Source organism: Brachionichthys hirsutus, chromosome 14, assembly GCF_040956055.1.
Source record: "Brachionichthys hirsutus isolate HB-005 chromosome 14, CSIRO-AGI_Bhir_v1, whole genome shotgun sequence".
Classification (NCBI taxonomy): domain Eukaryota; kingdom Metazoa; phylum Chordata; class Actinopteri; order Lophiiformes; family Brachionichthyidae; genus Brachionichthys; species Brachionichthys hirsutus.
In genome coordinates this window covers 6464654-6534368 of record NC_090910.1, presented here as the reverse complement: position 1 = coordinate 6534368, position 69715 = coordinate 6464654, and the positions used below count along the sequence as shown (strand labels likewise).

The window sequence follows — 69715 nt, the reverse complement described above, 5'->3', positions numbered from 1 at the left end:
ATACCTTTATGCATATTATCATTAAACTGCCTTTGTGTGATATTTGGGGCGATGTATGTGCAGCTGTAATAAAGGACATCATGTCTCCGTGGAAGGTGACAACCAGAACAATGCATAAGACATTTTGATATTCTGGAATATAACAAAAGCAAACACATGCTCTGTTTTTCAGAAAGAGTGTGTACTATTTTGCCTGTGTGCGTGTGTGGAAAAAGAGGTGCAGGAGGACGAGATTGCTGCAAATGGAATAATTTCTCACTTCCTGTAATAGAGGTTATTAGTGTCAAAGAAAAGATGATATAGTGACTTTTTACCCCTTAGAGGATGAAGCCCAGTTAAACGGTGAACTCAATCACCAGCGCCGAGACAGTAATATGTTATTAACAACCTTTAACTGCATAATACTGCTTTAACTAACTAACTCAAGTAATGTGTTAATTTATTTATTTTGTTGTTGTTGTATTTGTGTGTGTTTTCAGATTAGTTAGTATCACCTTCATTCACTGGTGATGATCTGTGTGTGCTTATATGGTTATGCCTGATTTACTCCAACACATGAGGTCATTTGCTTTTAAAAGCAACAACATTTTTACAACTAATCTGTGTTCCGTGTGTGTGTGTGTGTGTGTGTGTGTGTGTGTGTGTGCTGCGTGCATGCTGAGGAAATGGAAGTTGACAGGAACGCTGCTGCAGCTGTTGCCTCTAAATCCATATTTCATTGTTGGGAATGTTACAATCTTGATTACATCTCTTACAGCTTAAAAGTGTATTTTCCCATAAACTGCAATATGAGGCTCATAAAAATTAATTCCGCTCCACCATAAACAGCCTCCCTCGTCCCCTCGCCTCTCTGCATGCATGTGCTTTTATACATGTGTTTGTTTGTATGGCATAAACAATCCCCGACTCCTGTCAGGAACACAGAGTGATCCATCAGTTTCTCCACAGAAAACCAATTTCACTGGAGATGTTGAGTTTTCCACAGACACACAACACCTATCCTCACACCGAGTGAGAAAAAAACAAAAAGCGCACACACATAAACGCACAAACTAGAGGAAGATAAAGAAAAGGAGCGGGGTGGGGGGGTGGAATACTGAAGAAGAGGAAACACGGAACAAAATTGAAAAGGAAGAACAGGAAGAAAATAAGAAAGCAGCCCTGCTGTGTTTAATAGGACACACTGTTATTTTCTGTCTCATCAGTGCAATGGAGTACGCAAAAAGCGCTCATCTGTTGCACTACCCCTCCCACGTGCACTTGTAGTTGACACATTGTTCCTGCCAAACAGGTTATGGTGTCATTGTTTCAAAAAGAAAGAAAGAAAAGATCATTTCTGTACTGGCGTAAATGAAGGAATACAGATGAAATATTGTAACACAAAAAAGAGACATTTTTTTCTTTTCTTTTTGACCTTTAAAGCTTGAACAGTGGAATTAAGCAGCGAGGAGCCAGGCATCTTCTGGCGGCCACATTGAAGCAGGCAGATGACAGCATAATTACAGCGGCATCTCATAACACGCGATTAAACAAACAATGTGTGTCATCTGCTCCGAAGGTGCCTGTCTCTGGCATCTTTTGTCCCCCCCCCCCACCCACCCACATGTACGCTAGCTGAATAGCCGCGCCGCATGTGTTCCTCCTCATGGGAGAAGGGGAAGGAGTTGAAGTTGCGCGTATATATGTGAACTTAGACAGATAGAAATATTGCATGCAGACAAACGGGCAATGGACAGCAGCCTAATGCATCTTTGTGGTAATGGGCTTAAGCTAAAACAAGATGAGAAAGGCCTTCGTTTTAGAGGAGCTGCATTGCTACTAATGACTCGAGGGCCTTCAACTGCCATCTCAGCCTATTATAACTTAGAGATGACTCGTCTCTGTTTTTTAAAGATGAATGCAAATTAAAAAGCATTAGACTACATTCATTTGTGGTCTTTGGCATATAGGCCACTTTTGGTCCGAGGGCCACTTAAGGCTGCCTTATTTCTTCAAATGACCTTGAAATCAAAGAAAGAGCAAGTTTTAATGATGTCGAGGGCTCTTAAAGACTTCGGAAGGAAAAGCAAAGCAGGGCCTCATTAAAATGTTCATTTAAACATTAAAAAAGCTTTTTGTTGCTAATGTTCCTGCCAGGATGGCGAGTTGATTCAAAGAGGAACATAAGAATGCCAAACCACTTTGATGTCAATGCATCTCCTCATCCCTTTATCAGTGATTCTATAAATTACACTACATGCTTATTTGGCTGCTTTATAATTTCCAGTGTGACACTTCAGCTGGTGTGTGTGTGTGTGTGATAAACGATGAGCTGTGAGGCGTTGCGATTGGGTCCGGAGCCTGTGAATGACCTGGGGAATGTAGTGTGTCACTTTATATTTAGCTTCTATTTCTTCACTGCCTGCTCTTCCGCCGCGCTTGGTATGATTTTAGTTTCCGAGCTGCACATGCGTGCGTGTGCGTGTGTGTGTGTGCGAACAAAGTGAGACATATCCCATCACCTCCTAAAATTCCTTCATTCCCTCCTCCGTTGCTCCCTTATTTCCCCAACGACTCAGCACGCCTTGTAAAAAAAAAAAAAAAAAACAACCTTCGCCTGATTTCGTAGTGCCCTTTAAAATGCAAAGCAATATTACGACGCCTGACACTTTGATCTCGGTAAATCCGTATTTTTTCAGGGGTCCTGTGAATGCACGGAAAGCCGTTGCCTTCCCGATGAAATCAATGCAGGCCAGGATATTCACTCTTCACAGCGAAAGTAACATATGTAAGGAGCTGATGAGACAAGTGCAATGTTATTTGTTTGTTACAGGTGTTAAAGTATTATTAATGCCAAAAAAGAGAGAAAATGTGCCACACATTTATCACTTTTTTTGGGGGCATGTGGATCCAGAACCTCTGTAACTCCACCTCTCATGTGTTTAGTTATTTACAGCTCTGACAACAAAAGCCTTGAACTGTTCAACAAACTACACAGCGCTCTTTGTGTCACAAGCAAAACAGGAAATCAGGCTTTTGTCCGCCCGAGATGGCATCAAAAAACACCTTGTTTCATCTGTCTTAAGCAATCCCATCTTGACGCCTTCACACGTCCCCATGTGGGGCTGTGCCGCTCCTCAGAACAGATTGGGAAACAGCACAAACGATCTGCCGGGGAAGTCCCAGCGGGCTGCCATAACATGCTCGTTTGCCGATGTACCTCTGTTGCGCAGAGCCCATGTTTGATTTCTCTCCGGTTGCCCCGCCTTTTCTTTCCCTCCTGTTCTCACTCTCACTTCACTTCTATCACTCGCTCATTTTGCTGTCTATATCATGTACTTTCTTTCTTTCTCTCTGTCCCTGACACTCAATTTCTGTCAGCCTGTTGGCCTGTCTGTCTGCGTCTCTTTCTTTTTTCCTCTGAGGCCTACCTTCCTTACCCCCCCACCCCCACAACAGACACCTCCTCCTCCCGCTCTCTCTTTAAAATACGTGTTAGTTGGCTGTGTATCTTGTAGAAATGCCAGGTATGATTGTATCCTTCATCCACGAGGCATTTACGAGGTAGGCGTAATCCTGCCCCTTTATTTTCTTTGTATCCTTTTTTTTTTTTTTTGTCATTTGTGCCTCCGCAATGAGGCACTAAAAGCAGAAAGGCCAAAAAGCAAAAAATTAATTACATTTTCTTTTCAAATATTACTTTGTAAATGGCCTTATTATTTCTTACCTGAAAGGAAGCATTGCTACGAGACATTTTTGTCAACTACTGCTTTGTCCTGTCCTCCAGAGATGCAACGATGCCAAAGGCATAAATAATGTATATCTTTTTATTATCTAAAAATGGACACCCAATGTCCTCCAAGGGGTAAAAAGTAGTAAAGATTTGCGGAATCATTAGTTGGATTCGATGGAATATTACATTGCACCTGTTAGCAGAAAAACAACAGGTTCTGTTTTGGTGCAAGCCTCCAAATGCAGCAAGTAATAAATAATAAGATTTCATGTTGAGTATTTGTGCACAGGGGACAATGGCTTCCTGATCTCTCAGGTGCAACACTTTGGTGGATGAATCGCAGGTGAAGACGATGTTGTGCAGCGGATAGAATCCAGGTGCCGGAGTTATTCCCGGTCTCTGCCGTTAATCACCGTCCTGACGCTGAAATACGGTTTGCATTTTTGTGGGTTTTAAAATAGCGTTCCCTTGGCTGCATGTACTTAGCTGGAGAAATAATAATAATAATAATAAGGGCATGTTAAAGTCAAGAGACAATGAAATGTTTAGCACGACTATGCGCTGCATAATGTTCTCTGTTCTGAATGTGGGCTCAAAGTCTACAAGATAATAGAAACTCAAAAGGATCTGATGCTTTCTGCCTGAGAGCAATCATTCCACTTTCAATTCCTATGCAGCAATCAGGACTCAGATGTAAAGAGCTGATTAATAGCCAACTTTGCCAATCCTTATTAAAAGCTTTTATGTGCGAGTGCAGCCTTTAACAGAAGAGTGAATGAGCGAGGACAAGCAAAGTCATCGTTTCACCATAAATAACGTGAACATTTTATGGGGACAAAAACAGAGGCAAAGAAATAGTGTTTAGAAGTTATTCTTTAACGTAGAACAAATCAACAAAAAAAGAGCAACTTGTCCTAAAAAGTGCTCGGTCCTCCTTCCCAGTCTAGATTCGTTTGTGCTTTGGCCCTTCAAAGAGTCAGAATGTGAAAGGTTTGCATTAGAAACAGACTGTCTAAATATCTGATGATGAGCTGTTTATCCTCTTTAAATGATGACAACATCGTAATGCCAATAGGCAAAGTGGCCTCAGATGTGATGTTGGTCAATATCTATTGACAGACGAATCACTGTTGTTGTTCCTTCGTTTCGTCATTGTCCGGGCCCGATGCATCAGAGGCTAACCTGGGAGTGAATGTGATTGGATTTTCAGTCTCCGCCATTAAATTCCCATGCGGGGAATACTAATTCCAGTATTTAGTGCGGTGATGCTCGGGCTTGCTTTCATCTTAAACTGATTCCAGTCTAATTAGATTGGGCATGTGGGGGGTGGTGGTGGTGGATGTATCCGTCTGGACTAATCCCTGCCTCTCTGTCCAAAACATTGTATTATCCAGAGAAAATCCATTGGCTGCAGGCTATTCAAAGGCAGATCTGCCTGAACTGCAGCGTCTCTATACTGTATCATCCGGAAAGCTGTGGCTGGGAGGCTGCACTGTGCAGTGAGGGTGGAACCTAACGGTCATGAGTGATGTATGGGTTGCAGAAAATGCCATTTAGAATTTACAGTAAACCTTTTATCGTGTATTCAGGGCAAGACCGCTCACTGCTCTGGCCTCAAAGCTGTGTCTGAACTATTATGAACTGCTCCTCTCTTCAGAGAGCCGTTTTATCACAGGATAGTGCAGTTAGGTAGCAAAATTGGAGCCCCCCCCCCCCCCAAATATATACACATATATATATTGTCACATCAAAACGGTTCCTTTTACATGATTTGTAATTGCAGTATTATGTGGAAAACAATTTATTTGTGTATATCTCAGTGTAAATAAACATACAGATGCTAACTGAACATAGATCATCCTGCCATCCTGCATGTGAGTTACTGGCAGATGTTGATGGAAATAAAAAAACAGAATTAAGAGGTCTTTCTTCTCAGAAAAATTAAAGGCCTACAGCCATTGTTCGCCACAAAGGTCAAATGCAATTCAGTCCTGTATAGCAGTGGCGGGGGCGAGCCCGACCTCGGCAACCGCCTGCACTTTAAGGGCATGCAACAGGAAAGAACCATTCAGGAGAACAGTTGCACCCTGTGAGCTGAACACATTCGTCAAGGGCGAGAAGTGAAGTCAGAAAGGGGGGGCAGGAAAAAGCTGCTGCTAAGGCTTTTAAATGTTGAAGCTCTTCCATTGCCGTGCGTTACGCGAAACAATGATGGCCACAACCATTTCTGCCAGAGTGAAAAGATCCTCATCTTCCCCTTCGTTTTTTTGCTGCCCTTGTGAAATTTCATTAGGTGAATTTAACGACTTGTGAATGTCGGCTTTCTCCGTGACCCTGACACTGGTGGCGGACACGTCTCGCTGGCAGGGTGTGATGTATTGTGTTGAGCTGGTCCTGAGGTTCAATTTTTAATGTGACAGCGTTATTTGACCTCAGATCTAAAAAGTAACCTTCTGTCCCACCCTGGCATGCAGTTTGCTTCTTAATAGAATTTTAAAAGCGGTATATAGTCAGAGGCAAACCTTTCCTCCTTTAGTTGGGGGGGGTATCTAGCTGCACCTGATCAGACCCCGATTAGCAGGCACTTTCAAATATAATCCAAGGCATGTTTTAGAGTCAGAGAATGGGAGATACCCATTATATGATTTTAAATTTTAGTCTGTCGGTAACAATAATTAGCAGGATGCCCATGCAATACTGTACACATTTTCTATACAATGTGGCATGGATGAATTTGATTCTTTGGGAGGAAATGTGCCTTAATTGAAAATGTAAAATAGAGAATTTGTCTTTTAAAATCCTCATTTAGAGCTGCTTAGAATATTTAAATGGTTTTAAACTGTGAATAAAACACCAAAACATTCAACATTCATATCAAACAACAAAATAACTTTGTAAGATATGTTTTTAAGCACACCTAAAAATGCTTGAAAACATGAAAGTAGAATCTGTGTAAAGGTTGACTTAAATATACGAATCCTTGAATCTGATGTTTGAAAAGTTTAAAAACCATTCTTAACAAGAAAAGCACTCGGAGAGCGCAGACCTCCACCAATCAGCTCATTCCCCTCGTAATTGGATTTACACCGTCCACATGGTGATCTGGATCATCACCGAAATTGATCTTTGTATTTTTATACACCAACCACCAAAAGTAAAAGTGAATCGTCGTTCCTCAACTGAGTTTTTAATCCGAGGAACAAACATTGAGGCTCCATTCACTTCCTGTGTGTTTTCCTCCTGCAATCAGTTCATTCCAGTCACCTGTGCTCCTGTCGTCACCTGCAACTCATCTCCCATCAGCTCATACTCTGTCTCTGTTAATGCCACACCTCACTGCCAGATTGTTAGTGACATGATCCTACTTTCCAGCACTCTTCCTGAACCTTCTTCCTGCTTTGTGGATTCCGCCTGTGTGCCTGACCCATCGGATTCGTCTGTCCGGTTCATCTGGTTTGCCTGGTTTCTGAACGCTGCCTGTTTTCTGGACCTTCCCTTTGCCTGCTGGTTTGGACTGACTACCTGGTGTGATTAATAAAGAACCGTTTCTGGATTTCTCTTCTCCTGTCGTGTTTTTGGGTCCTCCCTGTCTGTGCCCTGACAGACATTCCAGACATTTTGAGTTATCTTGATAATCGTCAGACAGACAGACAAACAAACCAACGCCGGCGAAAACCAAACCATCGCCAAAGCTAAAAAAATAAAATACAATTGGCAGATAAATGAGAACATGAAATTAAGATTTGATGAGACCAGGGTGGTTTGCAGATACAGTTTTTAATGTATCACAACAATGAGCAACAAACATACTTGATGAACTATTTCCAGAAGTTGTTCAAATACCATCTACAATAAACGTCATTTCAACTATGACAACAGGTCTGTGACAAAATTAAAAAAAAAGGTTTCAAAACCATGTTATTACCGTGATACGGTACATTTGAGACCTCAAACAGTACAGTAACAAAAACTAATGTGACTACTCTCTATATATAAAACATCAATAACATTTTTGGTTTAGTTTATTTAAAGTTTTAGCCATAGGGGCTTCTTCTTATTAAAACCTCAGGGTGCATTTCCTATGTAACCCAGATGTTGAAGAGTACATATTGTGTAGGATATGATTGCGCCATGAAAATCCCTTTGACATCCAGAAGAATTCCAATTTCAACCTTTTGAAGGCTGTCCCAATAAACATGACACAATCCATCCATTTTTTTTAAAAAGTTTTTTTTTTCTTTTTGGCTGCTGTGCAGTTGCAATATCTATGTACAGTTATATTGTTGGACCATCCTTTTCGTTGGTTTGTTAGCTTTTACCAGTCCTTGGTGTGGAAAGCGTCCTGTCCGATGCTAACATCTTAGCACATGATGCTAGCTGACAGTTCAGTCTTATAATGCTGAGCCACAGAGTTGGGGGGTGGGGGTTGGGGGGGGGAGGCAAAAAGCCAGAGTTGTGAAAGCCTTTGGAATCAGGACAGTCGCTCATGTTTGTACAATGGCAGAATTGCACCTTGGGAGGCCAGGATGTCTCTTAAGAAACACAATCGAAAAGTGTCTTCAGGATTAAAGTAAATGTTAAAATACTAAAAATCCAAATAATGACATTTAAAAGCTCACACAGAAAATTAAAAACCGACATTTTGCTTTAAAACTTTGGAAAAACAAAAACACACCTTTACAATAATAACATAAAAGGAAATGTTACTTGATTTCATTGTTTGAAACAATAACTAAGCATGATTTGATTTAACCTGTCAAACAGTTGCATTACATGCTACTTGCTCATCTCAGAATAGGAAATACCAAAAAGCAATACATTTTTGCATTTCTTCATATTAATAAATTTGTACCATGCACAGCCAACTACGAATATGTACAACAACTTAGCTTTCTTTGTTCACAAGCCTTTTTCTTTCATACAAATAGCCTTCTGTTACTTTGGAATGAATCACATTGGTTTCAATGACCCAACTAGAAAGTGATTCTTGAGAGAAAAAAAAATTGAACACCCTTTGACAGCTTTCACATTCTTAGTTCCACAGCAAAGTAACAAAATAATATATATATATATAAAAAAAATAGCAAAGCAAAGCAATTCATGGATCAGTATTATATCTGGTAGAAAGTTGAGAGAATTTATGGCAAGCAAAAATAATATTACACAGTAGCAGCAAAACTTTGTAAGGTAATACTTTGCAATGTTGAATTCACTAAATGTGGAAAAATTAAAATGTTGACTTTAACTGTTGATCATCAGAAGTGCCCAGAGAATTGATGGGAGGACGTCAACCTATGTACTAAATGGCTGCGTACAGATGTAACACTGTTGTAAGTCCTACAAGTACATGAACATGTTTTTAATGTACAACAAAAATGCTGTTGTCCTCCTTTTTAAAGCAGCATATTTGCAAATGTATAGCAAACGATCATACCTATTTTAACATTGTGACCAACTTGTACCTTAACAGTTTCAAGTATACAGTACTGCTTTCATGGATGCACCAATTGTTAAATAGGTCTCTAGATTGTTAGGCATCAATCCTGTAACAAATATGGATCAATATGCTGCTGCAATAGACACAAATAATAATTAAAATATAAACATACATACAAACAGAGAAAAAAAGAATCTATTAAATTAACAAATGGCCTAATCAAATAATAAAAAGACAAATAAAACAAAATAAGTGCACTATAGTCCAGACACAAGCAGGTACCGTAACAGTACAGCAAATTCACAAATGAAAAAGTGTTATATTCACATAATCCAAGAGAGTCTATCAAAACTAGAGTTATTACCTCTTGAGAAAAGGGTGTGAGCAGAGGTAAAAGTAAGAGGGTAAGAGTTGGCACAGATTAGTATATACTACAAGAAATAAATGGGTTGGGAAATAGATACAGCTTGTTGCAATACAAACTGGCAAACACGGGGGGCATCATACACATTTACTTCACCATTCTATACTCCCTCAGTGGCAAAACCATTCTGTCTTTGTAGGGCAAAACTAAAATAATATGCACATTGTCCACTGTAACAGTAATATTGTCTCTTGGTACTCTATACACATCAAGGAAATGCGTCCGATAAAGCTTGACATGTTTTGGTTATAAGCCAAGTGTACCCAGGCTTGTTGCTGCTTTAACAAATGAGAAATGTTATGTTCTGACCTGAGAATTTAAAGCTACTGAATTACACCTATCTAAACTAAGAGAGATTCTCTTTGAGGGTTCTGGATCGCCATCCCATACAGTACATGCTAGCATTTGGAAAACAATCCAGCTGAGGTGCAATTTGCTATCGTGAGAGTTTTTGGCTTGAAACAAGCCCCCCCCCCAAAGGGAGCCTGTGGGATCTTTTTTCCTACTCCATGTTTTTGTATACAATATAAGCTCAGTCAAGCATCTGCAACAGTTCTGTCCATAACAAAAATCAATCAATATCTTGCCAGCATATCAATATGGGAAAAACAATCCTGAGTCAATCATTTGGTACTGTAATTTTTTTTGGGTTAAGAGAAACTTTGGAACTGCAGTTTAAAAAGTCTTTTTTTTTTTTTTCTTTAAGCAAGGGATCCTGTTGTCACTCCTACACACTGAACATATCCATTCTGATACTACTGAAGCTCGCGTCTAGGCCAGAGGCCGACTTCGCCTTGACTTCCAACGCGTTATCTAAGTCATCCAGCTTCTGGCTTAGCTCATTGTCAGACTCATCTGAACAACTCTCGGTGGGTAGTGAGGTTGGAACCCCTGAGGTGCCGCAGGAAGTTGAGGTAACCGTTGAAGGTGAGGAGAGGGGAGGGGGAGGAGAGGCAGACGGGGAGGAGGAAGCAGCTTTCCGGGCGGTGGCGGCCTGAAACAGGACATTTGGCCAGGACTTCATGGACAAGTGAGAGAGATGAGGAAAGGTGTTATTAGAAGAAGCTGCAGACTGCGAGGTAGATGTGGTGTTAGGAGTAGGGGAGCAGACAGAGTGAGGTAATAATCTAGTATGCTCTTTGGCATTTCTCATTGCTTGTTTGATTGTTTTCTCTTTGTGCAAGCTCGACTGAAGATGTTGGCCAAGTGCTTCATTCCCATTAAGAACCACATTGCAGGCAACACAAGTGTAGTTGCTCACTGCCTTTCGAAGCACTGTCTCTTGCGGGTCGGATATAGGATGTCCGAAGTAGCAGAAAGACTTCTGATGACGCACCACTGAATCTTCGTCAGCAAAAATCATCTGGCACTTCCTGCATATAAACTCATGCTTTACAGATGGTACGATAAAAGCATCTGGAAAAGCCATGGTACTTTTGGTTTCTGCTTTCGGTTCTTCTTTTGTGCTTTCTGGTGAAGAGCCTTTGTTGGTGTCATCCTTATTAGCTATAGATTCTTTTGGTTTGAAGGAGTTAGTGGTCGTGCTCTGTACACTCTGGGGGGCCTTGACAGTTTTTTTCTTCTGTTGCTGCTGCTGCTGTTCTTTCTGCTGTTGCTCAAGTTGTTTCTGCTGCTGCTGCTGCTGCTTCTGCAGTGAATCCTGGAGGGACTGCTGGTACTGCTGCAGGAGAGCAGTTGAGGAGAGACCAGCGACCATGGCAGCTTGTGGGACTGCTGCTGGACCATATGGAAACAGGCTCTCCATTCCACATAATGGTGGAAAGTAACCCCCCGTTTGGACCCCTCTTGGTAGTTGGGGGGAGAAACAGCTGGGAAATCCAGGTAGAAAGTAGGGCAGGAACTGCCCCCCCAGGAATGAGTTGGGATCACCTGCGGCAAGAGCATTCTGAAGTGCCTGAAGTTGTGTGGCATCCAGCTGAGTCTCATTTCCTGGTTTCCCTGGAGCTGGACATGGTTTCTCCTTTTTCTTGGTCGTGCTGGGGGTCTCAGGGCATGATCTGCTCTCTCGGTCCTTCACCTTCAAATGAGGTGGCTTTTCTCCTGATTTCTTGCTGTTGTCTCGCTCTCTCTCTTTACTTTGCTGCTCTGTATGATTTACTGCTGCCAAAGGTGTGGAGGGAACAGGAGGAGGAGGAGGAGGAGGAGGTGGAGGTGGAGGAGTCTGCAGAAGAGTCTTGGTTGGGGTAGTGCTGAGAGACATGGCAGGAGAGGGGGTGGCTGGTGTAGGGAACCCAAGCATGCCAGCACCGGGAGACGCTAAAGCTGAAATACAGTGGTATATAAATATGGAAATATTCAATATTGATATATTCATCCCCAAATCATTATGGAAAGATATTAAATTTGTCACTGGCTGAGTCTCTTTTTATGTTTTTGTTATGGATCAAAACTGTTACATGCGCTTAAAGATAATTTCAATCTGCCAATATATTATAAATATAGAAAACCAACAATAAATGCAAAACAAAAAATAAGACAAACAAACATTTTTTCTAATTAAAAATAACAAACAAAAATTATTTTACCAACTTAGCAGAACAACTCTGATGATGATATTATGCATGCGCCCATTGTAAAAAATAATACTTTTTTTTTAGATACACCACAGTGACACAGAGTGAACAGTAGTATAGTAGAACAAAATAGTGCATGATAAAGCTCATTTTATTAAGCTTCTATTCAACCTTTTCTTCAGTGTTTGTCATACTAACTCACCAGGTGTGTTGGGTGGGAAAACAGGAAGGGATGATGGCCCGTTGACGCCAGGAAGTAGCACTGGTGGAAGGCCAGACAACCCTGGGTAGCCTGAAGGTAGGCTGAGGCCATGAAGTGCATTATTGTTGTCCACTGTAGTCTGTTGCTGCTGGCCAGGCAGGCCGAGTCCCTCACCGACTTTCTTCATGCGGTCCAGCTCTTGCTGAGCCATCAGCTGACGGACAGTGGTTGGTGCTAGGTAGTCCTTTTCTCTATCTACCTGGTTCCCAAGGGTCTCTTGCACTTTGGTGATGTGCTGTGAGGAAAAGATGTGGTCTCGGACGGACATGCGGGCAGTGTACTTAACACCACATAAAGTACACTCAGGCCTTGGCCCATCCGGTGAGCCTTGACTTATCATGAATGGCTTTCCAATGTTAATCTTGAATTTCTTTTCTTTAGCACGGGCATTCTGGAACCACACCTGGACAACGCGCTTAGGGAGTCCAATCTCATTGCCAAGCATCTCACACTCTTGCATTGTAGGAGTGCGGTAGTCACTAAAGCAGGCTTTGAGGACTTTCAGTTGCAGGTTACTCATCTGGGTTCTAAATCGTTTGTGGCCTAGCCTATCTCCAGAATTGCTGCCTTTCCCGGATTTGAAGGGGTTACTTGCCCCAAAAGGACTAGGGGAACTGGGATCAGCAAGGCTTGACGATTCACTTCTGTCATAGTTTTCATCCATTTCATCGTAGTTAAAATAGGAATCATAGTCTTTTCCAGAGAGGCTGAGTGAAGGGCTCACCATGCTGAATTGGAACCTTTCACTGCCACCTTCAGAGTTTGACCCCACAGAGTTCTTATTGTCACTCAGTTTGTCCCCTCCATTGGCTGTGAAAAGCTCAACTTCGTTGTTATTGCCCTCGTCTCCAGTTGTAGCATCACTAATGGCTGTGTTAATTGATGATGTCTCATCAAAGTCCATCTTGGTGAGATCATACAATGAGGCTTCTGCTGAAATAGTAGGCCCTTCAGTTTCATCACAGTTTTCAGCTTTTAAGGATGAAGGGCTTAAGAAGTTTTTTACTTGTGTCTCAGATGGTTTTACTGGAGTTGAAGATGCAGCAGGCAGCTCATACTCATTTGGCTCAGTCTTTGTAGGCAGCTGTGAGTAGTCAAAGAAATTATACTTGATTGGGCTTTCACCTCTTTCATTGTCTTGATTCATCATTGGGCTTGGTGGCAAGCTAAAGCCTACCTGCTTCGCCTCATGCCAGTGTCTGGATCGTATGTGGCTATCTAGAGCAGATTTAGCCTTGAACAGTGCTCTGCAAAAGGGACATTTCTTGTGAGACTGAGAGGGCCCTATAGCCCTAAACTGCCCCTTTCTCTCTCTTGCACGAGTGTTTTGGAACCAAACTTGTACAACTCTCTTTTTCAAGCCAACCTCTCGAGCAATGTGATCCAACATTTTTCTTGTTGGATTAGAGTCAAGTAGGTACTTGTCGTAGAGAATCTCCAGTTGTTCTGGTGTGATGGTTGTTCTCAAACGTTTATCCCTATGTTGCTCTTCACTGCTGATTCCGCCATCTTTATCGTTAACACTTTCATCCTTTTCATCCAGTTTTCTTTTCATTGCTCCAGAGCCTACAGCAGAGGTCAGACCAGAGCTACCCTGTGTGGGGATTTGGGAGAGGCCTCCAGATAACAGCTGGCTAGCCATTAGGGGGTTGTTTGGGTCAAATATCATGTATGGCATATCGATGGGCCGTTCAAGAAACTGCGAGTGAAGGAATTGATTTTGAGCAGCTAAGAAATGCATGTGCTGATGTTCTTGCCATAGCTCCACAGTGGGGAATGCAATCTTACACTGGTCACACTGGTACTGAAGCATCTGGTGAGGAAGGCTGTTTGTGAGTGAGGAAAGGGCTAACGAGAGTGGACTTGAGGGCAAGGCTGCTGTTTGCGGCTGGGAATGGGGTCTTGACATTTGCGACTGTGGAGCTTTCTGAGGAGGTGGCTGAGGCGTGCAAGCCTTAGATGGTCTGGGTTCTGGTAGTGACTTGACCACTGGTGAGGATGCAGTCTCAGTTTGTTTAGGTTCCGTTTCAGAAGCAACATCTGGCTTTGGGGAAGTTTTCCCCATGCTGGCACGAGGAGAGGCTGTCACAGGGGAGCATGAACCAGAACTGCTGGCAGTTCCCTGGGACTGTCTGTGTGGCTCAAATGGTATCTGGGAAATCTTTGCCTGACCTTGATCAGCATAATCTGTGTCATACTCACAGTTACTTTCCTCATTACCCTCCTCATCTTCATCCTTATAACACAGCTTTTTCTGGTGAGTGATAAGGTCAAAAATGCGTGGGAACACAATGTTACACTTTTTACACTGGTACTGCATGTTGCTTGTTCTGATGTATCTCTCATTTGTCAGCTCTTTTTTCTCATTGTCTTTGGAGTCTGCCTGGTTTTCATAGCTTTTGCGAGCTTTCTGGCGAGCATTCTGGAACCACACAACAATAACCCGAGAGGGTAGGTTGAGCACTGTAGAAAGCTGCTCAATCTCATCATCCTTCGGATATGCATTAGTGTCAAAGAAATCTTGAAGTATCCTTAACTGGTAATCAGTAAATCGGGTCCGGGAGGACCTCTTGTTGACACTGGAAGAGTCACTTCTGTAGTATTCAAGTGCACTGAGCTGAGATTCCATTCGAATATCTTCCAATGTAGTAATGGGAGGAATATTGAAATTATAGGGAGAGTCTTTACTCCTCTGCCTCTCTTTAAAAAGTGTGTTACGGAACCAGTGCTTTATGACTTTTTGGGGCAACCCAGACTTATCTGACATCTCCTGAATTTGTTCTTCATTGGGAGAATTGTTGATATCAAAGTTGGCACGAAGGATCTTAAGCTGGTCATCTGTAATACGGGTCCGCGGTCTCTTAAACTGGGACTGGCGTAAAAAGTTTGGATCAAGACCCAGTTGTTGCTGGCAAAGCTGTGTAAGATCTGTTGACAGAGAGTCCATTGTGGGCAGCTGTAGGGCCAGCTGAGGAGGCAGGCCTGGGTGTTGGACGGATTGCATCATTAGAGGAGGGAAAAGGGGCAAATCTAGGGGAACAGGGAGCTGTACTTGTGGAGGTGCAGTAGGTGTTGCAGGAGGGGGTGGTGGCTGAGGTGGTGGTGCCTGGTGAGAGGGCTGGTGTGGGGACTCATGAGACACAGGAACTGGGGTTTGGGGCTTGGTCATTGAAGCGGAAGGAGGTTGAGGTGCTGTAACTGGGACTGGAGCAGGTGGCGGTGGAGGAGGAGGAGGTGGTGGTGGTGGTGGTGGAGGCGTCTCAGGTGAAGCAGGGTTTATTGGATAGAGTTTGTCATAGGCCTCTCTGTACTGCTGGGCAAACTTTTCCAGCTCCACATAGGGGAAAAATTGACTATGCACATGCTCCTGGTGGCTTTTGAGTATAAGCATATTGGAAAATAGTTTTCCACACATCCCACACTCGAGCTTATCAGTGTTCATTTCTGCTTGTTCAACTCCATCTTTGTTTTTCTTCTGATTTCTTTGTCTGTTTTCATTGTACTGGATGACTAGTTCAAACCCAAAGTTCTCTAGTAGTGCTTTGGCTGCATTACCCCTTGCTCCTGACACAATACGTGGAGGAGGAATCAATGGCTCTGGGAACTTTGACTTTTTAAGATCTTTGTTATCTTTAGAGCCATCAACTAATGCATCACCTACATTTTCAATCTTTGCCCTATTTTCCTGTTTTTCTAAGTGATCTTCTGCTTCTCGTGACATCTGAATTTCTGAAGCTGACATAGTGCTGCACTCAACCTTTGTTTTATGGTTCTGTAGTTGGTTTTTCTGAATTTGAGACTGTGTCTGAGATGCTTGTTGCTGTTGCTGCTGAGCCTGTTGCTGGGCCTGAGCTTGTTGCAGCTGGTGCTGTTGTTGCATCTGCTGCTTTAAGTCCTCTAAGAAAGATCCAGTAAGACCTGGCATTCCAAAAGCTGCTGCTGAGTGCAGTGCAAGTTCTGGGCTAAGGTTGAACTCTGCTCCTGGAATGTAGAAGGGGAAGAGGAACTGTGGCTGTTGAAATTGCAGCAGTGCTTCTGGGGTCATTGGAAAATGGGGAAAGAAAGCTGGATTAAGGAACTGAGGCTGGAAGAAGGCCGCCTGTTGCTGGAGTTCATGTTGAAGCTGCATTTGCAGTTGAACTGAGGACGGCGCTGTCTGATGGTTGCTTGCCTGTGCTGAAATGTGGTCAGTAGTTGCTGTTTTCTTTGAGTTGTTGCTGCTGTTACTCTCTTTGGGTTCCACAATATTTTCTTTATTAGCAGAGGGTGTTACGCTTCTAGCAGATTCTGAATTGTTGCTGTTCCCTTGTGTGCTTGGGACTGGGCTCTTTGTGGGCACTGAGCCACTAGTGCCAGTGCCAGTCCCACTTGTACTCATTTCCGTTTTGGCTGTTCTGGCTTTGGTTTGGTGAAGAACTGACCTCATATGAATTTCAAGGGTTGAGCTTTGGCTGTAGGCAACATTACAAATATTGCATTTGAATGGTTTGTTGTCAATACTGTTGCTCGTCTCTTGTGGAACTGGGCTGGATGCCTCTTGAAGAACCTTTTTTAACTTATGCAAGTGGGAAACTGAATTATAGTGAACAAGAAGAATGTTCTTCTGAGTGAAGGACTCCTTACAAACTGTGCACTTATAAGGCCGAGAAGGGTCCAAAAATTTCTCCATTGTAAAGTTAGGCCCCTTTCTAAATGGTAGGGTCCGTTTTGGTTCTGCTCCCATGTCATCAAGCAGAGAGCTACTGTCACTTCCTGTAGGACTGGGCTTCTCTTCCTGGTCCATTTCATCATCTTTGTCCAAATCATGTTCAAAAGCCTGAGCCTCCTCCAAAGCCCTGGCTTCACTCTCAGTGATATCCCCATTCAGTGGCAGGTTTCCTATAAGTTGCTGCACCTCAGCATCACTAAGTTCAGGGTGTCCATTTTCCAAATGCTTCCTAAGGGCCAGGAATGTTCTAAAGCTGCGTTGGCATAGGCTGCACATTGTGGCTGCTCTGATGGCATGGTACTGGGAATGTATCTGAAGCTTCTGCATTGTCTTGAAGGCTAGACTGCAATGGTTGCAGCGATATTTGTAGACATGACGATCAGACACAGAGAGCTGTTGCTGTTGCTGCTGGAGCCTTTGGAGCTCATTGAGATGGTCATGTAGGGTTTCAGGGGATTTGCTATCGTGTCCCAACCCACTGGATCTCTTCCAGCCTGGTGCCTCTGTGGCTTCCATTTGGGGCTTGAGTTCTTCACCCTGTAGGTCCGATTCACTCTTTTCTTGAGTGTTCAGCTCATCCTTTGAGATGTTTCCTAAAAGTAAAACAATGCAGCTTGAAATTCAAAACATGCATCATTTTACTTATCACTGTTTATGTCCTGATAAATTACAAGCAGATTAAGAATTTGAATGTTTATATTAATCTTATGTAAATGCACCCTTATTATTTCATGGACAATGATTCCAAATTCTGCTCACCTGGAGAGTTTCCTGACCCATCAGTGGGAGAGATAGAGGAATCCATTGAAGACAGGCCTTTGTCTTTTCCAGTTTGTGGAGGCATCATATTATTTGGTGTTGCTGTGTCAGGCCCAACAACCTTTGAAGACCAAACAAATGTATCCATTATTATAATACAAACAAGTGCAGCATACATTTACATTAATGTTACTGATTACTTCTACTTACAGTCATAATCAGCTTTTCGACACAGTCAGGAGCCACACTGTGCAGATGGGTGAGATGCAACTGCAGGTGAATCTTGTTGCTCAAGACATCTTGGCACAGTGGGCAGCGAATCACTGGCTGCATGGAATGCTGTGACATAACATGGAGCTGCATACGATTGGAATCTTTACTGCTGTAGTTGCAATATGGACACTGTTGAACCTAAAGAGCAAAATAAATAAATAAATAAAACAAAACCCCAAACAAAAACAAGGGGAAATAATAATAATAATAATAATATTGTGTTGGAATAAGTCAAGTCAAAGGACAGCCTAAATTAATGCATGAGAAGGAATCGTTTTTGCATCAGATTCAGTTTTTGGCGGGTGTCATAACTATGCTATAACCATACTTGACTGTTCACCATCTGCTTCACTGTAAAACCAGGCAAACATCACACTTTGAACAAGAACTTGATCGAGACACACAGCAGCCATGTCTCCTGAACTCTTAGGGGTTGAAACAGCCTCATATCGAATGTTTCCACAGGACTTTCTTCTTCTTCACCACACCCATGGCATGTGCCTCTCCCCACCCACCCCCGATACCCACCTCAACACAGAACATGTAGATCAACCATGTTTTATTTAATTCACTTAAGTCTTTCAACTCATGCAATTTTATTAGCGGAAAAACACGATTGGCCAGAATTTCTAATCAGGGTAGTACAGATGACAAAGGTGTGTACGCGCCCAAGCCATGCCTTGCCCTCATTACAGGGAGTACTCTGAACATAGCTGCTGCCCCTACCACCTGTCTTAATAGAATCCATTTCTGAAATGACTAAGTCCTCTCTCAGTGCAGGGCCCAGAACCAGACGAGCTAATACTTCATAATCTAATTTAAAAACACATATAATTTAAAGAGATGCAAAAAGGAGGAGATGAGGATGGGGGGTGAAGCTCAGTGAGGACCTATGGCTAGTGCAGGTATTCCACTTATGAACGCAAAGTCTGTCCTTCTGCGCTTAATGCTAAAAAGCTCTGTCAGGGAGGGGAATGGTGGGCATTTAACCCTTTGATAGAAAGCTGGCGCCAACATTTCCTAAATGCTTAGCTTCGCTTTTTGTTTTGCTTTTTTGCTACAAGCAGTTTAGGAGTGTCTTTCCATTAGCTCATCCTGCAGTGACAGCAAAGGTTAGATTTCATTAGTGGTGATGGAGAAGAACCTTCCTCATTAACAATTTGCTTTCTGCATCAACATGTAAAAGCTTATCATTTAAGGATCCGTCATGAAAAACATTTACCTGCTCATTGGCGGAGGTCCGTCGCTCAGCAGACCTCGACCTTTTGGGTGGACTTTCTATTTGCCGATCTGGAAGAAGGGAATGCTGAACCAATGAATTCGGTGCAGTAGCCTCTTTGGATATGGCATTCACTCCTGGCCAGCAGTGGAGATAAAAAGAGGAGGACAGACAAAGGCAAAATGTAAATGTTTTTTTTCAAGGACTTAACAGTTCTTATTTACAGCTTGCATGTCTGCATTTTGTGTGATTTTGTTTCACATATATTTCTAACAAACTTCGGATTTAAAATATATTTAAAATCTAAAATTTAAAACAAGACTGTAAAATAAAAATGAAAATAAGCAATTATTTATTATGGAGTCGCATAGAATGAGCACTGCAGAAGATTTGCATCTTAAAAATGAGCGAGAGTGCCATAGATCACATACTGTATATGCAAGTATACTGTTTGACAAATGGGAGCATTCAGTAATAACACTACTAGTACATAATGCATAATAATATAATTTACACGATAGTATCGTCAGCTGCATCCATTTTGTGGTTATTCTAGATCACAACATGGCTGAAATGATTATTGATACACATATGAAAATCTGCCAAATTAATATTCATTGGGAAATAGGTGATGATCTTTTTTGTTTTAAATGATTTGACATCAAGGCAACGTAAGCACGGATACAAACATTATTCACATTCATATATGATGATGCGTTTCAGCCCCGAGGACATGTGAAATGGAGAAAACTCTGGCAGGCTCATTATCCCAGCATGACATACATTAAATGTTATGGTAATATTATACACTTCATTAGTTCATATACATTTCCCCGGCTGCCTAGAGAACTTCTCTGTCTGTACAAGATGCTAAATTTCCGGGGCTCGGTCACGCCGGCTGGTACACTAGCAACACTGCTTGTGCGTGTCTGTTTGTATGTGTGCATGTAAGCGTGTGTGACACTAACAGTGGGGCTCAATGTGGAGCGATCAGCCTCTGGTTGTATTTAGTAAATGCTGCAGCCGCTGATAAATCTTTCATTAGCCTCATCCTGAGATACAGGCCGTGCAGGCCCGGCTATATTCTGCCTGCACAACACAAAGACATAGCAACTCTCCCTCCCTCCTCCCTCTTTCACTCTCTTTCCCTTACACTCTTCCTCTCTCTCTCTCCTTAAGCCATAACCGCCCCCCCACTCTCTCTCTCATCTGGTCACTCAAGGCAATATGTGAGCCTCACTCTTGCGAATCAACGCTTCACGCTAGATGCACAAATGAAAAAAAAAAGAAAAAGAAATCAAAGCACTGATACATGGAGAGGGGGCTGAAGAAAAACATTTTGTATTTCATATTATTCTGGGGCTCGTGTTTATATTGGGCGCATATCAATTCCTCTGGCCCGTTCATGCATTTTAATTCTGTTGCATTAAGTAGGCGTTCCACTTATTTTATTTGTAATCCCCTATATCTGGAGCCTGAAATATTGGCCTGTCAACGAAAGTGACAAGAGAAAGAGGGAGGAAAGGGGAATGAAAAAAAGAGGGCGAGAGGAGGAAAAAACACAAGGGCACAATGTGAATTTCCAAGAACATCTGAGAATTGCTCTGCAGCTCAGAATAGCAGTGTAATCTCGTTTTTGAGTGCTTGCTATGGCCCCTGCAGGGTTTGGGTGTGTGTGTGTGTGTCTGGGTGTGCGTGTGTGTGTCTGTGTGTCTACCGCCATGTATGTTTATGTATTATGACAGGCCTCTGACACTCTATTTGTCAAATTGGAGCAGGATGGACGCACCCCTCAAATCACCTGACCTTTTCAAAGTATCCACCCCACCTCCCATATTTATTATGACCGTTTCTAATTTCAATTTTTGCCTCCGTCTTCCAGTCAATTTGCGACTAAATTACATCCCCGTGAAAGCAGAGGAGGCGATTGGCAGACAAGGGACGGCAAAAACATTTACAGTGCGGCAAGGAAAAGAGCTCGCAGATCACCATTGATTGCTGTCATATTGATGTGTGTATGTGTGCGTGTGTGTGTGTAACATGAAGATCTACCCTCGAGTTTAGAGTCATCTTTTGTCTAGCCCTTTCATCAACACTCACGCAAAGAAACACAGTTGGTTAACCTTGAATCTTGAGATAGTAATTCTCTCCATAGCCACTTAGGAGCTTTGAATGGCAAATACTGCAAGTGAATAATAAAGTTGTTTTGAAGCACAGAAATGCATTCAAATATCAGAAAATGCCATCCAAGGACAGAATCAACGGAAACACATAAATATAAATATAATGGCTGACTCTTTTGTAACTTTATGGAAGATAAAAAAAAGAAGAAGAAAAAGCCCATCGGTCTGTGGCTTTCAATCTGCTGCGCATTCTTGATCTGGATTGCGCAAGAATAGCTAAAATAATTAGAGAAAAATAATGGAGGGGAGCAGGTTAGAGAACAATGCAGGAGCATCAGGCACTCCTCTCATTTTCTTTTGTCTCTAAGTCGGCATCCCACACTTAATGCCTGTGTCCTTTTACCTCCTCCTGCTCTTTCTCCTCCCTTTCCACCCTCCCTTCGTCCTTAGGTGGGCTCAACCAGCTGCAGCCCAGTGATGCAGAACCCCCCCCCCCCCCCCCCTCCCTCCAATGACAAATGTCTGCATGCAGCAGGACCTTGCTTGATTAGATAAATCAAAAGGTGATTTATGACACTCAACCCTTTTTGCATTGCAGGGGGAGAGCGCAGCACATTCACCACCCATCTTTATTTGCAACTGTCAATGGTATTTAGGGAGTCGCGTATACACACACTTATACACGCGAGGGGGGTGCTAAAACGGAGAGAAGTACAGAGCAATGGCGGGAGAGGGGGAGAAAAAAAGGAGGAAGTGCAGAGGAGCTCATGGCTCTAACTACCTCAGGATACATATGTCCCACATTGTTCCTCAAAAGGCAGGAGGCTCGGCAATACCGCAGTGAATGTTTCCCCTGTGCATCTATTATAGAATCTGCCCTTTTGTGTCAGAGTGGGGGGGGGGGTTTGTGCAAACTAAAGCAAGCAAATTAGATTTTAACACAAACAAGCATCTCATTGAATCTTTATGTCACCCAAACTATGATTTTAGAAGAAATACTGAAGGAGAAGCTACATCTGGAGCCAAACAATAAGATACTCCGCAAGTACTACCGACAGTTCTTGAAAATGAAAGCCCACAAACATGCATGGCAAAGGGGGGGGGGGGGGGGGGGGTAGGCTGTCAATTAAGGGGGAGCAGGCTGGGTGGCAGCAGCCTGGATTTAGTATTCAATTTAGCTGTCCTGAGCTCTGGAAGACTGGCTAAGGTTACGGAGCAGTAAATCTAGGAGGTAGAGCTGGCCAAAACAGGCCAGGGAGGGCCAGTGAGCATGATTTAGTGGCCTACTGCTCTGAGGTTACGCATTAGGCTGACCCCCGGTCACCTGATAACATTACAGCAACACACTCTGAACCCCAAACTCCCACTGAAGCACTCAGCAGGCCCAGTTCTAGCCGGAGGGATGCAGAGAAAAAGGGAGTGAGAGAGACTGGAAGGGAGTGTGATGGAGAGCGTCTTACGGAACAGAAAGAGAAAGGCTGTTAAACAGCAGCTGCCCTTGTCGTTTGTGTTTTTTTAAAGACTCGTCCTCTAATGAGAGATAAATAAGAGCAAGGCCTTGTCACATTTGACAAATCGTCTGAGATGTTCAACAAGCTGTCATTACAGAGAAAACACACAGACGTACACAAAGGGAGAGCTGCAGGCTTCTAATTAAACATGTTAATGCCTTTAATATATTTTACGCTCATTTTAGAAAGGCGGAAGAGGAGCGCGCGCCTCTCGTCTCGAGCTGGGAAAATTGACAAGACGCAGATAAAGATTGAAAGTATTGCGACCGATGCTAATATGTAATGCTTAACATCTGATCTTGTTTGCGAGCGCTTCCATTTTGTTTCCCCTTTATCTGCACAATTCAAAATACTGCACGAAATTAATACATCACATGCGGTGGTAAGAACCATGAGTCATTTCTTTGCTAATTTGAAGCAGGTAGAGATCTACGTTCCTTAGCCTGCCTGACGGGCTCATTTCCATGATGGGGGTCTTTGTTTAGTTTGTTATTTATAAGAAGTGGGCCCCTGAGCCATGGTGACGACACGCACCATCTACACACACACACACACGCACACACACAGCACAAAGCTATCTGGAAGTAATCCACATCGGGGGACATTTGCATGGAAAATGCAACATGGATTATAATTAATCTAAAGTGACATGGGATTATAAAAGACAATGTAAATGAAGCCAGGGAAAAAGCTTTTTCTCTATTTCCTTACCCCTCCCCCCCCTCATCGCTGTTTCCCCCCCGTCTATATACTGTATCTGCCCCTCTTTGTTTAAGGGATCTTAGTCTTTGAGATGAAGTGTGCAAACTGCTGCTCACTTGGCCACACTGTAATCCTTTCCCTGGAGATGTCATTCAGACACACACACATGTACACAGACACACACACACACACGTTTCAAGCTTGTCACTGATTTTGGGCTGAGGATGGAGATGCTAAATTCGACTACTTTAAGCTGGAGAAAGAGAAAACCAAGGCCCTGTTTCTGACGATAACCGTAGCATAACAACATTAAGACATGGCAGGCTCATTTTTGCCTTTTGTGCCATTTAATTTTCTAAAATCTCCATCAGTGACAATGCAAAATAAAAACACACAAAAAAAACTAGCAATATTATATTTGTTTTTTTTATCCAGCCAATGAAATTCCCAGAACTAATTATTTACAACAAATAAAAAGGCCACATTTCTGCTTCATCAAACAGATTTATTATGCCATCTGATGAACTGCACTAGAGGAAACATGCACATACGTTAGTACGCTTTAAAGTAGGAGGGACCTGGACAGTTTTTTGCACGTGTGCGGTGCTGTTAAATGACGCCGGCGGTAATATGCGGAGTAAATGCATGGATGGTGGTTCCCCGCCAGCCCGTCGGACAGGCCTGTCAGAGAGATAGAGCTGAAAGATAGATGACTCGCTAAACTAATAGGCCCCAGCCTCACTCAGCTCTCCTTCTGCCTCATTGAGCCTCACATTATGGAGCTAGGTACGGCATGCTAGGAAGACAAGGTGGGGAGGGAGCGTGAGATGGATTGAGGTTAGGAGTTGGAAGGTGCATGCGCGTGTGAGTCGGCGGGTGGGGGGTGGGGGGGGTGGTGTGAGCGTGAAAGAGAAGGGGAGACATTAGTAGAGGCAGAATGAATGAGAGAGCGAACCCCATGCAATGACAGAGGGGAAAAAAAGAGAGGAAAGAGACCCCATGCAATATTCATCCCCAGCCATGGATTTCCATCTCATACATAAAAAGACCATATGAATTCTTATTTGGGTAAATCAAATCTAACAAAGCCAGGGCTATCCCAACCACAGCGTCGCATTATGTGCTCCGTACCTCAACCAAAATAATAAAAAACACAGAGCTGCCTTGTGCAGATCGTTTCCCCTCCCCTGCTCACAATAGTGCTATTCTTCCAACCAAATGGCACAGTTCTTTCTGTCTTGGGTTCTTTTCCTAGCTCAGGTGATGCTGTATGATATAGCGTCACAGATTGGACAACAATTAAGAAAAGGATCGAGACAGGAGGGGAAAAAAATAAAGTAGGTTGCAGGGAAAAAAAAAACTAATTTAAGTGTCGCACAGATTTGGTGAAATATTAGAAAAAACATATACACAAGGCCCCACATCTAATCCTACGCTTATGAAAAATTAATATGCCATCGGAGAGGGCAGAAGAACGAGAAAAGATTAATGCAAGGCGCTTATGAATTACAAGCACGCAAACTGATTTGATTAAAAAATAATCTGGGGACTGGACATTGCCTGGTTATATCCACAACACCCAACTTATCCCTCTCCCTTTCTGGTTTTTTTCTCTCTTCTTCTTTTCCAATCTCTCCCTGTCCCTCTCTTTCTCTTTTTCACTTTCTGTCAGATGGAAATGATTAAAGCAGGTCACATGAAGGCTAGTCAGCAGAATTCACATGTTACACACACGTTTGAAACTTATCTGAGGCAGGGAGAGATGAACGCTAACTTAAGAAAGGAGGAAGGCTTGAGGTTTGTATATGTATTGTTTGTGTGTGTGTGTGTGTGTGTGTAAAACCTACGGTCTTTTCTCCTGGTGTCCATCAAGTCTCGGACACCGGGGTTGTGGCTATGCCTGGACGAAGAGCGAGGAGGTCTTTCGCCGTCCTCAGCACCCTCTTCTGAAAAAGCACACACAATAGACTACATTACCCATGATGCTCTTCCCCAAAAAAAATAGGAGTACATTCTGGCTTGGTTACAAACACTGAAAAAGAAACTGCTTGTGGTCTATCAGATATCATATATTGGAGTCATTTTAAAAATATTCCTGCTTCTACGTGTTCAGTTAATCCTCATAAAGCCCCTTTACCCTACTGTGCTGCATATCTCACCAGCAAACAATGTCCCAAGTGACTTGAACACATGTTCTTTTGAAAACAGTCCTGCCAGGCAGCGAAACATGATACATAAATGGTCTGAAAGCAGAGAAGTTGCGTGACAACAAAATATATCTGACAAGAAAACTGGTTCAGTGAATTTTATTTCCTCTGTTCAGATCACACCTTTAAAAAATGCATGCAAAGAAAAGCTTCACCTTTTTTCTGTATTTTAATATACTTTATTTAAGATAAAATGAATTTTATATTCCAGCTGAGCTGAAAATAAAATTGTGTTTTGTTTTTTTGTTCATAAATGCATGAAAAAACCTTTATTCTACATATTAAAATGGAACAAACATTAACATCAATATGTAGTATGCATGCATTGCACTGTATAATGGCAGAGTACTGTGTACTGCACAAAAATATTATGTCAAATATCTGTATATATCTGTACAAAAATGTGCACACACACACATGCACAGACACCCCAACCAACACACACATGCAGCTCTGTACTATTAGCAGATTAGCCTGCCCATCTCTGAGAGTTCAACCCCTTGTTTGATAATTCTGTGTATCTGCAGTGTTCTGCCAGTGGATTAAAGTGTGTGTATGCGCGTGTATGTGCTTCGTGTTTGTGTGCAAGTGTGTGTGTGTGTGTGTGTGTGTGTGTATAAGTGTCACCAGCGCAAGCTAACACTAATCCCAGCCAAGCCCCGGCGCTCCCTTTCATCCCGCCATCATTTGTCTCCGGCTGGGCTGATGTCACTTTGTAATGAATTTTGAGCAGTCTGAGAGAGGCCAGATAACCAGGCATGCACACACACACACACACACACACACACACACAATTACAAAACATATACACGCACACTTATAGTTCCTTCCTCCATCTGAGTATAGCACACACAAATGCAGAATCAAACAGAAACAAAGTCAAAAAACACCATACCAATGCAGGATCAAACACACACACACACACACACACACACACACACCAAGACCATTAAAAACGTCATGTCTTCTAAATGGGGGAGGGGGGGGGGGGGGTCTTTCCCACAACAAACTCCTCATTCTGCCAGAGAGTGAAACTGTGTCTCTCTGCATATGTGCATGTGTGACTCTTTTTACGCACACGCATGTATGTGTGTGTGTGTGCATAAAAAAAGACTGTGCTCATCAATCCTGCACTGCCTTAATAGTCATATCTTACAACACACACACACACATATTCATTGGAATCAGGCAAAGGGTGGATGGAGGTCAGCCTTCATTTGCATACAATCACTTTGGCCATTGTATGATGAGCGCAAGGAGTCAGCAAGCCCCCCCACCACACACACACACACACACACACAGAAACATGATATGATTAACCCTTTCACATATGGCGGCCGTACAGACAGACACACACACACACACACGTACAAAGTCAAAGTCAGACATATAGACTAAGTGCTGGCGCCGTTGCTTTAAGCGCCAATACATTAAGCGGACATTATATACAGCATGAAATTTTCATGGCAGACGCTGGGGTGTGATCGAGGAGGAAATATTCTGCCTGTGTTTTTTGTATTCGTAAACGCCGTTGTCTTTTAGCATTTGCACGTTTCTGCGACTGCCGTGCACGTTTTTGCAGCTGCATGTGTATGTACAGTCTATTTCAAAGTGTATTTGTGCATCCTCGTACGTGTGTGTTTGTATGTAAAAGGACAAGAGAGACAGACAGAGACACAGAGCGAGAGAGAGCGAGAGCGAGACTGGGACTGCACTCTGCTCCTGATGTTTTATTAATACGTTGGTGACAACGGGGATGAAATATCTCCTGTCAGGCAGGAGAGCGCGGCCTGCAGAAATTGCAATTTTCACTGCTGGTGCTGCAGCGTCCATCTTTGTATTTTAATTCAACCCACCTTCATATACAAGGAAATGGGAAGGATAATATGTCTGTGTGCTGGTTTCGAAAGTCCTTTTCACTGTTATCTATTCCCTATATTTTACTGTTGTAAGGCACCAAGGAAAAGCAATTGGCACAAATCAAATGGCGTGTTTCACAGCAGGGTGGGAAAACACGGGGAGGGCGAAGAGTAAAAACAGAGGTATATAGAGACATAAAAAAAAAGCTTATAAAGATCTGACATACTGCAAGATCAAGGCAGCGTCTCAAAATGAGCGAATGATAAAAAAAGACATTTCCATTTCCACCACCAAAACATATGTAAAATATTATAAACCTTCATCGCAAAACACATTACAATGGTCCAATCGAATATTAATATAATACAACATTATTACTATAATACGGGTATCTATTAATCCATAGCAGAATTCTAGTTTATTTATACAATCATCTCTGACTCAAGACAAAGATGTGTGTAATCCAACTGAAATCACCAATCTTCATCAAAATCATCATATTCAGAGAATAGTCAATGTTGATTAACATGAAATAAAATGAAAAGAGGACAGGAGTCCAAAAATATTCATGATGTGTTTGATGTCGGTTGACCCTGACCTTACCAAACCACGTTCTCAACTGACCTCTAGGGGGCAGTCTACTTGTAGCTACATAGGACACAAGACAGGAGAAAGTAAAAGGAGAGACAATGAACAGAGAGGAACAAGGGTGAAGAGTGGGTGAAGAAAGGGAAAAAAGAGGAAAGGAGGGGCGATCATCTGGGCCTCATCAGTGTTCTCTCTCTCTCTCCTTTCCCTTTCTGTTTGGTTAGATCTGTGTTTTGTGTGTGTGCGTGCATGTGCTTATGTGTGTGTGTGTGTGTGTGTGTGTGTGTGTGTGTGTGTGCAAACTGGGAATGCATTTCCACACTAAAGACATTCCCAGACGAGCACTCTCAATACATCAGTACGGCGTCTGCCCTCTGACTGACCCGGACAGTTGCACACTAAATGAGTGTGTACGTGAGCATGTGCGCAATTGCACGAGTTTCAGTGTGATTTTGTGCATGTGGGCCATTGATCAAGTGAGTGAGACAGTGGCAGCATGTGCTTGCATGAGAGTTGTCATGCGTAAGTGTGTATGTGTGTGTGTGTGTGTGTGTGCGGCAAGAGACAGCAGGTTTTTTTGAGGCAGGGATTCTTTACCATCAACTTAATTACTACCAGAAGACACGCTGAGCAAAACTTTTGTAACCACCCATCACACACACACACACACACACACACACACACACAGGCAGGGAGTAGGTCACTCTGTGGAGGGTGTGTGATTTTGGCAGCCTGGTGGGACTCCCTTTGATGTGGGTCGGTCGGAACATTAAAGCCGGCCGGTGAGCTCAAGCTAACCACAGACCCTGGGTCAGATTACTCTGCAACCAACACCAGCCTATATTTAACCGTTAAGAGAGGAAGAATAATTACGTGACTCCTGATCAGGGACGCAGCCAAATCAGCCTGGTTTTTACTCTTAATTGGAAGCCAGTGTAACCAATTAGGACTCTGGAAGAATGACTTTTTTTTCCCTCAAATAATTCCTGAAATCCTCAAACACAACCTATTTGGTTCATTTGATCTCAGTGGAAAATAATAATTTTAAATAAAAAACAGATTTTGCAATTTCTTAAAGAGACGCCGCGGTAAAACGGGAAATAAAAAAAAAATGAAAACAAAAGTTTCAGATGGAGAGAGATGAAGGAAAATAGTGTGAAAGATAAATTTGAAGAGATTCTGGCCCATACAGGAGGTGCAGGCGATAGCGAGCGTATTGAGAGTGTCAGCAGAGTCAGCTTGTGTGTGCCCTCTCGCTGTGTAATGACCTGCTCTGAGACCATTCACTCCCCTTCCCGTCTCCCCCTAAGGGCCCATAACCACCACGGCGGGTCATTATGTGCCCGGTCGAGGACTCGGTTGCGTAGCACACAACCGTATAGAGCAATGCCACGTGGAGAAACTGGACACGGAGGCTCCAAAATGGCTGAATTCATTAGCTGGGTCGAGCTGCCTCTAATTTGCTTCCTCGGAGCGAGGATGGTCCTCATTAAAAGGGCTAACGGAATAATAATAAATAAATAAATAAATCCGGTGGTGGTTTTTTTTCCGTTATAGTTTATCTTAAATCACAGACAGAATGAAAGCAGAGCATCGAGCGAAACAGTAATTGCCGTCAAAGAAAGGTGGTGAGAAATATAGGAGCAAATGCCATAAAAACAAGTCTTAGAGACGAATAGCGTTTAGCCGCTAGGATTCCATATGCTAGAATATTTTAAGAGCTGTTGTGCTACGTCTAGAAATAACGATGAAGACGAGATATGGTCTCCGTCCGCTGTATCTGTGGTCGTAATGCAGCCTTAATGTTTTGCGTAACACCCATGACTGCCATGTCTCCCCCACTTAGCCGTGATGTTGACGTTGATTTCTTCTTACAACTGTGGTCATGTCCCCTGTGAGACCACGAGTGTGTGTGTGTGTGTGTGTGTCTCTGTGTGTGTGTGTATGTGTGTGCGTGAGCAATAGGGGCCTTATGATGTCACATTCCTGCGCCGCACGCGTGGCTCTAGTTTGGCCCTTTGTTTTTTAAGGGGAAGGCTTTGAAACATTACTCCATCCCGCTACGGTAACGGCCTCGCACGCGCATCTGCATTCGCGTGTGCGCACACACATACGAAGTCAAGGGCCAGCGGTAATACTGCCAGGGTAATAACCTCACAGACTTACCGAGCTCCCTCCCTTCTTCTCGCTCACCCTCAAATCTTTATTGACCCTCCTCTCCATCTTCACCCCCCCGCCCCTCTCTCTCTCTCCCCTCGTTCTCCCTGTACCTTTACCCCTGAATTTCAGCGCGTTTAACAAGCAGTTAGATCTTAACCAGATGTTGTTAATGTAGCATGTCTAAAATACTAAACATCAACCCAGTGGAAAGGGGCTACAGCTCCTGCACAGGGCCTGGGAATAACTGACACGCACACACACACCTGCACTCGCTCACACACACCTACTTGCCCCCCCCCCCCCGCACAAAACACACATTTACTCCCACGCAGCGAACAATATATTTCATGCACAGAGGTCCAAAACTCAAATGCTAACATGTAAACAGACAAACACCAGCGCAAGCAAACACACGTGTTTCCATCCACCCACTTATTGCTTAAAACACATGAGAACTTATTACACCAGCAAAAAAAAAAAAAAAAATCTATTGTTTCAGGTCGACTCGGAAAGAAAGACAATGGGATTGTCGCGTTTAAAACGCTCCTGGTGTGAATGTCAATAAATTGAACTGACAGAATAAGCTGGAAAAAAATGACTTCTGGGTAAAAAAATAAAAGTGCTTGTATCAGCAGCTCCAAATTTGCTTTGTTGTTGTCAATTACGACTTCCTGAGACACTTCATTGTATTTTCTTTCGCTCAAATTGCCCACGCCGCTGTCTTGCAGGCGACTAACAAAACACCTATTACTCCTTTGGAAAAAAAAACAAAAAAAGAAGAGAAGAGAAAAGAAATGCACATGAATAAACATAGTCAAGATTAAAGGCTTGCATGTCTTGCTTGCTGTGCACACAGAAACTGCTGTTTCTTGTTACGAGAGGTTGCATTCGCGGCGCTGCGAGCGCTGCATAGTGACAGAGGGGGGGGGGGGGGGGGGGATCGGTGTTAATGATTCCTGATTAGCAAACACAAAAGGTACGAGCAGGACAAAAAAATGTCTTCAAAAGGTTCCGTGGTGGAAAAAAAAGAACACCTGGCCTTATACAATAGACTAGCACACCCACTGTACACCTCCACACGTGTCGGCACACACACACACACACACACACCTGCATCTTACACAACAGCCATATTGCATTTCGGCTGTTTGAATCACCTTAGGCTGAGTAGGTGAATTAAGGAGGCGGCACGGCAAGCTTATTGAGGGATTTAGGAATAATTTGAAAAGAAGATTCCTCTCCTTCTGTTTCATCCCCCGCATCTCTTTCTCCATTTTATGGTTTTTCCTGGTCTTTTATGATTCTGAGGTCCAATATTTATCTAGCCCCCCCTGATTATAAACATCTGGCCGGCGGGGCAGTCGGCACAGCAGCAGCAGCAGCAACACACGCACGCACGCACACACACACACACTCGGAGTTGCACAAATAGTGGAAATATCACACACGCTTGACAATGTGACCCTGTCAGGTTCAGACCGGTGGAGGGAGAAAGAGAAGGAGAGAGAAGCGAGAGAAAGAGAGTGAGACCAGACAGAGAGAAAGAGAAGTCGGAGCTGAGGGTTAATGGCCTTCCCATCTCTGTGATAAGAATTCATTCTGTTCTATTACCAGCACTTATCTACAGAGGCTGCCGTCTCTTTCCTATCCCTCCAATGCACACACACACACACACACACACCTACACACACACACACACAGCAAGGGTCCGGGGTCGATAGATGAACCTAATGAAGAAAGCAGCTGTTTCTCGGCATACCTGCTCAACTCTATCAGCCCAACAAGATCTCCCCGCCGCATTTATCCGTCTATCTATCCATCTATCCTCCCATCTATCCATCTGTCCATTTATTTGATATCTTTTCACATGGCATTCACATATACCTATCCTATCCGTCCCTCCATGTCTCCATTTATCTTTCTATCTGTCCATCCATCACTGCACTGGTAAACAAAGACACCAGCAGGATAGCTATAGCTCCCAATGGAGCCGACTGGTTCTTGTCATGCATTCAAGGTTTATTTTCCGGGAACTAGTACGAGGCGGGGAATCAGAGAATCTAATAAAATGGCTGCCATGGCTTAAAAGAACACCGACGTGTGTGTTGTGTGTGTGTGTGTGTGCTTAAAATAGGCCTGTAACGGGCAGTGGCCAAATGGATAATGCTTAAAGAGATCTTTATCCTATTGGGCTACTGTCCCGTTTTTAGCTGCATAAAAACCATCTGCTTTCAGAGCCACCAAAAACAAAACTGTAATCCCGGATGGAAATCAAAGAAAAGATTTACGGAGATAGGAAAGACAGATTAAAAATACAGTTGGCATCATGGAAAAATGTTGTTTGTCTCCGTGTAGCTTTGAGCAATTAATTCCTTACACCCATTTGTTTTGTTTTTTTACTAGCGAGAACAGAATGTGAATTATCATCATTTTAAGAGTTCCATGGCGACAATATTTCATAATATAATCGGCTTGGTATTCATTCTGCATTCCTCATTGATGGATGCTGTTGAGCTAACCTTGGCACATAACACTTTCACGCGCTGACAATAAGTCTTCATGACACATCTTCAGCTATTGAGGAGTGTGCAAAAGAAAAACGAAATGTGTGCCTCATCAGGGTCGTATTATGTGTTGAGGTCAGGGAGGATGACAGGAGTCTTCAACATAAGAAGAATAGAGTCACAGATGAAAAAGAAAAATATCTTCAAGCCAAAATATTCATTAGGTTGCTCGGAATCATCTCCAAAATTACCACATGGGCACATATGTTTGAATGCAACACGCACACACACACACACACACATAGAGGAATAAACAGACCGGGGGCAACTGCCCCGGAGATGGTATTCACAGACGGTTACAAATAAGGAGTGTTGGCTTTCCTGACTTTCTCAAAAACATGCAAAAAATGTCCATTTCATTACTGCTAAACAATGTCATATGGGCCCCCACTGGCCCAAATAGAAGCAGACAAAGGCAGAGCAGCACACATGTGCTTCAAATAAATCAGATTACTGAGGGGAGTGGGGGGGGGGGGGTGGAGAGAGAGTGAGAGAAAGAGGGGAAGAAAGAAAGAGACACCGCCAGACACTTAGAAGATTGACAATATTCCCTTTTCTTGCTACCTCCACCCCTCCCTTTCTCCTTTCCTTCACTTTCTTATCCCCCCCCCCCCCCCCCCCCCCCCCCCCCCCCCAGCGGGATCTGTTTTAGATTTGAGCCAGTGCAAAAGCCATATCTCTACCTTATCTTTGCTAGCAGTCAGAAAACAGAAAGCTCCATGTTTCCATGCATTAGACTCCCGGGCCCCCGACACACCACTTGGAAATCTTGCAGCCCCTCAAAATGGCAGAGAGAGGAAAATAAAACAGCAAAGCTATATTTAATCAAATAAAATGCAGGTTGCTATCATTTACGCTCTGACACAGCATCGCATCAAAGGAAACGTCAGCCGTGAAAAATATGGAAATGCATTTTTGGCATTGTGACAACAAATGTCGCCCAAAATCTCCCAAAATGAGATTGCTCCTCAACCGCCACAGAGCATCATTAAGTGGATTTGAAAAAACTCTCAGAATTGAAGGGGCTCTGACCCCCCCCCCCCCCCCCCCTTACCCCCACCCCGCGACCACCTGTGGCTATTGACCCCTATGCAGATATCCTGTTGTGTTTTGGGCTGCAATTATGCAAACGCTCTTGTCTGATTAGTGTAAAGAGAAATATTGATTCTCTTGAAAGTTGTGACAAAAAAAAAAGCGAAGACAGGGTGGGGGAATATGTTAACAATTTGAAGAAAAAGGAAGAATCAATATTCAAATGACTTCTTGTATTGATTAATAATTAAGTCTTAATTGCGGCCGGGCTTGGACTTTCAAACTGCCCTTTGACTTTAGCTGGGAAAGAAGAGAGGGGAACATTATTGATACACTTAAACAGCAGTGGTCGCCCAGACATTGATTCGGCTGCTTTGCGGTGCCTTTGGCATGCTCTGAGGATCTAAATGCACATTTGAGGAAGCACAGAGTCGCGTGCATTTCTGAGAAAACACACACAAACGTGCATGCACAAATAAATACCCACACCTAAGTGAACTAACACGGCATAATTAACCTGCATCCAGTAAAAGTCAGGGCAGCCTTATCTACACACTTCTCTGTGCAAATGTATGTGTGTGTGTGTGTGCTGTAATTACACTATTAGGGGTGGAACTGATTGGCTTCAGATGGGGTTGGTGCAAGTATTATATTGGTCAAAATAAGTGTGTGAAACACGTGTTCATTTAATGCTCACATGCAGATTTTTATATGCCGCTGTGTTTATTTGTTATCACAAGGTGTGTGTGTGTTTGCCTCCTCGTGCGATTCAACCCACGGGACAATGTGTGCATGTGTGTTCAGGCTCAAATCCGTGCGCATATTTCTCCCCACGGGCCTAATCAGGTACCAGATACCTTTTGTTTTGGGAGCTCATTGATGGATGAAATCTTTATCTGTGCTATTGATCAGGAGGGTGAGGGTCCTAAACTGTCTGTCGAGTTGCCTGCCTGCTCCAGCCCTAACAAGATTGCCAGGGCCGAGTATATCAGTTAACATTTAATCAATGGCAGCTTAAGACACCGGGGCTAAGGGAAAGAAGCCCACGCTTCAGCCCCCTGCCTCAAACCATTACCTGGAATTGGAGTGTGTGTGTGTGTGGGTTCCAGATGATTACAAGGGATTGGGTCTGGTTGATCACCTGTCTTCAGGGGACATAGGTGTGTTTGTGTCAGTGTTAACAGGCATGTGAGTGCTTGAACACTACTGTGTTCAACAAACGACAAAAACGGAGTTGTTTGAATGGTGTTTCGACATTAAAATCAAGGCAAGGCTGCAGACTGAACGGGCCTCCGCACGCACACGCACGCACACGCACACGCACACACTGTAGAGGAAAGATATGACATATCTGGGAATGCGTGATTTTTCTTTTTCTTTCTGCTTTGCTTGCAAAAAGCACCCTGATGGTAAAATGCAAAAGAACAGGCGAGTCAGCACAAAAAGAAATATGATTTTTTTCCCCTTGCTTTACATTTAACCATCAGTTCATCTTTCTGTAAATGAAACTCCATCAAATGGAAGACGCAGATCTGTCATCTGTCTTTTTTTTTTTTATATCGCTGGACCTCATTGTCATAAAATCTAATTTAAAGAAGTACTTATAGCATTTGCCCGTGTGTATGTGTGTGTGTGTGTGTGTGGTTTAGGTTGAGTTTGGACATGTGTGTGTGAGTTTGTCAGAGGGTTGCTCTGACGGGGAAGCCCTTCTCATGTCCCTGCCTTTCGTCCAAAGCCTGGGAGATTCCCACCACTGAAAATCAATGTGTGTGAGAGCATGTGTGCGCCTGTGTGTGTATGTGTGTGTGTGTGAGCATGTGTGTGTCAAGGTTTTGTAAGACAAATCTCTCCAGCATGCGCCGCTTTAGTGCTATTGAACCAGGCTTCGATCACTCGGCCACTGTGAATAATGCAAGGGAGGTTACTGCTCACTTACAGCACAGGATGCGTTTAGGTGTGTGTGTGTGTGACAGGATGGCCCTCTTTTCGTTCTTCCAAATGCGACAGAGCAGTTCACTGTTCTTCCACTTGGCCCTCTTAATCTCACGTCAGATACAGGAACTCCCACATTGATACTGTTTCTTTGAGTGCGTGCATGTGTGTGTGTGTGTATGTGAATGTGTGCGAGTGTGTGCGCTGGAGGCTCCCACAGGAGACGGTAAGAGCTTAACTCGAGCAGACAGCTCAGGACTGCACTTTGACACACCCTGACTCATTACATGCAGCCAGCACACATTGGAATATTGTCATTAAAAAAGACAATTAGATATAAAGTCGAGGGAGCATCTCTTACACACACACACACACACACGGACACGGACACACAGGCCTTGCAAACCAAGCACAGGGAATAGGTGAACACATTACCGTCTTCATATCCCCAGGTATATGAAGCAGAGATATTAATAATCAACAACGTTACAGAATAATTAAGATGATTCCAAATGATGAGTGTGCGTGTTTTGTGTGTGTGTGTTTCTGTTAATTAAGCCGAATGATTTGATATGGCACAAACCATAAGACTTTAATGGCGTCCCATACTGGATGCAGCTGGAGGGGACAGTCTTCAGTTGAGTTGACCAGGCTCCGGGGGATGAAAGGACGACGCACACAAAAACAGAAACAGCTGCATCGAGAGGCGTCTCTTTATTTGACATCACTATCTGTGTCATCAGTTATAAGGCAATTAAACAAATATCAGTTCCTATTGCCTCTCTCGTCCTCTCTCCTCTCCACTTCTTCATCCCTTTCTCTCTGCCGTCTGTGGTCCCATCACCTCTCCTCTCCAGTCTCCTCTCCTCTCCTCTCCTCTCCTCTCCTCTCCTCTCCTCTCCTCTCCTCTCCTCTCCTCTCCTCTCCTCTCCTCTCCTACTGCGTGACTCCAGACAAGGTTTCAATTTCAGAATGCTGATTGTCTCATTGCCGACTCTATGCATGTCTAACACTTACTGGCACTCTGGGGACCGGCAATACACACCATAGAATCCCTATTACACTCCCACACATTTCTGGCGAGTGTGTGATGGTGTTTGTATGTGTGTGTGTGTGTGTGTGCATGTGTGTGTGTGACGGGGTGATGAGGGTGTAAAATGCCTATTACGCTGAGAGTCTGGTCTCTCTTACACTGAAGAGAATTCTCTGGCGCCTAAAGAGCAGAAAATTGCAATGCTCCTCTTCCTCACTCCCCATTAACCTGCTTTTGAAACAAAGGCCTGGCCAAGGTGTGTGTGTCATGTATGTGTGTGTGTGCGTGTATGCCTTATGGTCTGTGGTAAACTGCATTGCACAGGCGACTTTGCGCACACTGCATGTCTGCATAGCGCCTTCTGTTCATCATCCATCTCCTGTCAGTGACCTCGATTTTGTGAAATGTATATTTTCATCCCCCTAAATGTGCCTGCCAGTCATTTCTTCTCCTTTTTTTTAACTTCTAGGCTTCATAAAAAATGGCAACAGAAGATGGCATCTTGTGAGGAGCTTCAAGATGACTAAAGCAGCGGGCATATTTGTCTAATTTGAACAAAGACATTGACATAAAAGCACAAATCAAGACCAAGGCTCATTTAATGGATTTTTATCAGTCTATCAATGTCTTCTCTTTTTTTCCCCACAGCATCCCTTTTGCCTGTCTCTGTCACAATCATCTTTCGTGCTCTATTTTCAGAGCATTATTAGAACATGATAAAAGCAAAAGGGAAGTCATGACACGGGACCCCCTGTTAGCATTAGGAGGTGGGAGAAAAAAATGAACGAAAGCACAAGGGGGAGAGGGAGAGGGAGAGGGAGAGGAAAGATGAAAGAGATTTGTCTGGAAATTATTGCTCAGAAGGCATTGATTCTCTGCTTTAATCTCACACAGTGTGCTCAAATTTCCTATTAGGGAGATGAAGAAAAGGAGCGAGCGGGAGACGGCTCTTATTCACAAAGGTGGGGAGGTGAAACTTGGCATGTCTCTCAGTGTTCCCTAGGGCTGATAAAATGCCCTTTCCTTTATTCTGGAAAGAGAGCCAATGGTCAGAAATGTTGTGAGCCTGCTGTAAGCAAGCAACGGAAAGCTATCGCTACAGAGTCACACGGGCGTACGACAAGCCTCTGACAGCTGCTACAGCTGCAAAGCTTCCTCCGGTTAGTGATGATTAGCCTTGGCTATAGGTAATCGATAGCTGCTATCAATTGCATAGCTTCTACTGATGGATGAGGTAAAGGAAACCAGTAGGAGAGTGATGCCGAAGGGTGCAATAGAAAGAAAGAATCTGCTGCTGCTGCGGCTGCAAATGTACAAAACGATTCCTGACAATATTTCCCCGTGATCCGGCTTTCTTCTTCTGTGCATATATACCGGTCGGCTGCTTTAAACGTCCATCCGTGAATGAAATCATCGCGGTATGAGATTAGTGGCTGCTTGGGCCGAGTGAGCATAATGCCTGCTCACTGCAGCTCCGGCTCCACAAAGCCGTCCTCCCATCAGCGGATTGTTTGTCTTAATGCTGTGTGACACGGCCTATTGTTTCGTCCATCTGTGGTTAAGAGTCAATGGACAGAGGGTGTATGAGGGGAACGGAGGTGAGGGAGAAGAAACTAAAGAGCCTATGTGAGTTGGCTGGGAGGGGGAGGACTGGATGAAGGCTGCACAAAAAAAGGAAAGAAACAAGACGGGGACCAGAGCTGAGAGGTGAAAAAGAATATTTCAAGAGAAAGGTCAGAATTGAGAGTAAGTGAAAACATGCCGTGTGACCACTTCCTTTTCCAGGTCTTTTCCAGAGGTTTTCAGTCCCATAAGGAATGCGGCCATAAGCTCTTTGCGATATCACAGACGTGAGCGATGTCCTGGCGCTGCGATGCCAGTCCCCTCTTCAAAGGGTTAAGTCATATTTTAGTATGCGTCCTCATAGCCCCATGGCTTTGTATTGTAAATAAGACTAATGTGGCATTGGTCAGGTATGCTAATTCAGATAATCAGTGTAATTTCTGCAAATTATAACTGTCAGTGTGGCGGGCACAGAACCTTGGCGGAAAACATGAGGGAACAATTTAGCCCGGGTAATACCCCTCCACCAAAGAGTGCTGAACTCAAAGAAAAACAATCGGCCTGAGCCCATACCGCCCCAACACACCATTTCAAAAATAGTTTATGGTGAACGAGGCTCTTTTTTTGTCGGAGGCACAAGTCAGTCTGCTGCCCTTTTTTCCCTATGTGCATACACAGACCGCAAAGTAATTATAATTCGCTTGGATGGAATTATTCAAAAAATGACCACATCTTTTACTCCCTCAGCCATAGAGAATATGGTTTTGGGAAATTTGGGGTAAATTGCTACTTGCTGAAAATATAATAATATACATATATGAATGAGACTTATTTTGATATGACAAATTATTTAAAACCCAGCGTCTTATCTCCAACTAATTATACACCAATAAAAAAAGAAAAGACCTCCATATGCCACATAAACTCTCTGGGGTAAACTCACTCATCAGAGCACTTCTTACAAGGAGACTGCATTTTGCTAATGTTGGACACATAAAATAACATTCTGCATTTTTTTATTATGTGAGGAATGGATCCCGACTGTTGGAAACGGGAGGACTTTTTATGTATCTGGCAGTTTCACGGTAAATGACAAAGAAAAGGTCACAAATAATTTATTAACTGTAGTCAATCTGCAGTTTGGGAGCAAATCAATAAACGGCATAATTAGCTGCCGTAACCTATTAAAAATCAAATCCAGACACAGATGCGTAATGAGTGAGTACATCAGGGAGATGGCGTTCTCAGGAGCCCAACATGGCAACCAAGGACAAAATCCTCCTTCAGCAGGCCAGTCAGAGGGTCTCCCTGCTGACTCGGGAAAGGAAAATGGCTAACGTTGCACTGACTCCGGCGGTTAACGAGATCTGGGTGTGTATCGCATCTTTTCTCTTACTCCTCTGGCCATCCGTGACTGTTTATGTAATGGCCACAAATTACTGAGACAAACCCTGGAAATAGACTTCTGTCTGAGGAGAGACCTTCTTGAAAAAGAGAAGAGAACCGCTGGAATGGCAAAACCACCCCCCACCAACGAAGGGGGGGGGGGGGGGGGGGTGTAGTATGAGATGAAGGAATGAAAGTAAGGGAGGAGGGAAAAGTTAATACCTTAAAAGATGCCTTGGTGTCATCACGACGAGACACTCTTTGGGAGACATCAAACCCCTTTCCCCACACTGGAAATCGAATGATCGCTTTCGTCCCTTTGACTCACCTCAGACACTTTCCGGGTGGATAAATTTGGAAACAAGGAATGCCAGCATTTGAAAAGAGGCACGATGGCACACAAAGTTTGCTCTCTGCCCATGTTCCATCGCTTCCCACTGGTTGAGCGTGCACACACAAGTCGACGTCCACGCACATACACGTAGGGCGGCACCAAGTGTCCAGTAGGCTCAGTTCTTAGTCTACAGCCGCTAAGCAAATGGTTAGCACAGCTACGCCTGATTTGACGGAGACCAAAAAAATGTCCCAGAGCCTTATCACTCAGAGAAAACAAAAGGCTTTGGACACTCACATATACACACGCATACACACACATACGCACACGCCTACGCATACACATTCACTCACATGAACATGAAAAAAGCAATGCTGGTGTCTCTAAGTCAGAAGAGGTCTTTTGTTTAAGAGGCAGATTCAGACAAAGAGGGTCCTCTCTGTCCCTCTTTAATGCACGTTGGTTAGCGGTGGGGGGGTTATAGAGGGATGGAGATGTGTGGTGGAGGGATGGATGACAGGCTGGGCTCTCGGAAATAATTATCTCCATACGATCCCCATCTCCCTTTCCTTTTTGGTGAGGGACAGAGGGAACGAAGGGGGGGACAGAAAGTAAAGTATGCAGAGAAGGCTCCAGTGTTTCGGCTCGGCCTGGCTTATGAGGAGCTTTACACATGATGGAGCACTGGGCTAATGGGCGAGGACATTACACACATACACAAACCTCCTCTCGAAGGCCAAACAAATCGGACCAATCGTAGGAGAGGAAAATCAGTGCAACAATTCAACTTCAGAGACTGTTAATGTCCAACTAAACAAATTCAAATCACAGGATAGATGATGGAATACCCATGACCTGCAATCTGTCAGATGTCTCTTTTTCGAAACAATCTTTTCATTGGCTTAACTTCATTATGGGGTGGATAAGGGAAAAAAATAATTAAAAAATCACATTTATCTATCAAGTTTTGGAAGGTGTTCAAAGCAAAATGACCTCCGAGTCCTTAATGTTGAGGGGCAATTAATGAATTCATGCTCACTCCTCTGATGCAAACTGTCATTTTTTTAATGAACTCAATTTTCTTTCACACTATTCATTCTACAGACAGAGCGTTGATTGGTCTTTTTTTTTGTTGTCTCCAATGGATACTCTTGAAAGTTACATAAGAAAGTCAGCACTAGTAAGCAAAACACAGTCACACAATCTTCACTTTCACAATCGTGCTTACCTAGCGTAAATGATGAGATGACTGGCCCTATGATCGGGGAATTCCAGACTTATAAGGAGAACAAAGACTGACAAGTTCTCGAGTAATGTGCATCTGCGACACTTATATTGTCCCACGCACACAATGCAGCCCAGCAGAATGCGCGCTTGTACACTCTTGCCTTTGTTCAGAACACCTATACCCTTGTGGTGTGTCTCTGCAGAACCGTACCCTTAATTAGACCATAAAATCAGCATCAAAATTGTTTAATGAAAGCCATTCACATGTACATAAAGTCCAGAGCATTAGAACTCTTATTCCCAAATGGGCCTATAATTATCTGGCTCAGTGCCAGGTCCCAGGCTTTAAGAGAAAGATACCGGTCAGCACTTAAATTAATCTTTTTCATACTAGTCTCTAATGAACAGAAAGTGCTCGAGTCAGGAGTTGTAGCCCCAGAAAACTAAAAGTATGCATGCACACGTGCACGTACACACAAATAGAGGGACCTCAAACTGAACGCTGGCTAGAAATGCTGCCTACTATAGAGTCTTTTCCATCAGTGAAAACATTCGCATCATCTATCACTATAGGGGCCCGGAGCAGTTATGTCTTTTCTTCTGTGTAACTGTGTAATATCCCAATATGTTGCTGTTTAATCTGAAACAAAAAGGGGGCTCAGCTGAAAAAAAGCAAATAACAAATAAACCAGAAAGAAAAAAAATGGCTGTTAATTAAATGCAGATGTATAGTAGAAGAAAACAACTGCAATCAGTTGTCTTAATTTTGATTCCTGGTTAAAACATGTCGACCGTCTACAGCTGCCAATCCTTTATGGTCTGCGAGGAAATACTTTTGAGATGTTTCATGTGCAACTTTTGAAAGAATATTGTTGTTATAACAACTTTTAAAAAAGGTGGCTTAACATTTTTGGACAAAGCACAACGTCCGCTTGTGCTTTGCACCAGCTGCCTCGTGGAAATGAATCCTAGCGGCATCAGAGCCAACGTGTAAAACGAAAAGGCCGAACAACAAACATACGATGAGGCGAATATTGCTTTTGACAGCTTTAAAACCGGGTTGCGCTCACTGGTTTAGGTTGTTAAAAGGATGGGAGGGGGAAAAAAGAAAAGGTTCAAATTAGCGGGGGGGCTTGTGTTCTGGATGAAAGAATGGACAGGAGCGGGTGAGTAAGAGAGATGGAATAAGCAGGACAAAAAAGGAGAGAGAGAGAGAGCAGGAGAAACGGGGGTTAGCTTAAAATGCACAGTAATGATTTATCTAAGATTGGTTTTCTGCTGCACCCCAAATCTCACCGTAACTTTGATCCATGTCTAATTAAAACCAAACGTAGACTGGCAACAGTTTCCATTTCAGGATTAAGAGTTCTTCTCCTGTTCGTGTGTGTGTGTGTGTGTGTGTGTGTGCGTGCGTGTGTGTGTGTGTGTTGGGATTCACATATGTTTCTAAGCAATGGGCCCCATCTGTTTTGGGAATACATGTACAGTATAAACAGGACACTTTGGGGAGCGCACAGATTCATGTTGACATACACACACACACACGCACACACACACACAGATGGATGTATGGACTAATGCTATGCTGGAATGCTATTGAAAACGTGTTAGCCCCCACCCCATCCCGCCCGCTCCTTCAGGTCAAGCAAAGCAAAAACAAGTTAAGCGCTCATTTTCTCCCGGCAGCATTAACATAGGGATGACTAAATAATGGACCCTGACTCTTCTGGTTTAAATTACAGCACGGGCCCCCCTCCCCTTACACCCTGCAACCCCTCACCAACCATCCAACCCCCACTCAAAGAAAAACGATTAATCTTTTCTTCTTTTTTTTTTTGTCTCTCTGAATGTTTTACAGTTCTGTTACACTTATTAGCTGCTGGCAGGATGGAGAGTCTTAAATGAAAGCCAAATTGCTTTGGTCATGAGAAAGGAAATGAAAGCTCACTCCAGGGAGAGACTGTGTAGCCTTTGCATACGTGTGTGTTGTGTGTGTGTGTGTGTGAGTTAGTTACACATATGTGTATAGGCCTTTTCACTATGAGATACTCTCAAGGTGAACTTTCATAAGCTGACTGCTTGCCTGCCTGAGATGTCCCTGTGCATGGGATGGGTGCACGAGAGTATATATGTGTGCGTGTGTGTTGCAAATATAAACGCGGCAGCCTAATAAGAACAGTATGCTCATTTTAGAGAGATTAGGAGGAATGGACGGGTCTGTATCGGGAGACGTGATCTGGATATGAAGGCCAAAGGAAGGAGGGAGGAAGGGAGGGAGGTTTGACATGAAGAGGGAGTGGTGCGAGAAAAGAGAAAAAGAGAGGGGAGCGGTGTAAAGGAAGATGGATCTGACTTCAAACGAAGAAAACTGACCACCACAACTGGAATCGGCAATTAAGTTAAATCGAAAGCTTGAAAAACAAAAACTCGAACCAAAAAAAAAGAAACAAGAATACAGTCAGGATGTCTGTGTGCTGCGCCAGAAAACGGCACGGATGACCAAAAAAAAAGGAATCGACACAAATATGTCGCCATCCCTAAGTAATCGCAAAGATTAAAACCTTAAGCAAACAGACAAAGAAGGGTAGAAAAGCACAGACCTTGGCTGGAAGGGCACTCCTTGACTTGGAACAGCTCGTGGAGGCTCAGTCCATCCTCTTCCCCTCCCAGGCCTTGCTGGTGCAGCTGGAGTTTCCGTAGTCCCTCGTTCTGCTGGTGGCGAGCTGAGCGGGCGTGCTGCACCAGGTTGAGGCGGGCCTTGGTGGAGTAGTCGCACAGCGTGCAGTAGTAGACGCACGACTCCAGATTGAATGCGCTGTCCTGCTTCTGCAAGTGCTGCGTGGCAGAAAGAAGGAGAGCGCAGAGGTTAGACAACATTCTGAAACATCCTAAGCATGCTGGAGATACAGCTCTCCCAGATGCATGTATTTCCTGTAAGCATTGTCCTTATAGAAATATCGTCAATCTAACAATATCTTCTTAATATTCTGGGAGTTTTTTGTTAACAGTGACAAAATGTTTCCTTCTATTCTTCCTTCCATAGTCCTGCATCTTATTGAAAAGCAAACCGTGAACACTTTGGTTATTTGGGCCAGCATTTTCTACAGTATATAACTTTAAAGCAATATATATATATATATTATATATATAAAATATTGCTATGATTTCAAAGAAGGAGAGAAATAGAAAAAGCATAACATGAGTTTTGATGAGTACTGTACGATACTTATTCCAACTGTACACGTTTTAGATGTAAAACGTTGTACACAATGTATAAGAAGTCCCGTGAGATTGCGTTTAGGAGACTAGGTCTGTCTGTAACGCGCCTTGTCCAGTTCTCCTCGTTGTTAGCAGCTGCAGGGTTTTGTCATTCAATGTGTGCTGTCAGTTGCAAGGCCTTAATTTCCAGTCGCCTCTTTAATGGCACTGCAGCCATTAAAGACCCCCCCCCCCCGCCCCCGCCCCCCATCTCACCTAGCCCTACTCCCATACACCCAGTCAAGCAAAGCATATCAAGTGCGCCTCTGTTGTTGCTGCTGGGCTAACAATGCACAAAAACAAAAGACCAGGCCAAGCTTTTATTATCTGATCCTCTGTGGAGGGAGGGGAAGGGGAGAGAGAGAGAGAAAGAGAGAGAGAGAGAGAGAGAGAGATCCACGGGGGAGGAAAAGAGAGCAAAGAAAGATGTGTAGAGATACAGAGGTGGCTCATGACGATAGTTTATGGTTTGTTGGCTGACACAGCCATGTGAGAAACAGGTGTGTGTGTGTGTGTGTGCATGTGCGCGTTAGCTCTACTCTGGCTCACATGGCTCTATAGGAAGATGTTTCATATTTGAAGCACAAGAAATGTTAGCACGGTACTATTTTCTCCTGAGCATTGTTGCGTTGCGTTCCGTGAAGCAAGACGATGAAAATGAATGTGTAGAATATGTGTGTGTGTGCGTGTGGGGTGCACATTTAGCTGCAGGTGTGTGAGTTCCACTCCCCCCCCCCCCCGACCTCCTCCTCCTCCTTTGACAAACAGGGATTAGCAACATAGCTACAGCCGCTAAAACATCTTTCCTCTTTGTCTTTCCCTCTTTCTTCCTTTTGTAAGAAATCTTACTGGGCTTTTCTCACGAGATGGTGGGACGTCCCCTCACAGCCAGAGTCCCTTTCAGAAGTCTTAAGTTTTAATTAAGTTGGAGTTGTCAGAAGAAAGCTCCCAAAGTCCAGAGCTCAGGGCCATTAATTACAGCTATCTTTGTTTCTCTGTGAAAAGAGGCCTCCCTTACTCCCTCTTTCCTTTTCTCCCCCCCCCCCCCCCCCCCCTCTGCCTCGGCTGCTGAGCTTTACCGTGGAAACCACACACACACACACACACACAAACACACACGTGCTTATAGAACCAAAGGCACATATATCACATGCACAAAGCATGCAAACTCAAGATGGTTTTGAGTTCCTGTCTTCTCATTGAAGTATAAACTTTTCTAATTGCCTCCTGGTTTTTTGAGAACAACCGAAAGGTAGGGGACCCAGCGGACCCGCTACACACTGGTGAAATTATATATCTCATCTGGCTTTGGAATGCTTCAATACCCCCCCCCCCCCCCCCCCCCAGGAGGATCTGAGAGATATTGCTCAGGAGTGAGCCATGTGGACTGCATTGCTTTGCCCATTGCTACTGTGACCTAACCCCAGATTTGGGGGGGTGGGGGGGTGGGGGATGGATCATCTTGTTCTGGCTCTTCTTTCCACTCCATATGCTACACCCTAAACACAGCTCTCATTCATTCATTCATTCATTTCAACTTCAGTGTAAAAACAGGGACACAAGGATGCTGCTACTTTTTGCTCGTTCCCGCTTAAGTCGCTTGAACTCCAACCCCGTTCCTGTGTAGACCTTCATTCACAGCCATTCAAATTCTGAGTAGCTAAAACTTAAAAAGCACAACGAGCCATCACATAAGACCTTTCTCACTCCCGCGACATCCTTCAGTATTACATTAACAAATACCACTGAAGAGAAGGGCAAGCGCGCTCGCACTCTTCGCAGGGATGAGAAGAATGAGAGTCAAGCATCTCAAAAAAAAGGATGGAGGGGGTTTTCCTTGGAATCATCCTTGATAGGTTTCCAGCAGTTGACAGAACCATTAATGTAATAGCGCCGGTTTAAAATCATTTTGAAATAAATCGGCGGTGACCTAACATGCTTCACATCCCTCAAAGTCCAAACTTACACTCCATTTGTTTTTTAGGACGTGAGGCTTGGGTCGAGAGGCGCTTGATGATATACTTTGGGTTGCAGAGGCTGCCAGAGAGGTTTAGACCTAATAATTAAGTCTCTGGCCATCAGCACATTCCAAAGCGTTTGTTTAAGACCTTAACTAGAGGCTGTGTGTCACTCTCTGGCGCGATGCAGGCCTGAAATGCAGGCGGTCTGGTGATCACAGGCCAGAACATCCATGATTTATGAACTTTTAAAGGAGCACTTTGACTCCTGCCAGGCGGGGGCTGTATAATGCATATTCAAACACGCAAACACACTGTTCCTGCTCCTGGGTTTGCACATGTGTGTGTCTGCTTGAAATGTGTATTTAATTTGTGCGGCAGCTGATGTGCTGTACATACAATGGTGTCATAATACTTTGTGTGTGTGTGTGTGTTGTGTTTGTGAATAATGGCTAAAATGGCCCATCCCTGTCAATATGGTGCCTCTCCAGAGTGCCTGGTGGTTAATTGTGGAGCATTAGCATTTGGCAAACAACCAAACAAGTTAACACTCACTGTGGGCCAATCAAAATAAGCTTAACAGCCCTCCCTGGGTGGAGCTAAACACGGCACAGACTTCAGGGTGGTAGAGGAGGTGCATGTGCACCGGCCCGCACTAACAAAATGCAAATGATGACACTTGGGACTTCCCGTTTACATGTTAAAAAGAAAACATTGTCAGCTCTGTTGATGACACACACACACACACACACACACACACACACACACACACTGCGATATGAGGAGAGGAGAGGAGAGTCAGTTTGGCAGGTAAGGGAAGGTCCCTTGTGCAGACATAGTGGTGTGTGTGTGCGTGCTGTATATGAGCGTAAGGATGACAGAAGACGGCATTCATTATGCAGAATGAGATGTTTACAAAACACCTTCCTCACACACAAACACACACAAACACACACACACACACACACCTCCCCTCCGCTCGCTCCCCGGGTTAGCGGGGACGATAGCAGCGCAGCGATCTCATTTTCATTTGTTCTATCTGTGGTGACAAAGCTGCCTCATTAGCTGAATTCCTAATAAACCAAGGCAAAAGATATTTCACAGCTTCTCCTACCCTTCCGTGCACGTACGTATAAAGTGTGTACGCGTGTGTTTTATGCGTAAGCAGATTTTCACTCAACATTTCTTGGTTTCAAGTGTTGTTGTTTTTTTGGGGTGCTTGTCTATAATTCAATGCATTCTTTTTTTCCGCCTCGGCTGAGGATTGTGCAACGCTAACATGACAAAAAGCAGCGCAGTCGCATTTTCCTCCGCAAACCAAGAGAAAAATGAGTCTAGTCGTTATGAACATGACATTTTCTGTCATTCAGTGTAAAACCAGGCAGCTAATGAACACATAGTGGCAATAATAACCCTCCACTACTCCAGCTGCATCTTAATAAACAGTGTGTGTGTACATGTTTTATATGTAATAAACTGGTGCATCCATTCCCGTTTTCCTTTTTTGTGTCCGCTGGGAGTATGTGGATGCCTGCAAATGTACATCCCACATATTGTGAAAATTAAAATCTCTTTATCTCCATTCATCTGTGTGTGACAGAGTGTGTTGTTGTTGTTTTAATTCAAACCTTCCTCCTGGTAAGTCACCAGCTCCCCCCCCCCCCCCCCCACGGGCCATCGGAGACACAAACAGCTCCACTTGTCCCAACAAATAACAAAAGCGTGTTTTGTTCTTTGAAAGTATTTTAAACACATACCAGCACCGCTTGGAAAACTGCCAAGCGTAGAATTCTACCAGTGCTACCACCTCCTGAAAACATGCTCCTTCTAACCGCCGCTCAGCCCCCAAGATGCAATGCAAGATCACTGCCAACGGATTTGCTGGCAGGCTGCACAGTTGAAAAGAGGTGCTGGGGGGCCCCCCAGGTATACGTGCCACCTTGCTTCTAATGACAAAGTGTGCAGCAAACACAGTGTAAGGAAAGACAGATTCAGTGTTGCACACACACACACACACACACACACACACACACACACACACAAAACAAATATGCAAATGTGAGATGCAAAAATTGCTGAGTGCACATTGCATATTCACACGTGCAGGATGTGCAGACAATGCTGGTCTCTTACTTTTCTCTCTCACTCCTACCAGACCACAGTGTATAAACTCAAGATGCCGGGGACACGGAACACTCCTCCCTCGCCCCAACCAACCTTTTTTTTTTTTTTTCCTTTGCTGATGGTCGTCTTTTCTTTCATTACTACCGATTTCATAAATATTTATAAATAAGAACAATATTTCCCAGAGCTAAATTGCTTCTCCTGTTTCTCTCGGCTGTGCCTGCTGGAAGTCACACATGATCACAGCGCCGGGGGCCAGTCCACTCGACGCACAGGCTGCGAGTGAGTTTAGCATGGGTCACCTTATAATTATAATAATAAGCATCTGTCGCATTTTGGGCGGCGAGCCAAATAATAGTATTACCACAATGAGTCTTTCAGACTATAGCTTTGTGTCAATAACATTCCCCAAATCTGAACAGCCTCTCGTTCCCTTCCAAATTGTTCTTTCCCTGTTTTTTTTCCACTCCATTTCCTCATCTTCCTTTATGTATCTTCACTATTTGTCAGCAGAAAGAAATGAGGAAGCAGCCCTGATAGGGCGCCACGAGAGCTTGGAAAATAATGTAAGTCTTAACAGCCGAGCCTTCCCATTTTTCCTGACTCCCACACGCGGACACACAGTCTCACACACTACTCGTAGCCGTGACGTAAGTGTGTCTGACGTATGGAAGCAAAGGTCAATCAGAAGTTCACAGCTTCCTGACCTTCTGGACCCTTCTGTTGGAAGAAATCCTTACCGACTGTTCCGTCTGGCTGTCTCTGCCCCCCGACGCACACAGACACCCGCAGCAACAAAGGCACATGCGAGCTCTGCATACCAGAGTGAAGATACAAGACATATGCCGTCGTACTGATTTACAACACGATCTATTTCTTCTGGCCTTTGTCAACGAATGTGTAAGAAAGAACTTTTTTTTTTTTTTCTTTACCCCTGCGAGAACAGCCGTCGCATCTTTCATACCGTTCTGACCCATGAGATGAGAAAAACAGATTTTAGGAGACAGAGAGACTAAAACAAATCTCTCTTACTGATCGGTGCATTTATGTGTGTCTTAAAAGCCTGCCCCCCCCCCCCCATGAAAATGGATCAGTATTTACATTAGCATTAGATTTAGACAGCATGGCTCAGCCACTTACTCCCTATTAGCCATCCTGACCTTAGCCCATTAGGGTCTAAAAGCCCCCGCTTGTCTCAATCGCCGGCAGGTGAGACTGACCAGGCCTCCCCATTTCCCTAAACCATATTGCAGCTGAGATTATCTTTCCCATCAACTCCCAATAGGACAGAGATCATAAAATGCCGAGATCAAGATCGCTGAAATGCTAACATGCTCGTAGGATTTTCTTTTTCCAACGCTGCGCTTGGAATATTGGAATGCTTTTGTGTACGGTTCATCGTGTTCCATTTTCCTAGTGCAACGGGAAATCAAGGTAAGGATCCAAGAAAGATGGAGAGAAAAATAAAAATAAAGAGGGGGGGGGGGGGGGGGGGCTGGTTTTTTTTTTTGTACAGTCAAAGAGGACTGATATGTATTGAAAACTGAAAGGGAAGAGAAAGGAAAAAGATTATTGTGCCGAGACGGTGGCGATTTTTCCCAAGTTTGTTTTCTCTTCATAAAGTAGGCTCACTGAAAAATGCCTCTTATGAGACCTTACGAACAACAGAAACACGCAGCGAGAGAAACTAAACGATGGATTGGAGAGAGCACAGACGGGTTGAGAGGAAAAGAAATGGAGGCGCGATGACAGAGAAACAAAAGAACAAGCGACGGAGAGAGTGAGGGAATGATAGGGAAGAATCTCGACAGGCATCGTCGGGTTCAAATCACTAATTACACATTCCTGAGCCTGTGAAGGGGAGTATTGTTTCCCACTTAGCCCCTACCCGGTCGCATGGTTTCACTTAGCACAAAACAAAAGGTGCAGGGAACAAAACACAAGCCTCATATCAGGCCCTCCTAATGACAGAGAAATGGGAGCGACATCCCCGGGGTGGATCCTCGTGAGAAAAGGCGCAGTGATCGCTGCACAAAGGGAGTTCATTTTGAAAACTGTCACAAAATGGCAGACTGTCTTCTTCTGTAAAAAACTACGATTAGCGTCGCGCTCACAGTTGTTCTACGTGTTCGATAGCTGGATTGCACATTGTACATTTTCCAGAAAGGCTCCGCCATCTCTCTACGCTCCACAGAAGGGCAGGCAGAGCGCATTGGACCTTGTGTCAGGAAGGCGCACAATTAAAGCATTTCTTCTGAAACGCTGTTTTGCATGTTGCCACGGCAAATCAAATACGCCTCCGAGATTGGACACTTGATCCCGTCCTCCTTTCTTCGGGGAAGGCGGCCTCGCTCCTTGTGCTTTCCGCTCCTTTTGTCAGCCTTACCGTCGCATGTTAAGACGCGGAAATAGTCGCGGCGTGTCTTGGCGCACACGGAGATGACAGTTTCTGACACGTCACGCGGAGTCAGTCAGTAAAACATTTATTAACCTGAGATGTTCTGTCTACCCCAATGAGCCCATTATGGTGAGCTCTTCCGGCAACAGAGAGAACACCCTCCCATTTCCTGTGTGAGTCTGGGTAGGGGGGGGGGGGGGGGGGGGTTGGGGACTGATAGCGATGGCAGTCCTGGGCAGAGACGCCCGCCTGGTACTGTTTGCCCAAGCCCGGGCCGTCTCTAAAGGAAGGATATTGTTTTTCCCTGAAAAAGCCTCACCCGCAGTTCGCATACCAGCGTCCACTCAACATACCAATGGGCTCTTTGAAGATTACTCAAATGTTTGCCTTTGTTCCCACACCAACACCCCCCCCCCCCCCCCCCCTCCGCCCATACTCCTAGTCCTAACCTACACTCCGGCCAGAATGAAGAAACAAGGAGAGAAGACAGGGTGGAAAACAAATACCACCCTCAGCTGCACTCGGATTCGAAATGGTCAACCGCTGTAACGGCGCTGTAGTAATCCAAACGTAAACAAACGAGAGAGTATATCAACGCGTCACCGCCGATGCTGAATGCACGGCCAGTAAAGAGCAATGCGCTTTTAAACAGGGCCCGGCACGCTCACCGACCCCCGTCCAAATTAAATCAACATTTGTTGATGGCGATAATTCCGATGGGTTAATTTCAAACAAAAATAAAGGTGCCGGACACTCAGGATGCCCCCGACGCCCCGCCCAACGCAGACTAATCCCAAACAAGTAAGTGGGCTTTCTCTATCAGGTCTGTTTCAAAGCATTAGGGATTACTTGGTAGAAACTAAGCTGCTTGAACTCACAGGAGGTCAGCGGCATTGTTGCCGCTGCAAGGATGGACGATGGACGGACAGCAGGACAGGTCAGTTTTCTCCCCCCCTCCCTCTGTCTCTTACTCTTTTCAAGCCCATCTTTCTCCCTCACCATATAATCGAATATCTCCCACTACTTATCTATTCACTGAGCACCTAATGGTTAAAATCAATTACAGCTGGAATGCTGAAATGCCGACTACTGGGCCACATGCTGATAATGACGGAGAGCGTGTGAGGAGGAGAGAGGGAGAGTGTTGGGAATGTTCAAAGGGAGGCACAATTACCGCCGATCGATTGATTATTGATTTTGAAGGGCGTTGAGGAGTATTTCAGTTCAGCTTAGTCCATATCAATATCCTGATAGCTCTATGAGAGGAGGATAGTGTGACTCTGCTATCTAAACACAATTCCTTAACCTGATGTAACATTTCAGAAGATTTCAAGAGCACAACTTGTCCCGAAGTGACGCGCTTTCAGGAGACAGAAAGACAATTTTTGGTAAAATAAAATAGGCCTGCATTTTAACGCAGGTTCTTTGAAACTTATTGCTAATAAACACACGCAAACATATTCATCTGATATCGCCGCTATTTGATCTGCATGAAGCCGCTTTGATCAAATCAAGGTATCAAAAGTGAAGGCGGCATTCCCCAAGATTTTGCACCCGAGATCACGCAGCCGCTTTGATTGCTACTTTGCTTGTCTTTTGTTTTCACAACCTTATCTTTATTCCCAAGGGGATGATCAAAATAGAAAGAAAGTCTGCAGAAGTCTACAGAGGACAAAAGTAGAAGGAAGACAAATGTGTGAGCAGAGGGAGTAACGATGGAGGAAGAGGAGGGGGGGGGGGGGGGGCATGCGTGTACTTGGGTGGGTGTAGGGAGTATAGTGAGGGTGGGAGGATTTAGATGAGCCAAAAGGGGGAAAAAAGAAGACAAACTCCTGCTAGGTCCTTTGTTCCTACATCCCAGTGATGTCCTTTCCTTATGGTCTGGAAGACAATGACCCCCCTCCTGCACACACCCGATGAGCCCCCTTTCTGCTATCGTTCCCATACCTGTCAGCCCAGATCTGCTTCACAGTCCCCTGCACACGGACAAACGGCTTGGCCTGGCAAGGCCCAAATGAGCCACGGCTTAGACAGAGAGGTGGGAACGATTATGAGGAGGATCACATCTGGTTATTAATATGAGGAAACCAGGCCTGCCTGTCGCTTTGTCTCGGAGAGAAAGTCCTCCTCTCTAAAGAAGAAAAAAGCACCAGTCTGTGAGCCTTGACTAATTTACCACATTGTCTAGGTACAGGAAGGTAAAGCTATTTAAGCATCATATATGCTAGTATCACTATCTCTCACACACAGAGAGAGAGAGAGAGTCTGATTAAGACAAGGAGTTAAAATGTGTGAAACTTACTATACAGCATCTAGACTAGAGGATTATCAGGAAGAACTGGAATGTTTCAGGCATTGAAATGTTTTCATCAAACACACGAAGCATCAGCATACACACAAACACACACACCCACACCTGCTTTAATACTTTAATTAGCAGCCACCCTTCGTCGACCCACCCCGGACCTCTAAAAGATTCCCATTGTAATCTCAACGCAGGTGAAAGAAGAGACGATATCCTCGGCGCTGTCTCTTTGCTTCGCAGAGAGAGAAAGAGAGAATTTGTCTTGGTAAAAACACTAAAGAGAATTCAACCGTCTGTTCAGGTTTACAGCAGTGAACGCTCAGCAGCATCCATTTCCATGACAGAGCATACAAAAATCTGTATCTTGCAGTCAAGTAGCATCGAGTGTGATGTGTCCGGTTTTTTGTTTTTGTTTTGAAGGGAAGAACAACTGTCTGCGAGTCTGAGACAATGACGCCGTGATCAAGAGCCTGGATTCAAGCGGACATGGGCTGAACTGAAGTAACAGTAACTTGAGAACAAAGACTACAATTGTGTGCGAGTGTGTTTCTATATGAATGCATCTATGAGCACGTCATAAATGGTGGCGTGCATTTCAAATGGACCAGTCCCTTTTCTGTTCCGGGATCCAGCACAATGGCTTTTTATGCAAATCTATGTGAGTCGATCCCCTGTCCATTTCCCCATCACACAAGAGCCAATGACAGTCCAATAATTCGGGCTGCATATATATAGGTCCATTTGATTTTCAAATGAGAGTGGGCAGGGCTGACCCTTTCTAATAGCCGAGGTAGATTTAATATCACAGATGTATAAGCACAGTCGTCCTCATCAGAGAGAGAAGGGGGGGGGGGGGGGGGTAAATGTGGGCGACAGGGACGGAGAAACAAAAGAAGCTGATGTAAACAAGCAAAAACTAATAAAACATTAAAAAAAGAATGAAAATAAAATAAGCGAAGACTCCAGCATCTATTAACCCAGTCCCCTTTTCTTTCATTCCTTCTTTCCTTCCATCTCTCCCTCATCCCCTCCACTCCCCTCTTTTAATTCCCCCCACCACTCATTTTCCGGCCATGGTGTTGCCGCAAGAATCATGGGTAATGAGATGGCCTATCTGCAGCTCCCCAGGGGAGAGATAGAAAGAGAGAGCGAGGGAGAGAGAGAGAGAGAGAGAGAGAGGCCGGGTAAAAGAGAGTCAGACACAAAACAAAGAGAGTGTGTAAGACAGAGGGGGTGAAAGATTGTGAGCCGGAAACACACACTTTCTATCTCTGTTATTCTCAGGATGTCCGACGAACAAAGAGTGCCATCTAAATGTCCTTTCCCTCCCTCCCTCCCTCCCTCCCTCTTTCTCCTTCCATCTCTAAAAAAAAGCATGAGGTAGGAGAATAAAGGCGGAACATAATGAAAATGAAAACAGAGATATGGAAATGTTTGGTGGAATTATGATGGAAACCTGGACAGACAGACGGGGCGGGGCGGCGGCTGAGGACAGCTTAAGATTTATCCGGACAGCCATCTGAGAAACAGGTGCCAGGGCCCACGAGACACAGAGTGGGTCTGTACGTGTGTGTGTGTGTGTGTGTGTGTGTGGTCCTTGACCATGCCACATTGACCATGAACATTCTCAACTCCTAATGGCCCAGGGGCCAGCGCAGCCCGGATCTGAGCCTCAAAGCTCTGTGGGGACACACACATGCTCGCTGCGGGCTCAAACTCCCACTTAGCCCCGCAGCACTGGTGAATGGCAGTGACAGATTTACTCCCGTCTCTGTGCGTGTTAGCGCCACTGTTTGTTATTAAAAATCCTAACTAAGCCATACATCATCATATATTCGATGCTAAGCCAAACAGCTACGGACATGCTACGCTACAGCAGCATCCAACGCGGAGCTTACCTCACAGGCTGCTAGCACGCGGCTACACTAACACTGACTCTAGGGGATAAAGACAGCCGAGTTACTACTGAATTGAGGTTCTGCTGCACACTTTTCATTTCCATCTAGAGCCGCGTCATGCTGAGACAAGTGGACAAACGCCCTGCGGTGCAGGACTCTTTTTTAAAATGTTGCAGATTTCCCACATTTCCTCTCCGGTAAGCAATGAGGCATAAACCTCCGCTTTTTCCATATAAGGCACCATGACTTCCTGGCTCCACCTGCTGTGCCCTGGACACCAGATGACTCAATGTCCATGCGCTGCTAATGTCATTTCCCTCTCGCTGTTTCAAAGCCGTTAAAAGAAAAACAAGCACTTTTAAGCTCTCTCTCCGCCCCTTAGAAGTACTCGATTGCTGCTACAAAGCAGCCATAAAAACCTTCTGAATATGCTTTTTGTTTGCATCTTCAAATGGTTTCCCATGCCATAAAGATATTCTCTGTTTCCAAAAAAAAAAAAACAGATGGTGAAGTCGTCAACACTCGGATCTTTTATGCGTCAGGCCATGCTGCCTCCATCCTCATGTGCTTTTCACCTCTGCCAATACATAAAAGGAGAGGTGTTTCTCTAGCCAAATAAAGACTTCTCTTTTTTTCTACCTCTGCCTTGCCGCTCTATGCTTTCTCTCGCCCTCTCTCCTGCTTTACTACCACATGTCCAAGGGTAAAATTGTGGGATTTCTGCCAGAGGTACTAAAAATGTCATCTGTGGAACAGATTTGTTGAGGCCAGTGGGGTCGGTGGGTGGGTAGATGAGGCATAGAGGTGTATGGGTGCACCGAGGGGGCACTGGGATGATCCTCGGTTTTCTCGGCTAACAGTATGACCGTGTGGGACTGAAAGGATACGCCCTTCCATCGCCAAACTTACAAGCTAAATTAGAACAGTGTCAGAGCCTCTTTGTTTCATTTGCTTTGAAACTTTTTGCCCTGTGATTATGCCTCTAGGTTTAGTACATTTAATCACAACGGATATAAGTAGCTTTCATTTTATGATTCAATGGTTGTGAATGAACAGCGTAACCTAGGTTACCTATCTGTCACCTATCAATAGAAACGTATATTTAAACTCTCTTCCAACTGATGTCTTTACATTTAAGCCAAAGCGCGCACACACACACACACACACACACACCTCATTCTGCCAAATGTACAGTAGTAAAGAAATCCTCATTAATGTAATGCACTTGATCCTGTCCTGTAGGTCAAGGCCTCTGAAAGGTTGCAGCATCCTATTAAACTGACAAACTAAATTACCTTAAATATATAGGAGAAGATAAATCCTCCAAATAGTGTCCATGTTGGAACTTCTTTGTAAAAAACACATTCTTAGTTTAATAAGTGACTTCTGTATTCTAATGAGTCTCTTATTCCTTCCCGAACATGACCAAAAATAATCTCAAATCAATGTAACACAGCTTCTCTGCAGAAGGACGATGCTGATGTGAACGGAAATGATACAATAATGATCTACTTTCAGGAGAAATACATTCAGCAGACTCTCATCAAGATAAACAAATTCTTGAATTGCTACAGAATTTTCTCCAGCTGAAAGGACAGCTGGAAATAATCAAAACGTTGTCGGACTTGAAGCTCCCTAACAGAACCTGACTTGTGTGGAATAATCAGTGACAGTAGAGCATGTCATAAGCAGAACATGATGGAAGTCATCCCGAGTTATCTGACAGTGACCTTTTTCCATCTATGTCTGTAACCAAGTGACAAAAGCCATTTTTTTTTCTGAATCTGAAGTCAAATGAGTCCCGTTCCTCTCAGTAAATCACTATTACATCTGTACGTTACACAATCTAATGTCAGTGTAACAATTAATAACAAAATAACACATTCCTAGATCAATTATCTGACTTGTATCTATTTAAATTAAGGTAAGAGCTGTGAAGTTTCTGTGGGATGTATTTTTTTTTTACCTTGTAGAGGTGGATGACGGCCTCATGCCTCTGGCTGGTCGCGTGCAGCCTCAGTTTATCCACGCTGTTGCTGTAGTAGTCACAGGCATTGCACTTGAGGTGCACCGGGTTGCCGATGGCCACGCACTTTAATCTCCACTGGTTGGCCTTGCCTCCCTCCTTGATGTGGGCCACCAGCTGGTGCTTCTGCATGTGCTTGTCTGTTTTGCAGTGCAGCTGAAAGTTGGCCTTAAGCTGCGTGTTGTAGCTGCAGAGCTTGCACTGGTAGACGTCGCCCATCACGCAGCGCCACTCCTCTTCAGGTAGGGAGCGCTCGGCATTGATGTGGGTGTTGAGCGCCTCCAGGCTGTCCGTGGAATAGCAGTTGCACACGGCACACTGGTAGAGGCGCAGCGACGGGTCGTTGATCGGTGGCGACAAGGAAGAGAGGGCAGGATCTGATGAGGACATACCCCCCATTCCACCTGAGGACACCAGGGACAGGTCATCTGCCATCAGTTGGCCACTGGCGAGACGAAACTCCGCTGACAGGTCACCACTATTCACTGTGGAGAGAAAATGAGTGAGAAAGTGGGTTAGCCAGAAAAAGAGAACACATGTTTCAATAATAAGTGGGAGGGCTTTCTAAGAGGTTACCTACATGGACGCATAGAGGCAGACGGGGTGCACAACAGGAACGGTGCATAAAAAACAAGGAGCTTTGACAAAGCTCAGGATGATATGAAAGGCTGGCATACGCAGGGAGAGAGGACAGAACCGAAAAAGCTCTTCTAATGAAATTAAGTGTGAAGAGAAAAATGAGTCCTCTATGCAGGACTCCCTCAGACAAAAGGATTTGATAAAATAAAGCCTCGCAGAGGACTAGGGCTCCTTACAAAGTCCTGTCTATAAAAAAAACCCCTAATAGGATTGAATCAGGATCAATTACAATCATCCTTTTCAACTTGCTAACTCGCTCATCAGGTAGCTTTAATTACTGCTCTCAGCGATAGAGGGCCAACAGTTTTAGGCCTCCAGGCGTTCTCACATCCACACGGAGAAAGTGAAAAGCTGATCAATGCTTTACACTTGTTTTCTTTTTCTTCCGCGCATCCACCCCGGGACAAAAAGCAGATCTGCCATTCACACAAATGTAATTAACTCTTTTGTTTGATCCCTTCATTGTCTCTCCATGCAGGCTACCAAAGCTCATCTTGCTTCTTTTTTTTTTTCAGATAATAGCTAGACATGCTGTTTGGAACACAGGGGATTTATCAATTCTACATCAATCATTCACATATATTTATTATTACAGTTTAAGTAGGACTGCCACAATTAGTGCATTGCAAAAGGATGTGTATGTGTGTGAATTTGTGAATTTGTGTATTAAAAAAATAAACGTTGACATTTGGAATATATAGATGCGTTGTCGCATGTTGTTTATTACATGTAAGCATGTGCATTCATACTTGTGAGTGCAGCTATTTGAATGCATAAATATCCTGCTCACACCATCTAAACCTATGCACAGCTGCACTCACTATGGGGAGCTGAGTGTGATCAGTGTAATTCACTGAGAGTACATCTGCTGGCTGTTCTGTGGGTGTGTAACACTGCAGGGTCATTGTTAAATCGCTCTCACTCCTACGGGAATCTGCTTCATGCTGTGTGAGAGTGTGTGTGTGTATCTGTGTGTACATGTGTGTACATGTGTGTGTCACTCCAGGGTGAGTAAAGGTGGGGTGTTTATTGGGGGGGGGGGGGGGGATTAAGATGATTTAAGAAAATTACAAATGAAAGATTAAGATTAATTCTCATGTGGCATCTCATAATCATTTTTTTTAATCAGCGAGAGGGGTCAACGAAAGTAGGCAATGACAGAGGGACAATATGAGAACGGCGATAAGAGGGAATGAGAAAGAGGGGAGGTTGTGGCAAGAGGGCCGAGGTAAAAAGGATCGCAGTGGGAGAGGAGGTGAGTGCGCAATGAAAATGAAGGGAGATTAAAAACAATTCCCAGATGGCATCAGAAATATGAGGAAAAAAATAATGAGGAGTCACAGATGAGCAGAGAAAACAAATGCAGAAATATTAAATGCTTGACCAAACAGAAATTACTTCTTTTTAATTAAGTAATGCATAAAACTCAGCAGGAGGGGAGAATCCCTTTACTCAATTTCAATTATACTAGCACTTACCTAGACCAGATCCAAGAGCAGCAGCAGTTGCAGGATCTAGCTGGAAAGGGTTAATCATCATTTGGGCATCAGGGCCACTGCTGCCGGCTGGGTTCTCCAGCTTTACACCTGCCAGGCCCATGTTTTGTGCCAGGTAGTACTGGTAAAGCTCTGCCTCTGCTGGGGCCAGGCCCAAATGGAGGCTGTGCTGGATCTGCTTCATGTTCTGCTGCAGCAGCATCATGTTGTGCATGTGTTTCTCACTGGTCATGTGGATTCGCAAGTTCCGGGCAACGTTGGTCTCATAGTCGCACACCTATTTGATGCAAGACGAGATCATTTCAATTTAATCAGCATCAATCGATCAATGATTAAAGCAGCTTTTCTGCATTTCGAATTAAATGATTTTTAATTTTATTGAAAAAAAAATCACAGTATCAAAGAGTTATGTAATATTTACAATTAGCAAGGCTTTCTTTCGCTTTGTTCAAACCTAGACAAATTGAGTTTTATATTGATCAGAGGTGAGATGATGAAAGAAATGGCTCACTGTGCAGACACGGGACAAATTGCTACCACAGAAGAGCTTTCTTTACCTCACAGCGCCACGTGGGCTTCTGTTTGGGCTTGGATGGCGATGGTGCACCGCAGCCTCCACCAAGGCTGGCACTAGGCACAGGGTTGGTGTGGTTGTGGTTGTATTGTACCTCGCTGCCACCGTTCTGGAGCGTTTGTACATTGTTCAGATGCTTGTCTGACTGCATGTGGATGCTGAGGTTGCCTTTGGTGGTGGTTGAGTAGTTGCAAACCTGCAAGAGGAGAAAAAAAAAAAAAGAAATATTCTGATGCACAATGTAGAATAAAAATTTTATCCAACAAAATATGTTGGACATCTGATAGATAATTTAATATACATTTTTGGTCAATATGCTGGTGAACATATCCACTGATCCCAGTGATTTTTTGATAAATCAAGTAAATTATAAAACCCCAACAAAGTAAATATAGTAGAAGGTATCATTATCTTAATTTGGAAACTTCAAAGGTGAAGAAATAACAACACAAAACCCATGCAGATTTAAAAAATCAAATTTACAGACCTCACAGCGGAAAGGCTTGTATCCACAGGTATAGCTTTCGCCTCTGGCTAAACGAGGATGAGGCTGCACTGTGCGGCAGTACACGCATGACCCTCCCGACTCCGGATGTTTCTCCTTCATGTGAGCATCCAACGTCTGCTGGTACTTGTAGTGCCAGTTACACTTGGGACACTTCAACGTCTTGCAGGAGTTGCGTGAATGCATCATTGTCATATGCCCTCCCAGCGACCTCGATGATCCCAAAACTGTGTCACATTTGGGGCACTCCACACCGCTACCTGGGGAGCCTTCACCCGGACAAGGGGTGCCAGGTGTCCCCGGAGTTCCAGGAGTGCTGGCATTTCCTGCGTGTTGATGTAGTGGTCCAGGACTCTCGTCATCTCGACGCACCATCATCATGTCCAGTGGGTGGGAGGACGGTGAGGATCGATCCCGCCCTGTCAGTGCTTCACTGGTTGAGTCGTTGCTGCTATCCCGCTCTCTAGCAGCTGCCAGAGCAGTGGACAGATGGCTCTTATCCATCTCCAGCTTCTCACACACAGGCATAGAGGAAAAGGAGGTGGATGCAGGCCCTTTGCTGTCACTGTTAAACTTAAGCACACTGTTGGAAAGAGGGGAAATACTTTGGTTTAAGAGAGGGAAATCTTTGCTACTGGTGCTGCCGGCCTGTTGGCCTGTCATTGCCACAGTTATAGCATGTTCCTCTTCCTCATCTGCCTCCATCTCTACTCCAACACTATTGGAGTAAGCGTCATCATCCTGCTCTGGACTGTCTCCTCCCACTGAACTGGGCTCCTGCTTGATGTGTGCGAACTGGCTCAGGTCTGGCCCATTGGGTTGCAAAGTGCATGTGTCCCTAACGTGGCCCTTGCAGTCACTATCAGAGTTCCTGCATTCCATGTTGCCACCAGTGGCAGCAGCAGCAGAACTCCCGCTGGGGGTTCTGTGGGCACCAGCCCCTCCCCCGAGGTTTGGGTTGGTCTCAGCCTTTGGCATGGTTTGGGTTCTGGGGGTTTGGTCATTGGGAGAGCTGCTGGCACTGCCCTTCAGGAAGGCAAAACCTGCCTGAAGGGAATCAGCATTCTCACCACTATTGTGGAATGTATTCCACAAACCACGGAGCCCCGTGTCTGGCCCGAGAAAGTTGGCAGGTGTGGGAAAGAAGGGTAGCCCAGAGTTGGGGGTTTTTTTTGGTTCCAGAAAGCTTATAAGAGGTTCTTTGTCCTTGCCGATGCCCTGGATGATGGCGGAGACATGCTTGTTACTCAGCAGCTTCTGCTCCGGATCATTCAGGGTCATACGGTGGTCATGGATAGCATGTGTCACGAAAGAACGGCTGTAGCCAAAAGACAGCCTGCACAGGAAACACATTAGCACAGGCTTCAGCCGCCCATCAGCCACACAGCCCTCAAACTGGGACAAGTCCACATTGTTGGGGACATCTTTGGACACACAGGAGTTTTTGGCTGCACCATCCGCCTTCAGATAGTCTTTATCAGTCTTGTGGCGGAGGTCATAGACACGGAAACTGTGCAACACAGGACCAGCACCCATCAGCCCTCCAGCTGAGGTATTTTGGAAGGAGGGGTGGTCGGTCACTAAGGATTTATTTCCCAAGGATGAGGCGATGTGGAAGGTGTTGATGATCTGGGGGTAGAAGGACATGGGTGCAGCGGGCTGGTCCAACCGCTCCCCCCCTTGGCTCAGGCCACTCTGGCCACTGCTGACCTGGGCATTGGGGAAGTTCTGGGAGGACAGCAGGCCCCTGAAGTGGAGAGACCCAGAGAGCCCCCCCTGGTTGCCACACTGCTCTTTGGAGTCCTCAAGGATGAAGGCAGAGCCATCGGGCTGGTAGATGATCTCGCTGCACATGTTCTCCACATCACTGTCCTCTTCAATCTCCATTTCACTGTTCATTTCTCCCACCTCTGCAGCACCCGACTCTTGCTCTCCTTCATCTTCACTCTCCTCTCCTACCATCCCTTCATTGTCCCCACCTTCCTCGTGACCTCCAGTGGTATGCATGCGGGCATTGGGGCAGTGGTGCTCCATGTATTTTTGTAAACTGGAGAAAGAACTAGAACATTCGTTGCAAGGGATCTCCTTTGCCGGTGCCACAGGGGCAGAACAGTCCGAACCCAAAGCTGCTCCTCCTACTACTCCTGGTAAAGTCCCAGTAACACTCCCTTTGTTACTGGTAGTAAAGCTTTCTCTCCGACCCTGCTCAGCGACAGGTTTGGTGGTTGCACTGACAGTGGTTGGGGTAGCAGTGGACCCCAGTGGGCTCACAGTGGGCTCTCCAAGGCCATTCTCCGGCTCTCCAATGGTGGCAGGCAACAATTGGTTGTTGTTGACGTTGTTGCTTTTGGCGACATTGTTCTCCATGGCGACGATGGAGTTGTCCTCAGCAGCAGCGTCCAGCCTCTGGCCACCATGTTCCTGTTGCCGTGATGGCACCATAGGGGGAGAGTCACAAGTTGCCATGATGACCACTACATGGGGATCTCATCTCATCCAACCTAACAGGGACCTGAGGTGTAGAGAAACAAAAACAATGTATTAAATGTTTAAGTAAAGAGAACTACATGTTGGATGATTATAAAACCTGTTTACTTTTATTCGAATTACAAATTGCTCTCAACTCACATTCAACAGATACTGTGTTGTTATAATAAAAAACAGAAAAAAACACATGACCTGGAGGTAGGAAACAGGTGAAAATAGGTAAACACAAATGGCATGGAAGTAGGAAGTTAATGAGAATGAACAAATTGCTTGGTAAACAGTCTTGATCAACACGCAACTGTGCAACACTAGAAGTAGTACAACTACCGTTTTATCCTGTCTGTCAGTGTAAAAGATAACATCAGGCTAGTACTTGGTTTTTCTTTGCATACTAACAAAGAGGTGCAGAAGGTAAGAAGGTATGAATGAAGTAAATAAAAAAAAAACATATGTGGATATTCTAGTACGGTATCTTCCTTTAAGAGGAAAAGTTAACTGGAGTTCAAGGACTCTTCACACACTGGGTAAATCAGTCCTGGCATGTTCTTACCAGTCAGGAGTTGCTAATTAGGCAGCACTTATTAACCTAATAATTCCCCGAATCAAAGAATGAAACTCAGTGTGGACAAGGAGAGTAAGAATCATGTAGGAGCAAGAACTGAAAGATAAACAGTCCAAGCTTCCACGAGGCATGATGTTCGGAATAGCAAGGAGAAGTTATCAATCCTGGGCGGCTGCCGTCTTTCAAACTCCCCCACTACTATAATCTCTTGGCATTTCCAAAACCAGGCTCGAATGCAAAGTCACACACAAGGTCATGCACACAATGTAGAAAGAAAAAAAACGAGTAAAGAAAAAGAAAGAAGGAAGGAAGGAAAGGAATACAATCTTTAAAAGTGGAGCTTCATTTCTACATTACAGAGACTTCTCCCTTGCCTAAATGAAAGTCGAAGGCCAGACCCCTGTTTCTCCATTTGATACAGTACCAGCGCCTTTCAGATGCTTGCGTGTAAATGAGCTGGTATTAAAAAGAAAGCTTTAAAGAGCCATGTTAACCTTTAACCCAACCCACCTGCTGCTTAACTCTCCCTCTCTCTTTTCTAGACTCCCTCTCTCCAACAGCAAAGCTACAAAGCAATTAGAGGATTAATCCGCAGCAATCCAGGACTAAACAATGCCAGTGGAAGGGACTATAAAAGCGTGAGGAATGAAATCAAGCATGTGCGTGAGTATGTTTACGTGTGCATGCATGTGTGCGTGCACACGCGCTATAATCAGGTCTAATCTGACATATCCCATAGATGATTCCATGGAGACTAGTGATAGATTAAAAGAGAAATTATGTTTTCTCTCCCCGTGTCTCACTCAATCTCTGACTCTATTTTTGGAGATTAAAGAAAACATTTACAAGGAGCAGGAAATTGTTTAGTGCTTATCTGTTCAGCATGGGTGAAGCAACGACAACAACAAAAACCAAAAACCCAACCCACCCAACTTTGAGAGCAAACAATCAAATATGTATATTAATTTTAGAGACATCTGCAAAAAATATTTTTTAAAGCAATAAAAATGGTGGCAGAAAAAAAAAGTAAAATAAAGGAAGCTCCCAAACCACCAACCTGCAACATGTTTAGCTTTTTACAGAGCATCATTCACTGTACTCACATAGTACCAGGACATCATACTGGATTTCTACCATGTTGAGCATATAGTATTTATTTTGTCCACCACCTGTCCCTCCTTGCCAAGACGTCTGTCAAACGTGATTGAGGGGAAAGCTGTTCCAAAGCAGCCGGTTGGAGAGCTAACGCGACACGTACGATAGGATTTACTACTTGTCAGTGGTGTCATTCCACTTCTTATTTCATCGAGGAGCAACCCCCTTTGAATTGTGGCTCGGACATAAAGCATTGCAGTTTATGAATTATGCATCTCCTAACACTTTAAGTATGGAATTATGTCTTATGGATGAGCTAATGTGTTAAGCACTTGGCACTGACATATCACCCCTAATGCTTCGGGCTTGCAGCTGTTTTGCATGTGTGCTGCAACAATTGTGCTGCCGGCCATTAATTTGCCATCTTTGCTTCTCACCGAAGTCACATATTTTTTACACCCACATCATATAAATTTTATTTTTTTTATATGTCAATTTGTAGAAACGTGCATAAAACAGTAAAAAAAAAAAAGGGGGGGGGGCGGACTTGGAAAACCAAGGAAACACAATTATAAATACAGTGACTATAAATTGCTTGCTTAGTACTAGTATGGTGGGATAAATATAAAAATAAAAATGAAGTTTTTGTCACAGCTTGAGGCAGCCTTTGCTTTTCCATGCATTAACTTCTCCTGTCTTCCTGATCCTCCTCCTGCAATCAGCTCATTCCGGTCACCTGTGCTCCTGTGCTCACCTGCAGCTAATCTGTCATCAGCCCGGACTCTACATATACTCAACTCAGACAACACACCGTCGCCAGATTGTCGGGATTCACGCCGTCATTTCCAGCACTGGATCCTGATCGTGCTTCCTGTGTACCTGCCCTGCCTGTTTTTGATGTCACCTGTTTGCCTGCCTTTCTCCTGATTTGTCTGCTAGTTTGGACTGAATACACCTGGTTTTTGACAATAAAGGCTCCGTTTCTGGATTTCCCCTCTACTGTCGTGCATTTGGGTTCTCGCCTGCTTTTGTCCGTGACGGCTTTATGGTTGCCTTTTTACATGGGGAGTTAAAAGAAGGATCGGATTCCAGATCTTCTGCGAAACGTGTATATGTATATGTCTTACCTCTTGAATTTGCACAGCCTCTCTCAGGAGAGAAGAGTCGCTCTGATTCATTCAGCGTGTGTTAATTTAGCATATAAATAGTGAGGCGGTGAAACGTTTGGTCTTTCAATCAAATAAATGCCTTTGCCTTTCTGACAGGGATGGATCGACAGCTCTTTAAAGGCTAATTAGCAGACATTTTTCTCAGTAATAAATAGATAAAAGTTATCTCGCTCGCCTTTATTTATTTTTTTGCTTCATTCCCCGGGCTTTGCACCTTTCTCAGCAGCAGTGCCCGCCGCGGCTTCTTATAAGACAGATCATGTTACTGCTAGCTAAGGAACCTTCCGTGCTCTCTGCCCCACCGACTGCCTTCGCTCTGCTAACCAACCGGAGTGCTTTCATTTGAAAGAGAGCGACATAGACAAATACACACAGAGAGAGAGAGAGAGAGAGACACAATGAAGCCCAGGTTTTTCCACACGGCAGAAACAGTTCCCCTCTTTTAACAGAAGAACAAAGGAGATGGGCTGAGCTGCTCCAACCACTGCTTTTCACGTGCATGCCCACGGATACAATCTCTCTCACACACAAACACACACACACACACACACACTAAGGTAATTAAAGTGGCAGATCAGATCCAGTGAGAGGCAAATAATGGCCCAGGAATGCCTGTTTTGGACACTGCTAGTTCTGATGGGAGAACGGGGGCTAAGAGAATCCTTGGCCCATTGTTTTTCCTCCCTCCCTCTTTCTCCCTTCCATCTCTACATCTGCTTTTCAGTAGTGCCCCAGGAGACAGAGAGGCATCCGAAAGAGGGGATTTCTCCACTTTTTTTCTTTTTTTTTTCTTCCATTTTTAAAACTTTTCTTCTTTCGCTGCATCGCTTCAAATTTCGATAGACGTTAGCGAGCAGACACGATCACCGCCGAAGATGTTCCTAAATGTGAAGGCGCTGCATGAAAAAGCGAACACGTGGGACCCAAGCTGCGATTGCTGCAGCCTGCATCAACTGCAAGCAGTCATGTTAAAAGCGCTGATAATACACAAAGTGTTATAACAACATGTCCTGATGATGTCATAGTCCCTTCCTGCTTTTGTCCTGTCAGACGACCACGCATTAGTCAGAGATGCAAACCTGCAATTTCAGTGTCACCACACTGTCCACCTTGTTTTCATTGGGATCTGCCGGGTTCAAGTTCTTCGCCATTATTTATCAATCCCATAGTTTTAATGCAATGGCAGACAATGCTTTTAACACTGCTGTGAATATTTATAAGTTCTGTAAACACTGGAATTCATTCAACATGTGCTTCGGGATGCTCATCTGACTATTCAAATGTGTTTTTTTTCTCCCTCTACTTGTCAAACATTTTGGGTGCATATGTACTAATAACTGGAGAAATTAAATCCAGACTGAACTTTTAAGGCGACCCATGCATGAACGCTAACAAAGTCAAACAACAAAGTCGGGAGACAGCATGAGAATACGGCTATGTGTCCATTCCTTGAGGTCTCATGGAAGGTCATCCCTCTCTCAGCATGCGGCCCCTCGGTCTAACACCAAATCTTCTATCAAAATGTCACCAAGCGTTAGCCAAAGACAAAGGCGAAGGGGCGCTGTGACAACCCCTGCATCCATCTCCCACTGTCAGTGCCGTGAATAGGCCTACTCGGCTCTAATTAGACCTGTTTATTTGTTGCCATGCAGAAATGGAGGGCTAAAAAATAAAGTTAATGAATGAGGAGGAGAGTGATCTCCTTCTGCACAATGCAAAGAGCACTGGTGCGTGCGCACAAAAACACGCACACATGCATGCAGCCGCCAAAGACAGCCTAATGCTGTCTGTTTAAAGTCTTTAACGAAAGGACAGAGGGGGGGAATGCAATAAGAATGAGAGGGGGGGAAGGCTTTTGTGTGACCAAATAGTTTTCATCTTCTTTACTTCTTTGCCTCAAAAAGGCTTTCCGTGCAGCCCTTGTGATGTTGCCTGAAGGTGTAATATTAGACGGCAGATGTAGTAGATCTCTCCGATGTCCTCCACACCCTTTTCTGTCCACCCGTCCTCTTGCCTGTGTCTCCCTTGTGAGCAAAGGCCTTCATTATCAAAAGACACCTTATCATTATTGCGAGACGCAGCCCAGACACCTAAAGCAAGCGCCACTCCACTTAGCACAGGACGCTCGCTTGACAAATTAACTACTCCTAGAAAATGCCTTTTAGCAAATCAAAAAATCAAAACGAATCCCTAAGCAATGATCTCTGTCTGGAGAAGATGGCAAAGAAAAGGGTTTCACAAGAGGAGGAAGGGGGGGGATTGGGACAAGGAGGACAAACGCTGGAGATGGAAGTACGGTTTTCCTTTCTAGGAGTAAGGTATGCAGGTTCTGTCCCTCAGGATGATGACAAGTAAATTGGTCTCACTGGCTGCTCAGGTAACATACACTGAACTGCCTTCGGCGCCTTGCCGAAGACGTCACTATTAAGGTACACGCGCACGAAAACAAACAAAAAACCTCAAAAAGATTCAGAGGAAATAAAATAATTGTAAAAAATCCCTCAATCATGCACTTTGTTGACTAAAGAAAAACAAATAATGAGGCCCAGAGCCATGTTTGCCTCCCATCCCCCCCCCCCCCACCCCCCCGCCCCTCAGGGCAAGAATCGTATCACTCAAGCCACAGATGGGTCGCAAAATCTGATTTGGGATCAGATTACACAAGCTCCTATCCTAACTTCAATCAGGACAAGGTTAAAACATCGACCATGTCCACAACCTCACAGACTCTGGGATGCCCTCCTCCATTTAGCCAGAAGTTGTTTTTCATTATGATCATTTCAATGCGCCTCTTAGGACAATGCCACTGATGATGTGCTGTTAGCACAGAGTGGTTAGCGGTTTAAAGACGGCTTTGACTGGGTTTATCATTGTTTTAACAAATGGACTTTGGGCGTACACAGTCCAGTCTAAATAACCGCCGCGCTTTTGAAGAGGCAACATTTCAAACTTCACCAAAAAGTGAGACATGAAGGGCCGCAGTCACCACTTACAAGCCCTCGCTAAAGATTATTATTCCAGCATCAAAGGCAGAGCTAATCTACATAGCTAATGCTTCCATTTTTTTTCTTCTCCCCCTCCTTGAACTCAAAACAGCCCTGTCTGGGGGGGGGGGGGAGCGAGAGAGAGAGAGATTTTTCTTTTGCCGGCAATCTGGAAACACTCTCTAGTTAATTAGGGTTGATTGGAAATGAACCACACAAACAAAGGGCAGCCTATGCCCTGACCATTATGACTGTGCACGCGTGTGTACACGTGCACGTGGGGATACTATAACAACCTCAGAAGTGCGTGTGTGTGGACGCGCCGCTCTCTTTACTCCCCTGCACCTCTACCCTCAGATTAAGGGAATGCACCGTCAAAGAATGTGTGACGACCTCCTCTGCCACGGAGCGAAACTTCCAGACCCCGACGCCACAAAAGGCAAGAAGGTAATTAAGTTTGAAAGAATAGAAGCTCTGCCACAAACAATGCGCCAGTGTCCATGGGGACGGATTGGAGGGGTTGGGAGGTGATGCTGCGTGTGTGTGTGTGTGTTGGGAGGGGGGGGGGGTTGCAGAAAAGCCATTAACATTCAGTGGCCGGGTGAGAGAGAGGAAGGAGGGCAAAGGGGAATGAGGATGGCATTCTCTCACTCTGCGCTTCTCCCTGCCTTTCTCTATCGCAGCACG

At 44.3% G+C, this 69715-nt stretch overlaps 1 protein-coding gene across 1 annotated transcript; it reads right to left on the bottom strand.

The window, feature by feature from the left end:
* Window positions 1–10300: 10300 nt before the first annotated feature.
* zfhx4 (zinc finger homeobox 4) lies at window positions 10301–63221 on the bottom strand. The gene is made up of 11 exons (XM_068747794.1): window positions 60714–63221; window positions 60210–60422; window positions 59635–59929; window positions 57458–58002; window positions 44151–44385; window positions 25512–25610; window positions 19332–19465; window positions 18047–18247; window positions 17837–17957; window positions 12310–17670; window positions 10301–11856 (listed from the first exon to the last, which is right to left on the bottom strand). Exons 1-11 carry the CDS (start codon window positions 63195–63197, stop codon window positions 10301–10303), a joined length of 11244 nt encoding a protein of 3747 aa, XP_068603895.1. The 5' UTR covers window positions 63198–63221.
* Window positions 63222–69715: the final 6494 nt, after the last annotated feature.

Excerpts from the sequence above, each read along its gene's own strand:
- zfhx4 (XM_068747794.1), bottom strand. The coding sequence starts at position 63,197 with ATGGCAACTTGTGACTCTCCCCCTATGGTGCCATCACGGCAACAGGAA. Across the intron at positions 25,611-44,150 it reads GGAGTGCCCTTCCAGCCAAG|AAGAGGGTGCTGAGGACGGC; the intron begins GTCTGTGCTTTT and ends GTGCTTTTTCAG. Across the intron at positions 17,958-18,046 it reads TCGAAAAGCTGATTATGACT|GTTGTTGGGCCTGACACAGC; the intron begins GTAAGTAGAAGT and ends TGGTCTTCAAAG.